The sequence below is a fragment of the Gymnoscopelus braueri genome (assembly GCF_963280865.1).
Source record: "Gymnoscopelus braueri genome assembly, chromosome: 6".
In the NCBI taxonomy this organism is placed as follows: Eukaryota; Metazoa; Chordata; class Actinopteri; order Myctophiformes; family Myctophidae; genus Gymnoscopelus; species Gymnoscopelus braueri.
This window is the reverse complement of record NC_137607.1, coordinates 41,843,126-41,904,073: the sequence shown is the minus strand read 5'-3', so window position 1 is coordinate 41,904,073 and position 60,948 is coordinate 41,843,126. Positions and strand designations below refer to the sequence as shown.

General features: G+C 42.1%; 2 protein-coding genes across 3 annotated transcripts; one reads left to right on the top strand and one right to left on the bottom strand.

Moving 5' to 3' along the window:
• The first annotated feature begins 1,911 nt into the window (after positions 1 to 1,911).
• On the top strand, positions 1,912 to 13,979 carry ddx49 (DEAD (Asp-Glu-Ala-Asp) box polypeptide 49). Its single transcript, XM_080431127.1, has 13 exons — positions 1,912 to 2,168; positions 3,449 to 3,572; positions 4,094 to 4,179; positions 4,670 to 4,791; positions 5,469 to 5,656; positions 6,106 to 6,246; positions 6,739 to 6,814; positions 7,596 to 7,672; positions 8,195 to 8,292; positions 8,472 to 8,546; positions 8,989 to 9,077; positions 9,926 to 9,997; positions 12,269 to 13,979. The coding sequence occupies exons 1-13, from the start codon at positions 2,054 to 2,056 to the stop codon at positions 12,491 to 12,493; spliced, it is 1,488 nt and encodes a 495-aa protein (XP_080287253.1). The 5' UTR covers positions 1,912 to 2,053; the 3' UTR covers positions 12,494 to 13,979.
• A 3,898-nt stretch (positions 13,980 to 17,877) lies between these two features.
• On the bottom strand, positions 17,878 to 39,999 carry LOC308087347 (regulator of nonsense transcripts 1). 2 transcript variants are annotated; one of them, XM_080431125.1, is made up of 24 exons: positions 39,539 to 39,999; positions 37,014 to 37,156; positions 36,437 to 36,526; positions 35,874 to 36,041; positions 35,115 to 35,295; positions 32,764 to 32,925; positions 32,032 to 32,119; positions 31,368 to 31,481; positions 30,915 to 31,023; positions 30,165 to 30,324; positions 29,323 to 29,441; positions 28,308 to 28,472; positions 27,778 to 27,892; positions 27,090 to 27,233; positions 26,434 to 26,647; positions 25,687 to 25,804; positions 25,286 to 25,442; positions 23,867 to 24,009; positions 22,780 to 22,954; positions 22,128 to 22,209; positions 21,489 to 21,647; positions 20,389 to 20,615; positions 19,653 to 19,775; positions 17,878 to 18,622 (listed from the first exon to the last, which is right to left on the bottom strand). In XM_080431125.1, the coding sequence occupies exons 1-23, from the start codon at positions 39,734 to 39,736 to the stop codon at positions 19,656 to 19,658; spliced, it is 3,351 nt and encodes a 1,116-aa protein (XP_080287251.1). In that variant the 5' UTR covers positions 39,737 to 39,999; the 3' UTR covers positions 17,878 to 18,622; positions 19,653 to 19,655. The 2 variants fall into 2 exon arrangements, with proteins under 2 accessions (XP_080287251.1, XP_080287252.1); XM_080431126.1 differs by having other exon boundaries at positions 31,383 to 31,481.
• Between the last annotated feature and the right edge of the window lie 20,949 nt (positions 40,000 to 60,948).

Here is a 60,948-nt window from a genome sequence, read left to right as displayed (position 1 = left end):
ACTCTGCCAACAAGTCCTTGGTGTTGCAGCCTACCAAACCACTCAACCTCAGCTTGGGCTTTCCACTTCTGGCCAGTGATAAAGACTGACAATCTTTAATGACATTACAGAAAAGGACTTCTGGGGTCATGTTCATGTTTGTTTGCACCCCAGGCAGTTTTTAAGTTGCTTGATTCGATATTCAGATATTTGATTTTATCAGACACGCCCCCCTCCTATATAAATCCATTGAACTTCAAATCCATTTAAACCATGTTAGACTAATTGACTGACAACAGAAGGTTCTGGTGACTGATATTGTCCTTCTAATGTGTGAGTAACTTAATGAAAAAAAGAAAAAGAAAAAGAAAAAAAAAAAAAATATATATATATATATATATATATATATATATATATATATGCTTGCTCAGGGGAGAAATAGAATTTTGACCCCAGGTCAAAATACGGGTCAAACCAGAAACAGGATCGTGTCAAAGGTCGTGTCCAACCTAGACACAGGATCTAAATGTCTCAATAGAAGAGCAGGGAGACCAAATGCAACCACCTCAATTGTTTGTATGTTGATTGATTGATTGATCGATTGATTGGTTTTATTTTGGTAAAAGAAATACAAGTTTCAACACAATATAACTTCGGCCCAGGATGAACACATAAAGTGTAACAAAACACTTATTTCCTCTAACTTTGCGCAGTTGATGTTGTTGCTGTTATTATTATTATTATTATTATTATTATTATTACTATTATTATTATTATTATTATTATTATTATTATTATAAATGTCTATGAGGTAAATGTACACTTGATTGCTTTTGCCCCTTGGCAGACATAGCCTACATGTCATGTACATTGTAAAATGAAATGTTTACTAGAGGACATTAAAAAATCACATAAAACTGATTGTTAAACAGTAACCTGAAAGCTGATTGTATGACATTCTGTATAGTAGTGTGTATATCTGCCTGCCTCTTATATTTCATCATGATTTGTGTGCATGGGGTTCTCATCTTAAACAAGCGTAATGCTTAATGAGGGTTTCCAGTTTAGTAGACCTTGTATTGTGAATTTGTACTTCCATGTACTGTTATGTACTGTCATGTACTATTCTCATGTCTTTCTAAATAAACTACATCAATCAATCAATCAATCAATCAATCAATCAAACAAACAACATATTGTATGTTGTAAGTATAAAGTATTAATGGATATCATCCCCATAAAAATATAGTAAAATATCATACTGTTATTGTCGTTTGCAAATATGGTTGGTGGAACTAAGATGGTCAATAATCATTCAACTTTATATTAAAACCTTTATATTAAAACCTTGTATTGTTGATCTACAAGCGAAAAACATTGCAGAAATCCCCCTGACTGGAAAATGGACCAATCACAGACGGTTCAAGCTCGGATACCACCCCCCACCCTGACGTCAGTATTGCCATGTCTGCTTCTTATAAGCTACTCTGGGCTTCTTTTTCTGTAAAGTTGCTTGTAAATATTGGTAGTTGCGGGTTGCGTTTTTTGGGGCTTGTGTAGTGTAGTTGCTTATTTAGGCTTGCTTCCGAATGTTTTAATTATTATTTAAACCAGTGGTTCTCAAATATTTTCATGAAAGCGTTTTGTGCCACAGGGAGCATTTGTGTTATTCCACATTTTATTGCAGGAGTTTTGAAAGTAGCAGATCTACAAGCTCACCAAGCTTGTAGATCGGCTGCGAGCCTGCGATGCAGGTTTAACTTTGAAGTGCTCATGTAGTGGAAAGACTGGTGATGCGAGGTTAGTGCTCATGTGGCCAAGTTGCTTCTTTTGGCAAGTATGGGAGACCTGGTTGCTTATTTATCTCACAAAACCTGGCAACCCTGCCCCCCCCCCCCCCCGCCCTTACGTCATCACACAGCGACGAAGCATTCGCCAATCGCCACGAGGAAAGATGTGTAGTTCTTACAACTGGAGATAGCAGCGTCTTTTCTATGTTTATTTGTTTTCTCTATCACATGAAACAAAACAGAATAAGGTTATTTAATAACTAGTGGATCCAGAAGATACCAGAATGGGTGATTTCTCGTCCCTGGGCCTCTCTGATTGGCTCATTCAACAATGTAAACAACTGGGGATCTCTAAGCCCTCTCCTGTGCAGGAGAACTGTGTGCCTCCCATCCTCCAAGGTAAGCACTTTTATATATTGTAACTGACTGACTGACTACTGACAGTGACTTACTGACTAAATAACTGACGGTGTGCCTCCCCATCCTCCAAGGTAAAGCACTTTTATATGTAACTGACTGACTGACTACTGACAGTGACTTACTGACTAAATAACTGACTGTGTGCCTCCCATCCTCCAAGGTAAAGCACATTCACATACTGACTGACTGACTGACTGACTGACTGACGTTACAGCAATGCAAAAACTAAAAAACTTCAGGTGGCATACAGTATAATGTTGCATTTCTAATGTTGCTTCAGGAAACACTGGAGGCAATGTTTAGATGTTTTTAACTGATCTGGGGCTGGGCTTTATGGAGGGAAATCAGTCTGGTCTCTCAGGCTATCTCTGTGTTATTGTCTGTTTTGTATCTCTGTTTGCATATGGACCTATTGTGTCTGAAATAAAGTTTATCTGACTAATGTAAATGTCTTAAAACATGTGTAGACACCTAGACAGGTAAATGTGTGAAAATGAACACATACAAGTATTTGATGATGGAAAACATTGACCGCACTTAAGTATATTTTAGATAGCATGTTGTTCAGACAGATGTAACATGGTACCCTAGTTTCTTTTGTTATTATTTGTTGACTAGAGTTGATGTTTACTCTGACATGCAAAAGTGTCACTTTTCAGCTACAGTCACCTTTTTGAACCCAAATAGGGCAATTGTGTGACACCTGACCCGAAAGAAAACAACATGTTGTCACCTTTTTCACCTCGGGGCTGTTTGCATGCCTGTTATTCCGATCTGAGAGTGTCTGTTGTGCTAAATGCCTTAACTGTACTTTGTAAAATATTTGGTACTGCAACAATGTGACTTTATTCTGACATACTGCACATATAAACAGAGCTGCTACCGTTAAACACATTTGAAATCTGAGGCTTTTTTGTATACTAAATTGTTTTGGGAAAAATGCTGCCCAAAAGTGACTGCAAAAGATTGCTGCTATTTAAAAAAGCTTTATACCCTGTATATATAACGTGTATATAACGTTGCAATGTGACAGCTATTTTTAACACAATGCCTCCCCCTCTAACTGTACATACTTTACCCATTTTTTTCTTAAATTGTTATTATTATGTTTTGACACTTGCTTTGGCTTGTAATGTAAAACGTATGTTTTCTCTTGCCAATAAAGCTAATATGAATTGAAGTGACATAGTTCTACTAGTGACATACAGTAGTTCATCCTGGTTCTATTTACGTGACATGGTTCTGGTTGTGTTCTCCAGGTCGGGACTGTCTGGGCTGTGCTAAGACAGGCAGTGGTAAGACGGCAGCTTTTGTCCTGCCCGTTCTACAGAAACTGTCTGAAGACCCGTACGGTATCTACTGCCTGGTGCTGACGCCTACCAGGTTGGTGTCTGCTCATCCACAGGGTTATGTACTGTACTCTGGGCATTATTAATAGAGTACAGTACAGTGGTGGTTCTCAAACTGAGGTCCTTGAGGAGGTTCCAGGTCCCCATCTGCTATTTTGGCAATGCAAAAATAGCAGATATGTATATGTAATTATGCTGTATTTGAGACCAAGCCAAGAACATAACAATGGTTCATCGTAAGTGAGACCATGACCAAATAATTATGCTTTTCAAAATAATTTAAGTAAAATACAAATAGATTCCATGCACATTATTACAAACAGAGGTCAATCCTTTGATCAGAAAACATTGCAATTTTCTTTATTTTCTCAGAATTGGGTATAATGAGACAGAATAGTGTCCAACGTCTTACTACTGTTACTTTAACCACTTCAGCCCTATATATATATACACTTTGGCTATTTGAAAATAGCCGATCTACAAGCTCACAAGTAAAAAATGTGAGTACTTCTTCTTCCACCACTGCTTGTAAACATGGTGGTGTTTGTTTGACAGGGAACTGGCGTACCAGATCGCTGAACAGTTCAGAGTCCTGGGGAAACCTCTGGGTCTGAGAGACTGCATCGTGGTCGGTGGAATGGGTAACGTTTCATTCATAATGCACATTCTGGTTGTACTCTGGCACTGGGAGCAGACAAAATGGGAAATTCAAATAAGTAAAATTTTGACCAATTTTCCCATAAAACACAGGCTTGTAGTCACATTGTTAAAAGTTTTAATTTTCTCTTTTTGTGATTAAACACAATGTTTTGACACCGTCTGCCCATTATAGCTATGTACAGTATAACATGAACAAACGCACACACTCAAAACGTGATTGATACTTTTGTGTGACACTGTAGTATGATCAAGCAGGACGTAAATTGTTTAAGAAAAAACACAAAAATTTAGAATATGGAGATAAGAGGTTTCTTTCTGCCCGACAGCAACGATATAGCAGTTGTCATATCTCTCATGTTGGTTTTTGAACTGAGAAGGGGGCTTTGTGTGAGTACTGTATTTTTTTAGTTTTTGTGTATGACAACGTTTGTATTCCATTCTATGGTCTTAAGTCCGCTGTGTCTCCAACAGACATGATCACACAGGCCTTGGAGCTGTCAAAGAAGCCTCATGTTGTGGTGGCGACTCCGGGAAGACTGGCCGATCACATCCGCAGCTCCAACACCTTCAGCATGAGCAGACTGCAGTTCCTGGTCTGTCTACATTTAGAGTTTCTTCTTCTTCTTAATCTGCAACTTGATTTCTTCATTAACCACTTTCAACCGGCTGTCCCTATATTTTGGGCCAGCAGCTTGTAGATCGGCTATATTTCTTTGTACAACAAAGTACATAGGGCTTAACTTCAGAGAGAGAAGGATGAGGCTGGCAGGGCACTGCGTCAGGCACTCATACACGTCTTTAACTAGTGGCAAGCAAACTCACACTATGGGAGCCAACCCAGGGCAAAGCCAGGAAAGGCGCACCACCTACGTAGATGCACTGCGGTACGACAGCTTAGCTAACAACGCTGTAGAGCTCAAGACCATGATGCTAGACAGGAGAGTGTGGAGGGCAGCGATTCAGTCCTGAGTTGGTGTTGGCTAGACCGCACTCTCGCATGGCATGGCATGGCTTAACTGGTTCAAGGAGACCATATATTTAGAGGTTAGTTTTAGGGGTTGGAATTAGAGTGCTGGTGATGCGCACCAAAGATAGTCAATCAATCTACAGAATGGTAGAATGGCTATTTTTTGGCGCACAACCAAGTACAACTCAGGCTTTAGGGTTAGTGTTAAAATGGCCTAAAAAAGGTAAAATGGCATATAAAAAATTAACGTCATAAAATGTTTTATAATAAGTATAGAAATGTGTGTGTGACTGTGTGTGTCAGATCCTGGACGAGGCTGACAGGTTGTTAGAGCAGGGCTGTGAGGACTTCAGTAAAGACCTGGAGACCATCATCAGCTTTGTGCCCAAGAAGCGCCAGACGCTGCTGTTCAGCGCCACTCTCAACGACACGCTGCAGGAGCTGCAGAGCGTCGCCCTCAACCAGCCCTTCTTCTTTGAGGCCAAGTCTGAGTGAGTCTGAACCGGTAGTTCTCTTAACATTTTCGCGCCGAGGACCCCTAAAATGTATTTGACCGCGGACCGCCCATCTGAAAATATTTTGTGCCAGGGACCCCAAAGAGAAGGTTTAAATAAATTCAAAAGTATTAATTTTTTTTCAAACATTTTCAATATTTTTTAAAAAATCTTCAAAAATAGCTGATGTACAAGCTCGCAGCGCGGCACGAAGTGACACGCTGTGAGCTTGTATATCTGCAATTTTTTGATAGCCAACGTTAAATGGATAAAGTGGTTAAAATGATTGTGATGCTACATTAACTACTTTTCACGGGGGGGTACCACTGGGGGTCTCCGGTCCCCACTTTGAGAACCAATGGTCTGAACATCTATGATTCGTCACGTCATCATGCCTCACGACGCTTCACAAAAATAAAGGTATTTCTGTAATGCGTTTCCATCAGGACCCGTACGGTGGAGGAACTGGACCAGCGGTACCTGCTGACCCCAGAGAGAGTGAAGGACGCCTACCTGGTCCACCTCATCCAGAGCTTCACTGACCAGCACTACGACTGGTCCATCCTCATCTTCACCAACACCTGCAAGTAAGACAGCGGTCGCTTCACAGTTCTGTTTGCTATGACAGTGGTTCTCAAACTCCTTCATGTCAAGGACCCCCAAAGTGATCATGTTTTTGGCCGCGGACCCCCACCTGAAAGTGTTTTGTGCCAAGGACCCCCAGAAGAGAAGATTTATGTAAAAAAAAAATCTAAATTATTCAAAGATTTTCAAACACTTTCAAGGTTCTTTAGATAAATGTTCAAAAATAGCAGATCTACAAGCTCGCAGCACTGTGAGCTTGTATATCTGCTATCTTTGAATAGCCAACGTATAAAATGTGGATAAAGGGGTTAAGATGATTGTGATGCTGTGTTAACAAATTTAGCTGGGGACCCCCTGGAATCCCCTCAAGGACCCCCGGGGGTCCCCGGACCCCATTTTAAGAACCAATGTGCTACGATATTTATGCGTGTTTGTTTGCTTCTACTGTCCCGTCAAATGCAAATAAAGAATGTTTTTTTTATTTATTCTTCCAGAAATTGTCAGATCCTCACAATGATGCTGCGTGAATTCAACTTCCCTACCATCTCCTTACACTCCATGATGAAACAGGTGACTGATGTGGGGATGAAACACTTCATCAAACTAATCCATTTGACTGTCTTCCATCCTTTGTTCAAGGGCTTCTTTCTGGAGAAACTAAACGTTTCAGTTAACTCATCACCTCAGCTTTGTGGAAGAGGGCAGTTCATTATTACATTTCTTTTGTGTGTCCAAGATTATTAGTGACTATTTCTAGGCTCGGCTCAAGTACTAGTGAATGTTAATTTGAAAAATCCTATGATGTTTGTACTGTACATGTCTTAATACAGTTGCCTAATTGGACCGTCCAGTCCAATAGAGCTGCAACGGGTTAATCAGACACATTTTTGTGTGTGGATAAAAAAATAACATTTAAAAAAGTCTCCCCAAAACAAAGATACTTCTCGATTATTCGATTAATCAAAAAGGTAATTGATAGTGGCAGTCCTAGATGACAGTAACACCATCCTCAAGCTGTGCTTCATTTATAGAGACATTTATCACTGAAATGTCATTATGAAAGGTCCCCATGTCCTTGAGCGACGCACTGAACCTTGATCCTCCTCCACTCAATCTTTTGAGTGGTTCAGGATAAGAGCAATGGAAATATAATAACCCTCTGATAAGAACTCTCTCTTTCTCTCAGGAATGAAGAAAAAAATAGAAAAATCCCATTTGCTTTCTGAAAAGAGTGTGATTGAAATGTGTGCGGCTTCACAAAGCAATCATCTGCACTAAAGAGGATTAAGTCAGGTGAAGGGGTCTGCACAGTAAATCACAGCTTGCCTCATTCTTTGACTTTTCTTCACAGAAACAACGGTTCGCCAACCTGGCCATGTTCAAGTCCAGCGTCTACAAGATCCTGGTCGCCACGGACGTGGCGTCGAGGTAACCATGGTCTTCTACAAAGAATTACATGCAGGTTTTGCAGACGAGATCTGTTCCTTGTCTGCAAGCTACACTGTCGTGCGACGGAGATGAGATTAACCGTGGCTTTGGTGCTATGTTGCTTACTAGTCTGCTGTAGTTTTTAACCTGAACTGAAAAACAAAGTATAAAATCAGCTCATGGTTTCGTAGCTCTCTACCGCAACGATGTCGGTAAATGTTGGAAAGCGTCTGTTGCCAAAAATCTGCTGTTGAATGGTCTTTCAACCGTCGAATAGCAGCGGGTTTTTTGTTGAAAAAGACATCAAGCTAAAGCCATAGGCTATTTTTAGCACCATAATAGCCGTCTGTCGGTGTCGGCTCTCAGATGCATTCAGCAACTTTTTTCACACCTTCCAACCGACTGATCTCCCGACTTCATTCGACTGCCAGTCTGTAGTAATCTGTAGTAGTCTGTTTGGTGGAGAGCTACCTTTAGTGGTTAAAGGTGGTCTCTGACTGGTTTGTGTGTTCACATCCCCAGGGGTCTGGACATCCCTACCGTCCAGGTGGTCATCAACCACAACACCCCAGGACTGCCCAAGACCTACATCCACAGAGTGGGGCGAACGGCCCGAGCTGGTAACGTCACACACACACACACACACAGTCCTTTGTTTGATCCTAGCAAGAGCCCATTAGAATCCTACTGCTTATAATGGTGCTGGGTGTGATGTTGAGATGTATGATGTACTTTAACACTGCCGTAAAGACTGTAAGGATATCACAAATCTTAGCATCTGCTGTGCTTGTTTGATTAGGAAGGAATGGAGTCTCCATCACCTTGGTGACTCAGTATGACATCCACCTGGTCCAGTCCATCGAGGAGCAGACCCGTAAGTCTAATCTACATCCATATACATAACTTAGATGAAACAATGAATACATGTAGAATGGCCAGTGTTGACAGGGTCTCTTGTGCTCAAGCCATTCCCCAACAGAGGTCGGTGCTCTCAGAAAGGACACACAATATTAAAAACATTTCCATGGGTCACTGATGACTGAGTTTTAGTTAAAGTGCATATAGTCATAAGGCAGGATAAATAATTTCACACCATTTATGTAGGGAAGCAAGTGCACTGTCCAAAAGTGTCTGCCATCAGGTCGAACAGTAAACTTTAATTAACGCCCTACTTGATCATACTACTACAGCGTCACACAAAAGCATTGAAAGTAGCAGATCTGCAGCTTGCTACTTATGAATTTGAATCCTGAAAAGTAACGGTTTTGGACATATGAGGTTTCCACCCGACAGACGATATGCTCTCTTTTGTGCAGAGACCAAGCTGAAGGAGTTTCCTGTGGAAGAGAAGGAAGTACTCAGCATCCTGACCCAGGTCAACGTCACCAGGAGACGCTGTGAGATCGTACGCAAAGCTTCTGTCTTTCTGTCCACACACACCTTTACAGTTCATACTAGGGGTGTCACGATACACTCATTTCATGATACGATATTGGGCTCACGATAGATATAATACGAATTATTATAATTGTTTCATATTTTTCCCCCCCAATTATCAACATTGGCCATCATCCAAAAAGCACATTAAAAAACGAAGTTACAAAGTGCTTTACACACAAAAATAAATAGGAAATTCAAGCTTAACCTTTGCAGTGCTCTAAACTGAAAGTGACTGGAGTCTGTCTCATTTCTCTCCAAAAGCCCTTGAATATGGAAAGCTCACATTGCATATCACAGTAACTTTTACCAGCAAAATCTATTTTTATTAAAAAAAATATGGGGATATAGTATGACGTCACGACGATATACTGTATATCGTTATGTTTTAACATCGCGAGACGATATCATGACACCTCTAGTTCATACGTTATTCTGCCTTTCTGTTCGCACTTTTACAGTTCATACGTATCATAGATTGATAGAAGTTCCAGTCACCACGTAATACTTCATTTATACTGGTGTCGGCCTCACTCACCAAACATAGCAGCTCTACAAGCCATTTGTTATTCAGTGTCAATCAAGACAAATCCCTCATGCGCAAACATACCTGGTTGATACAAGATAGATATGTTATCTAAATGGCTGAGTCATGGTGAAATGTCATTAAGAGCCTGTGTGGATTTGACTGTCAAATCTGCTCTGCATCGCACAAAGCAGCAAAAGTAGTTTGTATTCCTATACCGATAGTTAGGTGTTCATTTATGATCTTATAGTAATGTTTTTCTGTGTTTCACTGTGTGAATTGTTTGACAGAAACTGGAGTCAACAGACTTTGATGAGAAGAAGGAGACTAACAAGAGGAAACAGATGATCATGGAGGGGAAGGTAAAACTGATTATGTAATGAATATCAAAAAAATATTTAATCAAGCAACTTTAAAACTGTCTGGGGTGCACACAAAAGCATGAGTAGGCTTTAAAATGACCCAAACAGTTTTTTAAAGTTAAATACCTCTTCAAAGCAGCACTGTGTAGTTAGGGGGTATCAGTGGCCACAAATAACACGGCAGCCAACGTCTTTGACTTCATTACCCAAGAGTCTCTGCAAGCACGTCCGGCGAGGATGTGCTGTGATTGGCCAGTCTTCGTTTCGACTGGCAGTTCTGCCTTGGTAAATCCCAGGATGAAACTCATTGGCTGCAGTTACATGGACATCATGTATTCATTCAGAATGAACTCATTCCAAATAGAGGAATCTGTTCCACTCACCTGTTTAGATGGGACCTGAATAAAAGTATTCCTCGTTTACATGACCCAAAGCATTCATTCGGAATATAACTTTTGACATGCGCAAAGTGGTGGGCATGGACCAGTCCAGGGGCCACCCAGCTCCACTACCAGGACGGAGCTTCCCCTGGTGGGCATGGGGCAATAGCCCCCTTGTGCCTCCGCGGCAGTCGTAGGCAGGCCGGGAAGCAACGCACCGACTCCTGGCCAGGCAGCGTTGTAATGTGGTGCAAGCCTGCATTCCTTTGTTATCGCCATTTTAATGCGAAAGTAGCAGATCTACAAGTTCAGACCAGTTTCTTTTTTGTATTGGTACCAGACACGGTATGTAGGTACGATGACGTCATCGCGCATTCGCACATGGTCATTATAATAATAAATAATAATACATAAACACCGGACCGCTCATGGTCATTATAATAATACATGTAGAGAGAGCAACACTTACAGTCTATGAAACAAGGCATGCTCATTTATGGCAAAAGTACAAAAGTTTTTGGCATCAAAATATACTTAAAGTAGAAAGTATAGGCTACTCATTATGCCGAATGTCACGTTTTTCTTGTATTATTATGAAAAGGCTTTGAAACATGCTGTAACTCATTCACTGTAACGAAACCCCTCTTTCTGCGCCGAGTAGCGCACACGGGTTGAATGCGGGGTCTGTCGTCCTAAAACACAATCGCCCCGGGTCAAAATCCAGCAACCATGGAGCGGCCGCGTATGGCCCGCTCAAAAGGTGCGTGGGGCGGGTTGTTTTGGGACGACCGTTCCGGCTGCCCATGGAATGAATTGATGAAGTAAAACTCAGCTGTTTGCGTTGTAGCTGCGCCCTAATAATGTTGTTTTCGTTTATTTTTGTTCACGTATGCCATTAAAATAATGCAGCTATATTGCAGTATTGGGCCTTATCATGTGATTAAAAAGGTATATGCTGATGATCAGCTAGCTGCAAGTTTCAATTTTAAATAAGATTTTACATTTATTTTATATATGAGGGGCCAAATACATATACCTTTTTAATCACATGTTAAGGCCCAATACCTTTGTACTTTTGCGATCAGCTGCTGAACCCATTGATCAGCTGCTGATCAATGCGTTTCTGCGTTTGTGTGGACAGGGATTTTTTTTTATCTTTGTCATGTGGCCAGGGAATCAGGGATTCTTTTTAAAAACGGAGGACTAAAATATCCATTTAGAAAAAGATCCATATAAATGTAGCCTAGGCCAGAAATCCTCGGAGCGTCCATTCTCCTGGACAAGTCTGGACTTAACCATTACAGGCTTATTAAATTACGCTAAAGAATAGAATCATTCATTTTATCCCGCAGGAGCGAGCGCTTCTCAGCACCAGCAGTGGCCGAATTAGAGATTGGATAGGTCATTTTTGGATAATTCTGACAGTACTACTAAGCAGGGACATGCGCAAAGGAATGCATGTATTCCAGACAGACAGGAGCGTTCGGAATGAAGTGTTTATATGGTCAATTCCGATTGGTATATACCACCCCTCCTAACCTGAATGAAAATGCATTCGGGTCAGACTGGAATAGAATATTCTATTCCAATTGAGGTGTTTACATGAGCATTTCTATTCTGAATGAATTCATCCATTCATTCATTCCGAATAAAACTGTCCATGTAACTGCAGCCATAGTCTCTGGGACTCCCCTGAGTCTATAAATGTATGGAAGGATGATCGTTATTGCTTAAACATGTAACTTTATAATTTTGTGTGACATGCTATATAGTTGTTAAAAAGTTACATAATGCTGCTTTAAGTGATTAATCTTTGTTCTGCTACGTGTACAGTGCAGGGACAGTGATGTTGAGTTGTAATAATGATCTCTGATATCTGCTCTCCTTCCAGGATCCTGACCTGGAGGCAAAGAGGAAAGCAGAGATGGACAAGATCAAGAGACACAAGAAACGGTTCAAGCAGAAGATCCAGGAGGACATGAAGAGACAACAGCAGCAGCAGCATGGGAAACACTCTGACAAGACCAACAGGGATAAAAAACATGACAAATCCAACAAGAAAAAAACTGCCCCCCCCAAAAAAGTAGAACCAACAACCTCAACAGAAACAGCCTGACAAAACAAACCAGAAACCTCTGCAGAACACATCTAATGGCCCTTTTCCAATACAGGAACTATGCGAGCCGTGTAACATATCGTCTCTCGGGTGGAAACCTCATACGTCCAAAACTGTTACCTTTCAGGATTCAAACTCAAAAGTAGCAGATCCACAAGCTCAAAACGCGTCGCGACCTTGTGGATCTGCTACTTTTGAGTGACACTGTATGATCAAGTTGGGCATTCATTTACAAAAAAACCCCACCAAAGTTAGAATATGGACATAAGAGGTTTCCGCCCGACAGCGACGATATTTCACAGGTTCTGGATCATTCATTTCCATTACGCTACAGCTGGGTTTCAGATAAGGTTCTCAGAACCTCATTTAGGTCCTGGTCATATCAGGAGGTTTTCATATGACTCACCTTTCTGGTTCTAATGGAGAGAAAAAACAATGTCAGCACTCGATAAACTGCCCTCCCGTCTTTTATTTTAGCCAAAAGTTCACTTTTGGTTAAAATAAAAGACGGGAGGGCAGTTTATCGTGTGCGGACATTGCTTTTTTCCTTCACTTGATTATTTTTGGGGATGCTCATGTCCTACCTTTTTCATCTGGTTCTAATGGAAACGTTCAATCACAGAACAGGTTCTGGGTTTTAACCCTTCATAGTGGGAAGAGAGGCATAAATGACACCGGACTGGATTCAACTCTGTATATAATTTGATAGCCTTTATTAATCGTGGAATATTGTAATTTTTGAAATTTGCATTAAAAAAAAAGACAAATGTGTATTGTTTTTCCACCAGAATAATTCGCTCTGTTTGACATAAGCAACCTTTTATTGACACATTTTAACAACGGAACAACAATATTGTGAAAGCTACGATAGATCTTCACTGCAAATAAGACTGAGCATCATTCAAATATGAACTGATATCAAACCATTATGTCTCGTTTGTGGAGTTGTCCGATATAAGTAATTCATCACTGGTTGTCAGTTAACTGCACGTCACGAATGTGATGCCGTTTTTTGTTCAGTGGACGTGACACAAATGTCACATCTATACTTCCCAACAAAGCCACAAGTGCAGCCACTACGTGATTCAAAGGTCAAATCAGCCTTCATGATTTGGGGGATAACAATTGCCTCATGAACATAATCGTTGCTGTTGGTCAGAAACATTTTAACTTGTTTTTTTCCGTAAATTAACGCCCTACTTGATTAATACTACAGATTCACACAAAAGTAGCAGATCCACAAGCTCACAACGCCTTTTGAACTGGTAGATCTGCTACTTTTTTATTTGAATCCTAAAGTTTTGGTCATATGAGGTTTCCACCCGACAGACGATATAATAAGTGCTAATATCACTTGTATATCAATAACCCATTTGGCTGACCAGTTGAAAAGACATTAAGCTAAAGCCTTTTTTCCCCGGTTTGATTCTTTGTGTAGTTACTGCACTTTGGCTTTTAGGGCAGTATACTTACGCCATATTTCAGAAATATCTTTTTTACAAACTCAATGCATCGAGACACGTGAGTGATTTAAAAAAATCAGAAAATGTAAAAGCCGACCGACAAGTTTGAAAGATTTTTTGAAACTTTAAAAATATTACTTTGACAATTTGGGATAATTATTGAAACGGGAACAAACAACTTAGGATAATTGTTTCAAAGATGTCCAAAACAATATGGATGCCAGGTTGAAAGTGAAAGAGTGAAAGAGAATGTGGTGAAAGATGATTGCACAGGTGAAGTAAACAATATAACAAAGAACTCTCAATGATCAAACAGGCTAAATGTTTCTATTTATTAAGCATGTCGATTTCAAAACGTGTCAAGATCTACTGGACAGCGTGATTGTCATCTTGTTCTTTGTGGTAAAAAATATAAAGCAGGAAATGAACTACACAGATGGACAATTCTTTTAAACTAGGAGGAAATGGAAATAAAAACATACATTCTTTTTAGGGGTCGACTTGACCTTTGCGTATGTCACTGGCTCTCACCGTTGGGGTCAGGGAACCCACCGGGGGTCCAAATGGTCTTGAACTCTTCAACTCTTGAGAGTGTGCACAAATGGACCTTTACAGGTCCACTTGTTCACTCTCAGAGTTAAGTGAACACTGAGGATGTTCTTACAGTGTAGAGGATGTTCTTACAGTGTAGATTGGGGTCCCAGAGATACAAACACATGGTATTGAATGGGGGTCTGTGACCTAATGCAGAGGTTCTCAAAGTGGGGTCTGAGGACCCCCAGGGGCCTTTGGGGGGTTCCAGGGGGTCCACAGCAGCAAAATGTGTTAATATATCATCACAATCATTTTAACCAGTTATTCAATTAATACGTTGGCTATTAAAACATAGCAGATATACAAGCTCACAGCTACTAGATGTGAGCTCACTGTGAGCTTGTACATCTGCTATTTTTTTTACATGATCTTTTTTTTCTGGGTGGTCTCTAGCAAAACCTTTTCAAATGCGGGGTCCGCGGCCAAAAACATCAATTTGGAGTCTTAACATGAAAAGGTTTCAGAGGCAGTGACAAACAATACAGGAGCCCGCAATCTACACACTACAATACTTTGCAGTTCCATTTTTACACTCAAGAGTTACAGACCCAAAAGGGTCAATTTTTGGACCACCTGGGGGTCCCTGGACCTGATGTCAAACCAACCGCTACACAAAAGGACTTAAAGTAAAAGTACATCATGTGACTAACCTGAAAACATGGCACACAAAAATAGCAAAGGAAAACCTCGCGCATCAAAGCAAAATTATATATATATAAATGGTGGTAGCAATTCAGGGGTTCGTATAAATAACCTGGGTCACAACAACTTCTGGGATAGGGTTCTACAGAAATCTGAAGGGTGATCAAAAATGAGTCCAAAAAAAGCTTGAATAACAAATAAAAGTCCATACAATAACAAATACATATTTTTCTGCCAGTCTAGCCCAAGAGAAGGAAGGTGGCTCGCCTCGCTTTGATCAGTCCTCACATCTCACAATACATACTGGCTAATTCTGACAACTGTCATATTATACCTATCTTACATTTAAAAAAAAACGTACTAAAATATGACATGATCAATGTTTTGGTAATGATTTGGGAGCCCTGTGATGTGCTGGTACAGTATTATGTTGGGTTCACCTACATTCATGTTTGGTCTGAAGATTGTTTTAGAGGCACTGGTTCACGTAACCTTTTTTTCGCTGTTCCATTTTCAACTGGGATCCCTCACTAAGTTCCGTCTTAAAAACTCTCTGTCGTTGCTGTCGGGCAGAAACCTCTCATCTCCATATTTTAAGTTTGTGTGTTTTATCGTAAATAAATGCCCTACTTAATCATACTACAGCGTAACACATAAGCATCAAAAGCAGCAGATCCACAAGCTTGAAACGCTCAGAACGAAGATGCGTTTTGAGCTTGTGGATCTGCTGCTTTTGAATTTGAATCCTGAAAAGTAACAGTTTTGGACATGAGGTTTCCACCCGACAGAGAGGATATACTTAGTTGAGCGGAGTCCCCCAGGGCTCTATACTAAACCACCTACGTTTTGCCCGAAAATAGCCGATCTACAAGCTTGCAATGCGTTACAAGTTTTCACGTGGCGCGTCGCAAATGTCCCCACCACCCTAGAATAGGGATGCTAGGGGTTAACAGCTAGTGTAGGGTGCAGTAATAAGCATTTGTTAGGAACTATTTTAAAAGTACATGATTTGTCTGTATTAACCACTTAAACCCAATATGTATACTTGACCGGAGTCCCCCAGGGATCTATACTAGGCTCCCTCCCTACACCCCCCCCCCCCCCCTCTCTACACTAAATATGTCAGCCGAATGTTGGCCACCACCCAGACTACAGGACGTTAGCGTTCATGTGGTTAGTAAACAGACTGGAAAATATCCTCTTCATTCAGAGGTTGGTTGCATTTAGGGGCCGGACACACACAACTTTTTCTGGTTAAAAAATGCTTGGGCCTCCCAAAAGCCACCAGAAACGTTAACCTGTCCAAATCCATTAATCCAACTAGATTTTCAACAGGGTGTTGTGTTGAAGGTCCTGGTAGGTAGACCAGTCAACTAGACTCAACCCTATTTACCAGCAAGTAGCTGGGGTGGATCTACTTGTCCTGGAAGCTCTCGTTTTTCCCCCAGGAGGATTTGAGTAAGAGGAGCGCTTGTTTTTTTTTGTCCCATACATCACTTAACAAGGCAGGCACGCCGACAGCACGGCGCCCGAGGCTGGCGAGTGCCCGCAGCGAGCAGCCGATAACCCGCACGCGCCGCCTGAGTTGGCAAGCTGTTGGTGGACAGAATAGTTTATCATGTGAAGCAACACAAGCACTCCCTCGTTTTTTCCCAGCCATCTTCGGAAAAACTAATGTGTCCTGGAACATTTGGGCTATGCTGCGTTCTGAATCTCTCAACCTAAGCCACCTTCCTTTTCCTCTCCTTACTGGTTTAAACACTTAAACCCTATACACTTATTTAACTCCTCAGGGGTCTATACTAATTCCCCTACATTTCCCCCCCTATAGACCAAAGTATCTTTGCAAAAAATAGCCAGTCTACAACCCCACAACGCGTCGCAACGCGTTATGACCTTGCAGGTTGGCTATTTTTGCCGAATGTTCAACCCAAAATAGGGACACTTGTGGATAATCAATGCACCAACATCTCGCTAATGACACCAAGTTTCTATCCCCCTCCCTCCTCCTTGCTTCCAGTCATTTTAAAAACAGGGATTTTGTACGACGTCACGGTTAAAGTTCCCAACATTCACAAGAGAATTCCCCTTTAAGCAAAGCCGTCCTTTTAAAGCCATCGCCAAATCTAAGCATACATAAGAAGCAAAAAATTATAATTCTCATAATCCTCTGCCCAAAAAACACGGGGCCAAAGCATCAGCCCCTTCTAAAATATTAAAAAAGAAAAAGGTTTATTTTGTTTCCTTTTTTGCTGGAACTTCAAAACGACATTGAGTAGAATATTCAATGCTGGTCGCGTTTAATAATTTCTTTTTTTTTGTGCTCTGCGATAAGAAAGGTAATTCCTAAAAAGAATCGTCTCATGGTGGCGGTGTAAGCCGGGGGGGGTCCCGGTTTGTCCGCGAGTCACGCCTCGAGAATCTTTCCGTCTGAGATCCTCGTGCCACTCTGCAAGTGACGTGTCGTCCAAAAACCACCCGTTTGCTGTTTAAAGAGCTGTTGAAAAAGCCAAGTGGCGTTTCAATGCAAAGTTCTTTAACGTCAGACTTTAAGCGCAGAAACCATTTTCAAAAAATCGTTAACGTTTCCCACCAACTCAAGAGTTGAACGACGAGGAGAAAGCGTATCGACTTGCTGCTGCTCCCTCTTGTTTTTCAGGCTCGCTGAGGATGTTTTCTTTTGGGGGGGCGGGGGGGGGGGTCCAGAAGTTCACGGCCGCTACTTTTCCCCTGCCGTCCTAATCTAAATGATCCCAGGGAGGGGGAGGGGGTCTCAAGCGGCTTCAAAAACAATTAGACTTCAGGGGAGGATTGGGGGGGGGGGCATCGCCAGTGTGATGGCGTTCCTTTCTACAAATTCAGCTCGAGCACTTCGACTCCTTTCCCCGCTCTGACGAATGTCAGTTTTTGGCCGACCGTTTCCTCGTTAGCGAACAGGGGGTGGGGGGGGGGGGGGGGGTATTGTGGAGGTGATAGGAGGAGATGTGATGTGGGGAGGGGGTTGGTGAGGTCACAGCCTCGTTTGACATCCCCCCACCCACCCAACAAGAGAAACCGTTTAGAAGTCTCCTGACTTGCGGTTTCCCTCGACGCAGCGCGACCACGCCGTACGCCGTTTTAGTCTTCTTTGCTTCTTTCGTCACTTCGTCCCTCGAGTCCGGGCAGCGCTCCGTCTCTTCCACTCCGTCGCTTTCTCTCGCTCTCTCCCTTTTCTCCATCCCTCTCACTTGCCGCCCGTCGCTTCACTCGTTTTCTCGCCCTCTCTTCATGATTGGTTTTGGTTTCGCTCTCCCGTCGCTTTTCACAGGGTGGTTGCTTCGGTTGTAGCAGAGGAAAACAGATTGTATCCATTTTGTGTTTTTATCATTACCCAGATTAAAATGTGGACGAACTAAGCTCCACACAAGCCTAGCTCCATTCTTCCAGTAACCTGAAGGAACAAACGGAGAGGAACACATTAGACCACCAACTCCACGGTTCCAGTATCATGATCTTTTGACAAAACCTGGCTGACTACTAAAAGGAGGTGCACCATAGAGCTCTTCTAGGTCCAAAATGGACCCGTGAAATCTGTTCCCATAGGTTCAGACATGTTTTGGACCCAATCCCTAATTTGACGGGTGAAATTAATTCTGTGATCCGACATTACAGAATCGACCCTGACTGATGGATATCATATGGACCACTATTAATTTTGTTGACTAAGAGACTAATATTTTGATATTTAGTCGACTAAGACTAAACAATTTCAGATGACTAAAATAGGGCTAAAACTAAATGGTGTGTTATTCAAAAGACTAAATCAGAATTTGCTGTCAAGAAAATTGATAATCAAGTAAATCAAAAGACGCACAAGTACGTAGTATCGATACAATTATTTGCATTACAAAATGATACAATACGATATGATGCCGTTTACATATCGATGCACTGCTGTACCGTTACACCACTATTAAATTGCATGTTGCACATTTGATCCCATGGAGATATTGTTTGATCACTCTACCAACACACTGAACTCAGCTGGCAGCCTGGCACACATGTGCACGCTTAACTTTCCCCCCACCTTATTTTGCGCTGCAGTAATATGATCCCAAGTCAGCCTATCACACAAAACTTGACTTTTCACAAAAATCTCTCCTGATCAGCACTGACTACGGGACTTCTCAGATCCACCATTATGTACACAATGATAAACAGACCCCGGGACCCGAGGTAATAGAATCCAAACCAATCTGGACCCAACTGGCCATAATAAAACAAGGACCCCGGACAGTTCTCGGGTATTGTCAAGCATTTTCAATTTGGGTATACCAGTGAAGACTTCTTAGTGCACCGAATTCAGTCTTCCATGCAAGGTTTCTGTATCAAGGTTAAGGTTTAACCACTTAGAACCTCTATAAAAATTGCTGCCAGCAGCACCTGGTGCCCTCTTAAGCAGTACTGTCTGAGGTACGTACTCTCTAGTACTGTGACAGGCCTGTCACCCCGCCATGCTGGTATGCTCGTTCACCCTGGTACGTGGAATCTTGAGACAGAGCCACGTCCATCTGCGACTTGAACTCATCACCAAGGTAACTGTCCTGTGACACAAGAGGGAAAGAAACAAGTGTTAAAGCCATATTGTGACACTAGAGATGGGACAATACTTAAATGAAAAAATGCCAATATACTGTTATCAGGCCACATTAATCCTATTATGCATTATTCTCCGCAATAATACAAATGTTACGCTCCTCACACATGATGGCTTCACTGTCATAAAACAAAGTACAATAATTACACAGCAATACACAAGACAACATAACAGAGCATTTGATTTCAAATTCCAACTGATACTTCCAAAACAACAGATGGAGAACAGGTAGCCTGCTGCAACCCTCCTGATTTCGTGTATAAAGGGGCGTGTGTATAGAGCCGGCGAGAGACGGCGCCTGATCCCATTGGTTCACCGATCTGTCCGTCAACCCCCGCCCCGTTAACACAACATTACGAGCGACGCCCACTGCACTCTGGTTGGTTGGGAAATGAAACACTTCCTCATACCCAGTACAGGCTATAGTTGGGCCAGGCTTTTATTTTTTAGCAAAACTAAGCAATAAAAGCCTGGAGATCGAGGCTAGAGAACAGGTGGATTCAGTTTTTTACCTGGGACAGTTCAGGCTGGGATAGAATGGATGGATTGAGGCTTCTTACCTGGGACAGTTCAGGCTGGGATAGGCCGGGCTGGCTCATCTGGGAAGGCTGGCTCATGGAGATGTAGCCTTGAGTCAGGGGCCCCTGGGAGAAGGGCTGGGAGGCCCCGTCCTGGCTGGCTTGACTGTTGGGGCCGTTGGGCCCCTGGCCCCCGGCTCCCTGGGTGCCCGCACCGCGGCCCCTCTGCCGGCCTCCGCGGCCCGGCTTCCCCTTCATACCGCCACGACCTGGAGGCACCACCAGCCCTTCAGTTAATCACTGACGTATATATCCACAATGTGCAAAGTAATGCTGTACTACAAAATATACTGATGGCTCATGAATACATTTTACAAACATTAGACAATGTGCCCTACATATACAGACAGAGTGATTAAAGCAACACATTTGTTTTCATTAGGCCAGGTATTATCATTTTAAACCTATGATCCTGTTGTTCTACATACAGCCAAACAGACTGAGCCTTTATATTATATCCTAGGACGAGTGGTACATTAGGAAAATGTCATAACTCCATTATGAGTCCACCACAGCTAAAAACCAGAGCGGGCGGTCCATGTGTTAGATCGCGTATTTTAATTGCTCACATTTTTTATACGACGTTCATAATGGCAGAAACCTTGCCACAGTGTTTTTGTCCCAAATGGGCCGGCGTAGTGTTTACAAGCTGACTTGGATGAAATCACAGGTGAAATCTCGTCTTGCGAGACTTCCGGAGGGGCGCATCTAACACAAACACTGTGGAGAGTTCTGTCAATATGAACGTCAGATATCAACAAAAATACACGATCTAGCGCATGGACCGTCTGCTCGTTTTTAGCTGTGGTGGACTTGGGATGGAGTTATGATTTTTTTCTACTGTACCACTTGTCAGGTAAGAAAAAGAAGTCCGGAATTCTCTTTTAACCTGTGCTTCTAGAAAAAAACTAGACCATTTGGATTTTATGGAAGATGCTTTTGAATGTGTATTCTATTGCTCGTTGGACCAATTCAAACAACTTTAATATCTATTAAAGTCAGTAGATTGCTTGGTCGGAACTACCCGCTCTGCGTTTCCTATTCAGACAGATCAACACCAGTTGATAAGGTGGTAGCTGTACCTGCGATGGGTCCGTTGCTCTGGCCCAGGTACCCCGGCGGGGGCATGGGGGGCATGACCAGGTTGAAGGGGATGGGAATGTTCAAGGCCATGTGACCCGGCCCTGCCCCAATCATACCAATCTGGTCGTGAGTCTGGAAGTACATGTTGGTTGGACGCCCTGCCGAGAGACAGACAGACATGTGATTACACTTTTGGGCTAGAGCTTTGGATAAAGGCGCTTTAGAAATGCAGCGTTTCCAACCATGGAAGCTCTTCATCGATTAGACGCGGGGGGGCCTGATGATTAGCTTAATGTGCAACACTATTTTCTCACTCAACAGTAAACAAACCAACATACAGTATGAGTTTATACAGGGTATCTGCACGTTTCTAAAGATACAATTTAATGACTTTTAAGACAAATTGGCCAAATTGTCAAATATTATTTAAAAAAGAGGCAAACATTGTTAAAATAGAAGATCTACAAGATCGTAGTGAGCTTATAGTTTGGCTATTTTCACAATTTTTATCTGTGGAACCGAGTCAAACTAAATGCAACACCTCAAACTCTTACAAATCCAAGGTGCTTGTCAGGGTGTACTGGGGGTTTTGGGGGGGGGGTGCAGCCTGAAAAGTGTGGGAACCCTTGATTACTCACCTGGGTTGCTACGGTCGTAGGCGGAGCCAGGAATGAGAGCCTCACGGGCGTCGTACATGGCTGTACTCATGAAGCGTCCCCCCTGGCAACATGAACACACGTTAGCTCTTACTGTGCACAGGGTTCATAATACAGAAACCTCTTATCTCCATATTCGACTTATCTGTGTTTTTTTCCGTAAATTAACGCCCTACTTGATCACACTATAGCATCAAAAGTTTAAAAATATCAAAAGTAGCAGATCCGCAAGCTCACGGATCTGCTACTTTTGATATTTTTAAAATTTGAATCCTGAAAAGCAACAGTTTTGGATGAGATTTCCACCCGACAGAGACGATATTATGCTTTTTCCAATAACGATATTCCAAAAGCTTTTTTTTTTTTTTTTTGTCCATGAGTCACACTAATGTCCAGAAATTCACGTGACCAGATGACAGGCTCTACACCACTGGTGCTCAACGTGGGGCCTGGGGACACCCGTGGGGTCCCCCAGCTAAATGATTGACTGTTGGGAACCAAATGGACACAATGTGTCACGATGAGACGTGTTGTGAGTCTGCTGACCAGCTTGCAGATCTAGTATTTTGTGTATACCTCACAGGGTTGATGGTGCTGACCAGCTTGTAGATCTAGTATTTTGTGTATAACTCACAGGGTTGATGGTGTTGACCAGCTTGCGGGGCTTGCTGAACTGCATGAGGCTCTCTCGCAGGTTGTTGAGGGGTCCCTCCACCAGCACCTTCTGCTCCTTGTAGTAGTTCAGCAGGTGGTTCCACAGAGGCTGCTTGGACAGGGCCTTGGGGTTCCCCACGATGATCACCCCATATCTAAACACACACACACCATGAACAAAGAGCGGTGGTCAGATGATCACCCCGTAATCTATACCAGCAACACACGAACACGAGAGAGCGAGGGACCCTCTCCCGGGTCCATTTGTACACTCTCAGAGTTATGGTGGTCCTTGAAATTTAAAAGTTTGAGAGCCACCTGTATTGAAATTGCATAGCTGACGTGAAGTTTGCATTCCAGCTCTGACAGTGTGATTATTGTTATAACCGGTTCCAGAAACGGTTCCAAAAGCGATGGAACTGATTCCGGTTCCACAATGTTGGGGACGTTAGGAACCAATTTGGCTCCATTGGCCCCATTTGTACACTCTGAGAGTTATGGGGTCTGTGGCCTAATCCATACTAAACTGGGGGTCCTAGAAATATTAAGTTAACGTTTTGAGTTTTACAGCATCTGCATGCTCACAATTATGTTTACATTAGATGTTGACAACATGTTAACGTGTTGATAAGATCAAGCACGCACAGAACCTTCAAGCACCGTATTGATAATCTTTGTACTTTGAGGAGATGTGTAGAAAATGTGTAGAAACTGTCTTCTCTCAGTGAGCTAACAGTTTGTCTGGAGTCACACTGCCCTTTACTGGCAACATTGGTGTACTGCTGCTGTTGTATTGCAGATGTTGCTTTTTTATGTTATTATTGTTTGTCTTTCACTAGTATTTCTAATGCTGCTACAGTGTCTGAGGAACCAAACAAAAACTTTTTTTACTCTATGTAGCAGTACACAAGACACCCCTAAGGCCTGATTTATACTATATACTCTGCATCTCATGTAACAAGCTTGTAGATTTTCAATGCACAACATGATGTGCAACCGAGTAGAAATCAGGCATAATAAAGGCTCTACACATCACTAGTGTCAGAGAGTGGGGCGGTCAGACTCACTTAGCTCTGGTGAGCGCTACGTTGAGACGGCGAGGGTCGTTCAAGAAGCCGATGCCCTGGTGCTCGTTGGCACGAACACACGACAGGATGATGAAGTCCTTCTCTCTGCCCTGGAAGGCATCCACACTGGCGATCTCCACCTCCTATGGAGAGAGCGCAGGGACAAAAAACACAGCCCCGGTCACACTTGGCAATGGCATTAAAATAATGCGTCCTGGGTCAGCTGGTCACAAGTTGATGGCCACAAGTATAGGTGTAAATGCTTTCAAACCGCCATAGAGCTGATCGCTCAGGGAGCTTTCGGAGGTGACTTGCTGGGACACATTAGTCCACGTGTAGCTAGGGATGCACCACTTTTTCGGCCATACGTCGGTATTGGCCGATACTCGCCTTGTTGATTGACATCGGTGTAACAGCAATTAGAACAGTGGTTTAGAACAGTGGTTCTCAAAAATAGCAGATATACAGATACAAGCTCACAGCGCATCAGTTAGTGCCACGCTGCGAGCTTGTAAATCTGCTTTTTCATTGAAGTGTTTGAAAAATGCTGATGCGGGGTCCATGGCATGAAAAAGTTTGAGAACTACTGATTTAGTAGAATCGGCCTCAGGACTAAACCCATTAAAGGACGACTTCACCGATTTTCAACCTATCTTCATATAATTGGTCCTCACTAATACTCATGATAAAATAGTTAAAAATAAATCTACTCTGTCTGTGTCTCATAGGAGGGCTGTGGACAGTTCAGAGTCCCGTCTACCAGTGACATCATCAATGGGGAATCCAAGCTAATAGAAACTGCAGGCTTTCTATTCCTGGAAAGTTGCAATGCAATACAAGAAGCCATTGCTCTCGTGTTAATAAAAATCTAAATAAAAAATGTGAAATCTTGTTGGAAAAAAAAAATCATGCCTAACGATGATGTCACTGGTAGACGGTTCCTGGACTGTCCACAGCCCTCCTATGAGACACAGACCAAGTAGAAAAAAATGGTACCATTTTATCATGAGTATTAGTGAGGACCAATTATATGAAGATAGGTTGAAAATCGGTGAAGTCGTCCTTTAAGACCGGGAAAGCATCGGTGTCATTTTAGATTTCTTTGGCTATTCAAAAATAGTAGATATACAAGGTCATAGCGTGCCACCGAGTGCCGAGCTTGTAGCTCTTCTATTTATGAAAATTTGAGCAAATATTTGAATTCATATATTTTTGCAGGGAACATTTGTATCTAAAATCTTTGCTTCTGGGGGTCCCTGAAAAAAATATTTTGAGATATTTTGTATTTAAATCTTTTATTCAAAAAACTGTTACGATTTAGAAAATATTTTTAGAATATTGCCTCATGTCTTAATGTGTTAATGGTTTTTAAAGCATACTGCGATGAAGAGCTAGTAGGTGTGTAGTTGTTCAGTGTACCTGGTAGAGTTTGGTGTGCAGGGAGCCACTGAACTGCATGTACTGGACCAGGTAGGAGCGCTGGCCCTCGTAGGGGGTGATGATGCCGATCTGGTCCGGTTTGGCTCCGGCCTTCAGCAGTCTGGTGGTGATCTTCTCCACGTTGGACGCTTCCGTCCTACAACGCAGCAACACACACACACACAGAAAATCACTTACTGGTCCGCAAATAAGGAACAGAAGACGGGGGGGGGGGGGTAGCTTGGTCAGTAGAGGAGCTGTCTGGTAATCATAAGGTCACCGGTTTGTCTCCCGGTCCACCCATGTCTAACTGTCCCTGAGCAAGTCAGGATATTTGATATACACATACTGTACATACTCCTATGTGGAGTCCTTTGCACAGCAGTTATTTAAGCGTTTACCTGTTGAGGTAGGACGTTCCAGAGCTGGCGATCTCCTCCTGGCCTTGAGTGACGTAGAAGTACATGGGCTTGTCTGGCTGAGGCCACTGGAAGTCAAAGCCTTTCTTGATGCGGTCGCCTGGACGGGACAGAGGGGATCAAACCGTCAACAGAGAGACAGAGGAGATCAAACCGTCAACAGAGAGACAAAGGAGATCAAACCAGAGAGGAGATCAAACCAGAGAGACAGGAGATCATCATTTCTTGTTCTTGATCTCTGAGCACACAAATAAATGACCGGTCAGCTCGGGTCCGTCTATTTCCAGAAAGATATTGCTTAAATTCAGGTCAATTACCTTTGCCGAATCATCTGAGCATATTAAATCAAGTCAACAACAGGCATCGGATAGATGTCAACATTGAAGCAAACCAACGTTGATCGGGAGGATTATCATTTGCTGAAGACATCAAGTGATCATCGCGTCAGCAATCCAAGGTGTGTGGATAGCTTGTAGAAGTGTTTGTTTTGTAAAGAAGCATGGAGTATAAATGAAGCTTAACATTACAAATAATGTCATTGGAATGCACAAGGAAACATCTGTGAAATAACCGGCATTGCCTATACACAGCGTTTTTCCTGGCCACCGTGACAGCCGTCATTCTCAAAGACACCAGACCTCTTATTTTGAGGCCAAAAGAAGATTACGGTGCACGCTGCAGTACAATATAAATGAAAGTCCAACATTTCCAAAGTGGACATGCACTGACCGGCGGTGACTCCGTTCTGCAGGGAGCCCTCGTAGAAGATGTTGGAGGGGAAGGCGCTGAGCGCAGGGTGCATGCGGTACTGGACCTGCAGGCGGATGGGCCGGATCCCCAGGACCACCAGACGCTCAAACAGGGACTGAGACAGGCCCGCCTTGGCTGCCTTCTTACACATGACCACTGGTCCCAGCTGGCAGTGGTCTCCCACCAGGATCAACTGCGGAGGATGAATGGCAGTTTAACTAATGATGCCATCAAGTTGTTTAAAGACGTTTAACACATTTAGATCAGAGGACGATTTTACAAATGCATTCTAAACCATTCAAGATGTGAAGACCAGAAAATGTTCAAAAATAGCAGATGTACAAGCTTGCAGCACGGCACAAAGTGACACGCTGTGAGTTGTGTCTGCTATTTTTGAATATCCTACGTTAAAATCAAAAATGCCCGGTTTATATGGGTTTCACTTGTTTAAACACTTAATTTAGAACAGAAATGAGCACAAATGACATCTTTCAACACTGTATAATGCAACATACAGATGCACACATAGCGTATGTCAAAAGGATAAAACGCAAAGAAGCCCGACGGCTTATTTACATTGTCGTCCTTTGGTGTAAGTGTGTGTGTGTGTGCATGAATGCGTGCATACAGTATACCTGCTTGGCCCCCAGCACCACAGGTACCATACACTCAGGCTCGGTGGCCTGTGTGCTCTCGTCAATGAGGATGGAGCGGAACTGCATCTTGGCCAGACGGGGGTCTCCGGCCCCCACACAGGTGCAGCAGATCACGTCAGCGTTCTGGAACAACACAGAGAGAGGAAGCTCCGGGTCAGAACCGAACACACTTTTGGCCTAGAGAGTCCCACTATAAGAATGGAAATCCACTTCTCCATGTTTAACTGATGTCTCCTCTATGTTATGTGGCCCTTTAACAATATTGTACTGTAGCTTTACTAGCCTTTTAACATATTTACCCATGCACTGCAATGATGTCTGGCTACCTTGTAGGCATACAATTAAATACAAATAATATATATAATTTTTAAGTATATATCAAACTTCAATATTTGAAAAGAACATTTGACTATAATTATACAATGAAAAAGCAAACAAGTAAATATAAAATACACAAACTGAACTAAGTTTTGTTTCACTTAAGCTACAGTTTTGAGCTTGTAGATTGGCTATTTTGGAAACGTGTTGGAAGGTACAAATTGGGACATATCGGCTGCTAAATTTCCCAAACCGATGTCAATAAAGTCAAATAATGGCCGATATATCAGTAAGGCTCTAGAAGTAACCGCCCCGGTCAATGTCCGTTGCCCTTGTGTGTGTTTCTCACCATGAGCAGCTCTCTCTCGGCCGTACGTTTCAGAGCTCGGTAGCGTTTCTCGTCAGCAGACGACAGTTCACCCGTTTCATCCTTCAACTGCTGCAGCTTCTGAAGCTCTGGCATGCTAAGAGAGAGACACACACACACACACACACACACACACACACACACACACACGTGTAATATTGTAACATTAGCATAGCTAACAGGATAGTTAACAGTGTGTTCACACAGGTCAGACTGTCTGGATCAGGTCTTTGAAGATATGCGCTGTACTGTAACACAAGCCTGTATTTAGGGGTGCAACAGTAAATTGAAAAAATCTATTTATTTTATAAAACAATCAATAATGTAATCAAATAATTGATTAGTAATCGATCCCTATTCTGGGCATGTCATTATAAGATGGAGAGTAAAAAAGTAAGTCACAAAATGTCCAAAATAAAGAAAATAGCAGAGCTGCAAGCTCATAACTCGCTGCGAAGCGTTGAACTTCCATTGAACTTGCAGAAACTCAAGTTTCCCAGCATGCCACTGACCTGTCCATGTTGCTGATCTGGTTGTGCAGGGCCAGGAAGGAGACCGGAGAATCGATGGCCTCTCGGCTCTTGGCACAAAGCCGAACCACCTTCAGCCCGGTCTGGTGGATCTTCTCCGTGAGCTGGTCCACAGCGATGTTACTGGGAGCACACACCAGCACTGGCCTGCAGGACGGACACGTGGTGAGGATTGAGAAGTAAATATATTGCCGACAAAATGCCTGACTAAAAGTGTTGTGCAACACTTTCTGTTGAAAATGAGCCAGACTCTACATGGCGTGTTACCCGTTGCCCTGTTGTGTCAGGTGATAGATGGTATAAAACACTGGCTCTCACCCCGTGGGCCTTGAGGATATTGCAAATGGGCCCCCAAATTAGCCTGGCATGGACAGACTTATATCACTGTGTAGATATTAGTCTGGAATCTCTGTGTGGAACCTGCATCTCCAAGTGGCGGATAAAATAAATCATATGAAAACTAATAGAATACGCACATCACTTCATTGAGGATAAAGAAAACGCCTCTGGTGATAAACCCACCCAATATTTGCATACAGGGCCCTGATTGGTGCCCCACAACTTGGGGAAAGCTAAATCCAATCACAACCGAGTGGGGCCAGACTAATTTGCCAAGAGCTCTTTTGTTGCACTGGCAGATTTGTCTAGTTTCCAGGCTACCCCCAAATAATTGCTATAACACTAATGTTTTAATGATAACATGACATTAAAATTGTAAAATTAATTCATGGTATTTTCTCTTTTTGTTTTCATTCTGATACTGAACAATTCATTGATAATTAAAATAAATATGCTCTGAAAATGCATGCAGCCCACCCATCTGATGGGTGGGCCATCTCATCTAAAAATATTTTGAGATGGGGTCCACGGCCAAATACTATAATTTTGGGGGTCCTTGACATGAAAAAGTTGATATGGCAACATAAGTTTTTCAGAAAACTGATTTAGAAGACATTTGTAGAATGGGCCACATGTCTTAATGAGTTGATGGTGTTACCCGTTGCCCTGTCGTGCCAGGTGGTAGACGATGGTTGCTGAGGTGACGGTCTTCCCTGTACCAGGAGGACCCTGGATCAGACTGAGAGGTCTCTGTAGCACCGTCTTCACAGCGTACACCTAGTTCAACATAACAATAACATCGGTTATTGACACACGTCATTAAGAGGATAATGGTCAAACACTATGCAGACCATGCATAGCTTCTAATTTTGTTACATCTAATCTTAGTGTTTAAGGTCTTTTCACACGAGGAGCGATTGACGTGCCTTGTTCAGTCGTTGTCAGCGAGAAGCGAGCAGGCAGGTAGGGAGGCGTGGGCATAGGAAGGTGCTCTTTGGTGATTTATTTTTTAAATTAGCTGAAAACCAAGGCACTCTTCCAAAAAGTTAAAAAGATGTAATCATGGCTAGTTCATCATGGCTTTTTTTTTACCCATCCCAATGAAGAACTAGGCAACTAGCCTTATATTAACACTTTTAACATGTGCCTTGGTTGTACATATTCTATGAATTGAAATGCGTTGACCTTTTTTCTACTCGCCACTTTAAAACGCGTCTATTCCCACGAGGAGCACAGTGTGACCTCGCAGATGCAAGCGAGAACGCAGGCGTCGTGCAGCTCCCCATCTGAAAAGCCCTTTCAGCCAACCAGGTTTTTAGAAGTGATTTTCAAGAGCAGATCTTCAAGTTGCTACTGTAGCTTCAGAGATCAGTTCTCCAATCTCTGTTCTTTTTAGCAGGCGACAGCAGCAATGTTGACACAACACTCAGAAGGTAACAATACTTGTGTGTGTGTGTGTGTGTGTGTGTGTGTGTGTGTGTGTGTGTGTGTGTGTGTTACCTGAGAGTGGTTGAGGTCAGGCAGGCCCTGGGCAGTGAAGCGTTTGGGCAGTTGACATTTAATGATGACATCTTCCACCTCATGGCCCAGCAGCTTGTGGTAGATGTAACCCGACACTGAAGTCTCATCCACCGCGAACGTCTTCAACGCGCTTTGCATCCTGGGACACCAAACAGACACATTATAGGGGGGGGGGGGCAGGAGGGTTGTTCACAAATCTCTATTAGGATCTTATATGGCAGTCCTATCTGGAGGTTGTTTCATGTTTGGGGCTAAATCTGCTCCTGTTCAGTTGTATTCTAGCTCTGCAGGAGTCATCTATACAAGGGTCATTCTGTTGAGTCCGGAGCTAACCTCGCAAACAGCTGGACTGATCAGTCACAATGCGACGCGTTCCTGAGCTTGTAGGTCTGCTATTTCGGCTTAAGAGATTTGGTGTAGTGGGAAAAAAGGAGCGGACCCCTGGGGGACCCCGTTCAACTGAGAATATATGGATTAAGTTGTTAACCACTTGAACCCCAGCACCTCAGGTCCAGTTTACCAAGTGTAGAGGGTTTAAGTGGTTAAAAGTATACATAGCAGGATTCTTCCACTTAAATAAATAAGTGACCTGGATATTGGATTGAGTGAAGTTGCCCAGAAAAAGGAAAGTTCAGATTTTTATAGTAGTGGATGGAAGTAAAGTCTACTCTACACTGTTGAGTACATATTGGTCTTCTATCACTGTGGTGAACCTGCAGTGTACCGTACCTGTCAAAGGAAGTGGATTTCCATACAAAGTCCACCTGGAAGTTGTGGGGGATCTCCACTGGAGCTCCAACGCTGCTCCGCAGCTCAATGGCAATCTCATCACCATAGTCTGAAAACAGACGCTGCTCAGGAAAGCAACCAGCATTATGTACGTTCTAGATATGAATATTTTGAACAGCGTTGCTGTCGGGCAGAAACCTCTCATCGCCATGGTGTAACTTTTTGCGTTTTTCCGTAAATTAATGCCCTACTACTTGATCATACTACAGCGTAACACAAGTATCAAAAGTAGCAGATCTACAAGCTCGAAACGCGTTTTGAGCTTGTCGATCTGCTACTTTTGCTATTTTTTAGTCCTGAAAAGTAACAGTTTGACATGAATGAGGTTTCCACCCGACAGACGATATGATGAATGTTAAAGTGGAGGTGACCATTTGTTGTAGTTTCAGATACAGACAGAAAGGATACTGTCGGGGACTTTGATGACATGACCAATTCCCTTCCACATGGGCGCCAAGTCTCCCTTGTAGCGCAGACAGATCTCATCGCCTTGCATCAGCCGCATATCTGTGAGCCGTACCAAACAAGAAGCCAATTAGAAAGGAACCCATACTCACAGCTGAAATGATTAATTAACCCATTAAGACCGGGAACAGTATATACCCTATACATTGTTATACCTTTAAAACCGGGAAGGCATCCGTGTCATTTTAGATGTGGCTATAGCAACAGGAGTTTTTAATGTATTTTTAAAAAAATAAAAAATAGAAGATTTTCTGAAAACTTCGGTTAGGATTTAGAAGAAGTTTTTTAAATCGACCTCAGGTCTAAATGGGTTAATGATTTATCAATATTGTGTCATTATACAATACCTTGATACACACACACAAAAATCGCACACAAAAACCTCAAAAACAAATTAAAAATTGGGCAAAATAAAATAAGACAAGCACAGCACGCCATGGAGGGATGCAGGTATGGGGTTGAGATGCTGCGTGCAATGCTGCCGAGAGGAATGTGGGTTCTATATACGACACAACATTAACCACTGGAGGAGAGGAGCGGTGGTGGGCAGGGGGGTGCAGTAAGACGAGGATATAAAAGCTGACAGAATTACCACCTGAGTCCGTCTTGGGCAGAGAGAAATAAGCAATCCTCTTTTTATTCAGCCCCAGGTCCCACCTGACCGTTATATTGTCTTGGGTCTGTGGGTAAAGATGGAGAGGAGAGGAAGGGAGAAGAGAAGAGACCTGCTATTTTTGCCATTCAAAAAAAAAGTGTGAAACATTTTTTGAAAGATTTCTTCTGTAACGACGTTCCCAAAATAGGGTCGCCGCCAACTATACCTGCCACATCTAGCTAGGGCTGTCACGATTATGCTTTTCAGTTTTACTTGACGATTAATTGTTACTCAAATAATTGTGATTAACGATTTGATTGTGTTTCTGTCGTTGAGCATTATTGGAACAAATTACATTTCTGTTTGGCTGTTAGGCTTCGTAAACAAAAGTTGCACAGGGCAGATATGAAAATTAACACATTTGATTACTTTATACTTAAAAATAAACATTAATAGTGGAAATAGCCGTTCTACAAGCTCAAAACGTGTCGCATCGCAACACGTTTTGAGCTTGTAGATCTGCTATTTCCATTATTTGATATATTTTTTAAATATATGATTTTTTTTTACATGGAAATGATTATGACGATAATTTCAAATAACTGCAATTATGTAATAATTGTGACAGGCCTACATCTAGCGAGAACACGCACCACGTTTTCATGGCGTTCTAATTCTAACCCAGACAGAATCTACACGAACAACAGGAGTGATGTTTTGATGACGTACCTGGGACTCTTTGAGCTTCTTGTCGTAGTCAGCCTCCAGTTTGACCAGCGGGCCAAAGATGTTCTGGTACTGGTAGGCGTCCTCGTAGCGCAGCAGGACGTGCTGCGGCTCCTCGTCCACGCCGGGCTTCTCCAGGTCTTCCAGGGTGGCCCCGGGGTTGTCCTGGGAAGGGGAGGAGTCAGGGGACACTGCCTTATTAGAAATCCTACCCTTTCAAACGCACGCTGCGGTATACCGGGTGTAGGCAGTAGGGCTGTTGCAGTTAAAGGATGGCATGAAACCCTGGGCTGATTTTGTAGTTCTTTTTCCGTTCTTTTTTTTTCATATGAAAGAAGGTTTCATATGTTGTTTCATGGCCCTTTAAGACATTTTCACTAGCGCTAGCACCACCGCTTGCGGTACAACCACCTGGGTGGGGGTGTGTGTGACTTCCTTTAGAAAAGCATCACTGATGCAACAGTCTCCAGGGTTGCCGCACATTTTTAACAATGAATTTTCATTGATAGCACACAATGCCCCTAGGCCTAGACAGATTCGAGCAAAGGTGTCACGTGACAAAAAGAACAGATCTACAAGCTCACGGTGCAACGTGTTGTTAGCTTATAGATCTATTATTTTTGTCACGTCCTGTAAACATTAAGCCACACATATTTGACGCAATGCTAGACATGTTTTATATGAACAAAATCAATAGCCAAAAACTATTACCGGTATATCCAAACATTTTCCAAAACATTTGATTAATTCCAAACCTTTTCCAGGCCTGGAAAACGTTGAATTTCAAATATATTTCCATTTTCATGACCGTGGGAACGCTGAGTCTCACAACAATCACAACTCATCATGTGATGCGCTCCTCCCGCAGGAAGGCCTTTGATTTGATTCATTTGACAAATGAAAAAGAAAAACATCTATGTATAAATCCCAGGAATCTCTGCACGTTATTCCATCGCATATCTCACGAACCATTCACCCGATCCGACTTCACACTTGGTGGGTTGTAACAGCTAACAGCAAATTATATCCAACTAGACCATACCCGTAGGGGGATATGAGCACCCAAAGTGTGCAGTTTGGCTTATGCGGTGAGAACAGACAGTTTATCAGGGATCGAAAGTGAGTTTGTACTGTGTAGTGCAGTGGTTCTCAAACTTTTTCATGGCAAGGACCCCCAAATTGACACTTGTTAGCCCGCGGACCCCCATTTGAAAAGATATGCGAGGGACCCCCATAAGAGAAGATTTTTTTACGGCTCTAGCAGTGAATGTCAACCATTTTAATTTCAAGGACCCCCAGTTTGACATGCATTAGGGCTACGGACCCCCATTTAATGGCATTTCTATCCCTTGGACCCCAGTTTATATGGTAAAATGTATGTTAATTTAACTGTGAGAGTGTACAAATGGAACCAAATGGACCCGTTAGAGTCCATTTGGTTCCATTTGTACACTGTCAGAGTTACAGACCCATAAGGGTCCATTTGGTGCCTAATCTATCATTTAGCTGGGGACCCCCTGGAACTCCCTCAAGGACCCCTGGGGGTCCCCAGACCCCACTTTGAGAACCAATGGTGTAGTGTGTACACACACACGCACATCCCGTCGTGGAGGAACAGAACACCCACAAACACCCGCCCATATAAAGATCTAACAGGCGGAGCCGTTCCCCGTCGGCCGTCGCCAACACACACACGCGCGTGCGAGCCGTCGCGAGCACTCGCGCAAACACAAATAATGTACATTGTGACACGTGCCTCCCCAACGTGCATGCGCACGTGCGTGTCCACGCATACACGGCCGCGGACCGAAGTTGTGGTGCGATCATCTCCCCCCCACCCACACACACACCACGGAGGCAGCCACGAAATGTGGCTCTCTGGCGAGAGTGGGTGGGGTCTATGGTGTAGAAGCACGGTGTTGCCATGTTGTTCTATTGTAAGCGGTTTAGGGGCCATATTGGTGGTAGTGTGTTTTGGCGTTGGTTGTGAAAGTGCAGGTGGGTGTGGGGACGCGTTGTGAGCTTGTCGATCGGCTGTTTTCCAAGAGGCAAGGTATATGTGTGAAAGCGCTGCGTTTGGCCTTCTTTTCATAGACCTTGTTGCTTGTAGGGTTCGTTTCGTTTGGCCTTGTTTTCATAGACCTTGCTGCTTGTTTCGCGCGCGAAACCTGGCAACGACACATGCGCAGTTTGGGGCACAGACGACCCAAGACACCAAGACAGACCGACAGAGGTTACTCAAATTATATGTAGGATCAGAGAGCTAAGCAGCCATGACGTCACAACCAAGGAAATAAAAAAAAATATTAATTACACCCCGAGAGCGTTTTATTTTGAAGGAAGCTGCTGCCTACCTTCCATAGCTCCTCCAATTTGTTGATCTGCTGGGCGGTGATCTGGCGCGCTCGGAGCTGCTCCTGCTCAGACGGGATCTTGACCAGCCAAGACAGGAAGCAGCGGTCCTGGATGAGAGGCTGCCACTGGGAGCTGTCCCAGTTGATGTCCTTCAGGCTGCTCTGACTGGCACACGGCTGTCTGTGTGTACGCATCACAAACACAGCAGCAACGCATCGCAAGGTTGGATTAGATACAGTGTTTAAATTAAGCAAACGCTGCAATGTTTTGTTTGATGCGTCCCGTCTTAAAAATGTGCGTCAGAGACACAGGACGCAGGGCTATGAGCATCACTGACATGCTTTCATTCACATGTAAATACAGCTGTAGTGAATGATGGAGGACGTCAAACTAAATTTGTCTTTGGTAACTTTTACAGACTATCGAAAACAAGCAATCAACAGTTGAGTCTATAGCATGAAGATGAATAGCCTACGTTGACAGCAATCAATGTAAACTTTAAAGGGAAACTAGGTAACTTTTAGCCTATTTTTTATATATATGTAAATAAATATTTTAGCTCTCATTTTCCTCTATCAGCCACTATATTATTGTGCTGGTGTGTTTCCTTGCGGAAAGACATCCCTATGGCTGTATTTTGGTTTTGTTCCAATGTTTATGTTGACATTCATGAGTAAATTCTTGACCATCGATTAATTGACAGTCAATTCATTGTTAACATCCCTAGTCGTGGCGACAGAGCTTTAATCCATGCATACCTGCAGAGCAGCACCACCACAGAGTCGGCCTTGGCGGGGATGAAGCCCAGCAGAAAGACGTTGCGACAGCCACAGTTGTAACACTCCAGCACCGTCTCGCCCAGAGGACCGTCCTTGTGCAGCGTCACCTCTTTGCATTTGGCCCTCACCAGGTGGTTGACAATATGGCTGTAGGGCAAAAGAAGGACCACCACATCAAACCAAACACCGGAAAGAAACACAGAAAAGAAGAGACGAGCAACAGGACTTCACATACAGTGCATGACATAATATGATCAGTAGATTTTACACACCTCTCTACAATTACAGTCTACATTCTAAACCAAATGCTCATAATTTGATTTTATGCAACCAGTGTCATCAACCATAAAAATTACTAGAATATCCTCGAGGAGGACCCCTGGGGGTCCAAGAAGCCCACTTTGAAAACTACTGCTCTAGGTAGTCATGTCAGGGAAAGTATTACATTTGTGGAATAAAGTTTGGAATCAACAATTCAAGCAAAGAAGTTAGTTTCCTGGCCTGACACAATGCCATATGAACACTATGGCAGGATAACATACCTGCCAGAAGTGTTTCCACGTCCGTTGCAGAACCATTTCTTGCTGGTGTTGCAGTACACCACACATGCCGGATCATGAATACCACAGTAGCTGAAACAGAAAAAACATTAGGTGTATTATACAGAATTCGGTTTGTGGATTTTTCCTTTACGACACTGGTCACAGTCACAGTATGAATGGATGCACATGGTATAAGGACAACACTAGAGGCGGGCTACCCGACCGAAACCCGTCGGGCCAGACGTTATTATCGATAATGGCATATGTGTGTGCGTGTATACTCTGCACCATAGCTTATATAAAACAATGCCTTTTCATGGTGTTTTACAAGCCCACACAAGTGTAATCAGGGTAAACAGCCATGCTGTAACATTGTAACAAGTTAGCGTGTCAGTGTAACAAAATGTCCAAGAGTATAAAATATACTTAATATATACAGTGCTGAGGGACAGTTCAAGAGATAGTGGCTTAAGTGACACCCACTCCTCTGTCTTTAAAATCAGTATCATACTGTGTTAAAGACCATAAAACAGACTGGTCATGGAGTGTTTGTGTGTGGTGTGGCGTGGCGTGGTACCTGCATGCGTGCAGAGGGAGGTCTTTGGTGTAATAGGTGTCTTCTTCATCTTCCTCAAAGTTGAGCTCAGCGAGCAGTTGGCTGGCCTTGGCCATGGAGTCGTCCACACCGCCATTATGGAGGCCTTCATCAGGGCCGTTCACCTGCACAATACAACAAAATGGATCTCTCAGCCAACCATTCCCAAACTACCTTGGTCCTAGGGTTGTTGTCACCATCATGAAACCATCATGAAATATTAGCTTCATTGTCATAATTGTGATAAATGATTTAGTTGTCTATTTGGCAATGACCATCGGAACATATTATGTTCCGATGGTCATTTTTATTTATATTATAAATAAAAATGACAAAGCCGTTTGGCTTTTAGGCTAAACAAAAATTGCACAGAAGAGATGACAAATAACTTAAAATATACAAAGAAAGGACTGACAATGATCGGTACCAATAATCAAAATAAACAATGTACTAGGGCCAAAATAAACCATATTAATTAACTTCAAATAATGGAAATAGTCGATCTACAAGCTTGTCCATTTCCACTATTTTTGAAAATGTATCAACTTTTTTCAACTGATGGAATTTATATAGATGAACGCATGGAGAAATTATTCCGACAATTATGAGATTCGTCTGGTCCCAGGCTACTAGAAGTTCTGGTAGGATATACAATAAGTACTAGAGGTCCTGGTAGGATAGAAACCCAGCAGTACTATAAGTTCTGGTAGGATACGAAACCAGCAGTACTAAGGGATCTGGTAGGAGATTAAAAAAAAACAGTAGTACTAGAGGTCCTGGTAGGAGATAAAAACCAGCAGTACTGAGTACCTTGTGGGATATAAAACCAGCAGTACCAAGGGTCCTGGTAGGATATAAAACCAGCAGTACTAGAGGTCCTGGTAGGATATAAAACCATCAGTACTAGAGGTCCTGGTAGCCGGTAGGATATAAAACCAGCAGTACTAGAGGTCCTGGTAGGATATAAAACCATCAGTACTAGAGGTCCTGGTAGCAGGTAGGATATAAAACCATCAGTACTAGAGGTCCTGGTAGGATATAAAACCATCAGTACTAGAGGTCCTGGTAGGATATAAAACCATCAGTACGAGAGGTCCTGGTAGGATATAAAACCAGCAGTACTAGAGGTCCTGGTAGGATATAAAAATAGCCGTACTAGAAGTCCAGGTAGGAATAGTACAACTAGTCATATTTCAGTACCAGGGTTGGGACTAACTAGTGCACTAAAGTACTAAGTTAGCGGTCCACTGACTATCTAACACACAGGTGGGCGCATTACACTGAAAGTACGAAACATCATCAACAGACTGCTGTCAACTCTCATGTCTCATCACACTCAGTGACTGTTGACTTGTTCATGTGTACAATGTTGTTCATGTGTAGGATAGGGCGCGATAAACAGTCAAAACACACATAAATACGTTTAGACTGCTGGCGTTAGCATGTAGCTAACGAGCTGTGGTTTGCTAATGTTGACTGTTAGCAGCAAGCTGGGAGAATAAAGATACCATGGATGGGGCAGTGACGTCACAAACGATAGGAGGCGTGTAGCTGCCTGAAGTATTTTACTTAAATGTACTTTCATTTGATTTATTATTGAGCTACACAGACACTGCACAACAAAATCACAATACAATATTTTAAAAGTGCAGTCAAGTTCATGTATGCTCCTTTCCTTGAGTCAAAAGCACGTTTAGATCTGTAAGCTCACGACGTGTTGAGCTTTACCGTTTTCCAAACATTTTGACTTATTTATATAAATAAATAAATACAATAAATGATCGCCTATATCAGTGGTTCTCAACCTGTGCACATGATTTTCGGTGGGGGGGGGGTCCCCAGATGACAGTGGAGTGACAATTTAAGTAATTTTAAGACTTTAATACCTCAAAAAGAAAGAAAATAAAAATGACCATTACTGCATCAAAAGTAAACAAAGTATACTATTAAAACTGGTAAAACATTGACCAAATTGTCAAATAATTTAAGAAAGGGGCAAGTTTTTTTGAAAATAGCAGATCTACAAGATTGAACCCTATTTTAAAGATTTATCTGTGGAATCAAATTCTAGAGTGGGGGGTCCCAAGTTCAAATATGATTTTTTTGGGGGGGGTCCACAGTTCAAATCTGATTCATTTAGGGGGTCTCAAGTTCAAATATGATTAATCTGAGGGGTCTCAAGTTCAAATATGATGATTCATTTGGAAGGTCCTTCAAATATGATTATTTTGAGGGGTCGCGGCCTCAAAAAGGTTGAGATCCACTGGCCTATATGACATGCCCAACTTAGCCAGGTCAAAAAAAGTGCTCTAAAATAACTTCCGTAAAGACGTGACGTCAAAGCCACATCCTCGGCGGTTATCTGTCAATTCCTGCGAGGCAGGCAGCCTGGCTAAGCTAGCCAGCTAGGTTAGCTCCGTTAGCCGCTAACGCTAAGCTAGCAGCACCGCGGTTCTTTTTTTTTTTTTCTCAAAACATCCCCCACGTAGCTCCACCGTAACGGTTACCTGTCCGTCCAGCTGGCTGTGGCCCTGGCCCTGGCTCTGGGTCTGGCCCGGCTGGGTCTGGGTCTGGCTCGGCAGGGTGAAGTCGGTGAACTCGTACTCGGAGCCCTGGGTGTGACTGTCCGCCCCGAGCAGCTCCGCTTCCTCCACGTCCAGGAAGGTGAGCGTCTGGGAGCTCGGCCCGTACGCCTCCACACTCATTTCTAAAATACAATAATAATAACGCTAAAAAAAAGAAACACTTTCGTTCTGCCGCAAACAAAACAACGATGTTTTATGTTTCGTTCTTCTCTCTCCTTCTAACACGGTGATCTAATATAAAAACCACCCGAGACTTCTTCGCTGCTGCTATGGACGCGGATCTGACTCCGTTCGTTCGGACTTGGATTTGAACCCAAACAACACGACTTGTTGGAACCGCAGCAGCAGAAACACAATCCAACGTAACGGCGGCGGACGCGCTAGTGACGAACTTCCCTAGCATAGCATAGGGTGCTTTTTGGCCTTGCGTCCGTATTGCCAGCCACCATAGAGATTGCCACGTAGGGTGCTTTTTTGCCTTGAGTTGTGTGTGTGAGAGGCATGATGCACCTGTTTGACCACTTCAACCAGTGTGTTCTAAAAAAAAAAAATTGGTGGTGGTGGTGGATGGGGGGGTCATTTCTGGTGATAAGCTATTTAGCTTAGACTTTTTACAAGGGCCAGTTACGAATTGCAGCCACCTGTAAGTGCTCTTTTAGAGCGGTTTTGAAGGAGAGTTAAAGGAGTCACATTGTTTATGACTGTTGGTAGGGCATTCCACATTTTGGTGGCATAGCAGTAGAACGAACCCCTTGTTTGAGCCGAATCGTGATTTATGGAGCTCCCTCTGGTGTTGTGATTGTGATTGTGAACGTCTTTAACGTATTTGAAGTAGTTCGATTGATTGATTGAATACCTCATTAGCAGTTTGCAGAAAAAAGCACATGAAAGTACAGTTCAATACAAGGTCAGTTAGAGGCTTTTGGTAGGGCATTCCACATTTTTGTGGCATAGCAGGAGAACGAATTCAACCCCTTGTTTGTGCCAAATCTGGGTTGGACACCGACATGATCAGTGGAGCTTCCTCTGGTGTTGTGACTGTGGACTTCATTGACGTTTTTGAAGTACTTTGACAGGTACATGGGTGTCTTTTCGTTGTGGTGTATCTTTATCTTGTAGACCAGGCCCATGGTCAGGTGGTTGACAGGTACATGGGTGTCTTTGTGTTTGAGCTGTAGTGTATCTTGTAGACCAGGCCCATTGCTGTACTCTGTCCTCTACCCTGAGCCATCCCACCCTAGCAAAATGAATAGGGGTTAAATGAGTTGTAGGTGTTAGGCCAAGCAGTAGCCTGACCCATACAAGATCTGTGTTGTTAAAGGAGTTAACACATGTTCACGATGTTTCAATTGAGCTTGTAGATCTGCTATTTTTGAATAGCCAAAGTATGAAATAATGCTTTTCAGCTAAAATCTAAAATGACACAGATGCTTTCCCGGTTTTAACGGGTTAACAAATTCTGTTGCATTCCCAAACCTCTGTAGTTTCAATTAGCTTGAATCCTCATCGATGATGTCATTGGCAGGTTTCTATACTGTGCAGGACCATAATGAAATGGAGCCATCTTATAATAATGCGAATCAATGAGGAGCAATTATACAGAGATATGGTTGAAAATGGGTGACATGCTCCCTTACCAAGAGTATTTCTACATTGTGGTATTGCTACTTTAACTAAAAGAAATCTGAGTACTTCTTCCACCATTGCCTGTAAGTGCACCATGGGGAGGAGTTTATATAAGAGGTGGCTATTCACCTGTTTCCTAGGCTGTGTGTTTTCACTTCCTGTCGGATTTCATTGGATATCATTAGTCATCTGACCAGTTTCATTGGATTTCATTGGATCAAATCGACAGGAAGTGGAAAACACACAGGAAGTGGAAAACACACAGGAAGTGGAAAGCCTAGGAAACAGGTGAATAAGTGCTGGTTGTGGTTGGCATGCTCAGGTGCTTTGTCCTTTGTTTGATAGAATGCTGCTACACCAGTGAGTTTGTTTGTTTGTAATGGTTCAGTCAATGTATTTATTTGACTTATTGTTAAGTTATGCATGTATGTGAATTCCTAACAGATTATGATGCATTGTTTTGTACCTGTTTGATATACAGACCATAGAAATGTTTGGACCAGACACCATGCACTGTGTTGAAGCATACCTACCTGATCCTGAGGTTTGCTGCCTGTGAGGATTCCTTCTTTACCTTAATGGATGCATTAATAATGTAAGTTTAACTTGTGCTCTGTTAATTTGATTATTATTATTATTAACCCATTAAAACCGGGAAAGCATCTGTGTCATTTTAGATTGTGTTGGCTATTCAAAAATGGCAGATATACAAGGCAAGCCCCCGCTAAGCTTGTACATCTGCTGTTTTTGAGAACTTTTGAAAAATCTTGAAAGTGTTTGAAAACGTTTGAATAATATGGAATTAAGAAAAAGTTTGCGAACTATACTGATTTAGAAGGCATATAGAATTGGCCTCAGGTCTTTATTGTAAGCAAACTAAGCAACCTATTAATTTACATGAGTTTATTGTATTGTACAGAAAATCATCCATCCACCCATCCATTCCTAGTCCTTTGGAGTTGGAAAGAACCTCTCTAGACTGGATATGATCCGAGAGCTGAACCCAGAGGGTACAAAGGAGGATGCAAGTGGAGGATGCACCAGATTATCAGTGGTGGAAAAAGTACTACATTTTTTTTACTTAAGTAAAAGTATCAATACTGCAATGTAGAAAATTGCAGGATTCAAAATGTACTTGAGTAAAAGTATTGTACGTGTTGTAAAGTAAATGTACTTAAAGTACCAAAAGTACAAATTACTCATTATGCAGAATGTCCCATTTCACACGTTTACCAATGTATAAAAAAATCTTCTGAAAATAGCAGATCTACAATCTCTCAATGCGTTGCACCGCGACACATTGTGAGCTTGTATATCGTCTATTTTCAAATGGCCAAAATGTATGTATGTAATTGAAGTGGTTAATGTATGTTTTGTGATGATAATCAAAATCTACAAAGTAACTAGTAACTCAAGTTTTCAAATAATTGTAGTGGAGATAAAGTACAACATTTGGCTCTGAGATGTAGTGGAGTAGAAGTAAAAGTATAGAAAATTGGAACTACTCCAGTAAAGTAAAAGTACCTCAAAATTGTACTTGAGTACAGTACTTGAGTACATGTACTTAGTTACTTTACACCACTGACTAAGGCAAGACATAACGCAGTTGATGAGTTTGGTTTATGAACTCAAAGATGTACCGCAGAGCATGGCAGCACCATCATTTCCTAACTTGGTTGGTTCTAGATGCTAGTTTATCCTAGTTTCTTTGAGGCACTACACTGTTCTCTCTGCACTCTATTTCTAGAATATTGACCTAGTTTTAGTGTCTGCTAAATGCCTAAATTGTAACTTTGTACTTGTGGATGCCCATGAGTTTACTGTTAGAAAAGGCCCTCACTAAGCTCTTTACCATCAGAAGAACCTGACATTTACAAATATGGAAAGCATTTGCAAATCCCCCAAAGTCCTGTTTAAATATATTTGCAGTCAGAAGAATCATACTCTTCATAACCTATGCCATCTTAGACCGGTGGTGGTTCTCAAAGTGGGGTCTCGAGTTGGAACCCCCAGGGGTCCTTGAGGGAGTTCCACTGGGTCCCAAGCAAAATTGGTAATGGTTTAACCACTTGAACCCTATTCTGTACTTTGGCTATTTGAAAATGGCAGATATACAGCCTCACTAATATTAAAAATAATGACGACGATAATAATAAATGATGATGAACCTGTTGGTGCAGATGTGCACCTCTAATTAAGTGCTTGGCCAGTCTTCTCAGCTGTGAGTGAGAACTGACTGGGAAGCTACAGTACTTCAGCACTAGAAGATGGATCAGGATCATCGCATGAATTTATTTTTTTTAACTTTTTGTGTGAACATTAGCCAAGTCAGAGAATATAATGATATTTTCAACTGCAGCACATTAAAAAAAAGCATTGTTTATCTGAACTTAATAACACTCTTCAAACCATGTTAACTTTCTCTGAATTGTACTACCATCATTGTCCACTAAGTGGCATACTTGTACAAATTGAACTACTGCCTGGCCAACAGTGGGAAAGTAGCCTACATTTACTTGAGTAGGGCACTTTTACTTTACTTGAGTGTTTCTATTTTTCAATACTTCTCAGAGGAAAGTATTGCACTTTTTTACCCCACAAACATTTGAAAACTTTAGTTACAAGTTACTTGGTAGATTTCAATTCTTATTACAAAACATACATTATTCTATTATCTATTTTATACTTGGTCTATTAAAAAATGGCAGCTCTAAAAGCTCAAAACGCGTCGGTATGCAATCAGTTGTGAGCTTGTCCATCTGCTATTTTCTTTGAAAGATTTTGACAAATTTGAGCATATTTTTGTACCGTTACTTTAAAAAATAATTGAGGCAGCTGTGTTTGTATTGGACACAATAACAGTAGGTGAATGTTGCATGTGAATGACATTTTTATTGTTATTTCTCTCTAGGTGGTCCTGGATCAAGCCTTCTAGCATCTACAGTCATTTCCAAACATCTGGCCAGCTTGCCATTACTTTCCACTGCATCTTTCTTTAGTACGTCCTATGTGGACATACTATTTCTGCATCCTGGTGATTGGAGAGCTCTAGCGACCCAATAAGAAGAGACACATTGGAGATGATCCCTCTCTCAGCCATGGATACGGTAAGACTGGACTATCTCAAAAGTATCGGGATGAATGTAGCATTACACCATAAACGGCTGATTCTCACTAGCGGTGTCAGACTAGACTGGCATGAATTCTATGTGATGGATTGGTTTTATTTTGACATCATTCTACATTTCAGATTTTGTGCAGGTTGAAGATGAGAATATTTTTGTGTGCGTTCGCAAGCGGCCAATCAACAAACTAGGTATGTTGAAAGATGTCAAAACATCAGTTCTGCATGAGTGAGATTTGATGCCTCTTTCATTTTTTCCTTAGTTTCCTTTTTTTTCATTAACTTTTTGTTTTCGATTTTAGTTTGATTTTAATTCGTTTTTAAATACCTCAAGTACTTAAGTACAGTACTTGAGTAAATGTACTTAGTTACTTTACACCACTGGTTCTAGGCAGTGGTGAGTTCTACGTTTTTTTCGGAGGGTATACAATAATTAGTCCCTGCACGAAATGCGCAATATGCTATCGCGTTTTCAATGGATGAAATGGTTATTAGACTATATGCTTTAAAAAAAAGAAAATCTGCACTGTACAGCGTGTACAGTGTAACACGGTAGAACACACCACTGGTTCTAGGTGGTAGGAGTGAGTTAATTTGTGTCTCGTGGTTTCAGGTGTATAACTTGTTGGAACAAAACGTCTTGGCGTTCTGGAGGTTGACCAGCAGCAGCTTCAGGTGGTGTCCTACAGGAAGTCTGCGTTACCACAGAAGAAGACCTCGTTATAGAAGATGGCAGTGCCTCCAGGAAGTCTGCGTTTGCGTTACCACAGAAGACGTCATTATAGGAGAGATCACAGTGCTTGCAGGTACATGGTATCGCTGTCGGTTGAAAACCGAAACGTTCCTTTTTAAATTATTTGATCTTTTTAAAATGAAAATAGACGATCTACTACAAGCTCACAGCACCACGCGCGTCACATTGTGAGCTTGTAGATCTGCTATTTTCACTACTTTTGTGTGACACTCTTGTTTGATGAAGTAGGCCGTTAATTTACGGAAAAACCTAAAGGTTGATATGTGGAGATGCAAGGTTTCTGCCCGACAGTGACAATGTTGCTGTCAGGTAGTCAAACAGATGGCCGGTGCAATATGGATTTTTTTTTATAGCAATAACAGTCCAATGCAAACTCATAGTAGATCAACAAGGTCATTGACATGTGTGTTACCAGGGGTGATCCTAGAGTCTGTGGGAGGCCCTACGGGAAGATTCCCAGGGGGGCCCTCCAAAAACCCTGGTGGCCCTTGAGGCCTTTTTGGGAGGGCCTTTACAGTTACGTACTTCACACCAGAAATATTAGCCTAGCCATACAATGGCTGTGATATTGTATACATATACTGTACACGGCCATAGATCACTCCCAGTCATTGTGGTGGCATTCTACACGTTTCTCAACGGGGGAGTTCAAATAACTTTGGGGGGCACTATTGATATTTTTGAAAGGGGGGCACTAAGGTGCTCTTGGGGGGCGGCGCCAGTTTAATATATTCAAGTGCACATTCTCTTTTAAAACCGGGAAAGCATCTGTGTCATTTATACTTTGGCTATTCAATATATATTCAGATATACAAGCTCTTAGCGTGTCACTTCGTGCCGTGCTATGAGCTTGTAGATCTGCTATTTTGCAAATCTTCGATTTTTTTTAAAGCAAACATATGTAACTCAAATCTTTGCTTCTGTGGGTCTCTGGAATGAAATATTTTGAGATGGCGGTCCACGGCCAAATACATTTTTTTTTTTTAAGATTTATTGTGTAGAAAGATTTCATAAAAGCGACACAAAAACATAAAACTCTCGTCAGCACGGCCAAATACATTTAGATTTAGAAGACATTTGTAGAATCGGCCTCAGGTCTTATTGGGTTAACACTGCAGTCAAATCAGCCACGATTTGTGAATTGCGTGTAGTTGGCACATTTTGTATTGGGATGATGAATAAAAGATCAGGAGAACTTAATAATCCTATTGATGTGCGTTGGCCTGACTGTTTTCACATTGAAATTCTGCGCAAATGTAAGGGAATTTTATCCATGACCGTTTTGATTTATTTCATGTCAGCTCATATACCAAACTACAACTATGGCCCACCCGTACTACCGGCACGGCCGGAGCCAAATATACCACTGGAGGTAAGGGACCTCTCTGAAATGTGGTCAACCTGCTGGCGGAGAACCTCAACTTCCTGCCAGGAGATCAGGATATCAGTTCAGTTAACTAAACATCTCATACAGTTGAGTCGTGGCTGCAAACCATCCTACACCGAGTTCTGGGAAAGTGACTAAGCCCCATTTTCTTTGTCCTCTCGTTTTCCTGCTCCTGCTTCTTCTTGAGCGCTTCCAGTTTGAGACGTTCTTTTGCCACAGTCTTCTTCTGGCTGCTCTCTTCATGTTCTTCTACCAGGGGTTCCAAACGAAAGGCCGATCTCACAGACTGTGGAATTGGTTTATCCGTGTTTGATCTTGAGCTCCCAGCAGCAGAGCGACTACTGGCCCGAGTCACTCCGTTACCACTGGCAGACACCTGTAAAGTCTTCTTCTGGCTGCTCTCTGCATGTTCTTCTAACAGGGGTTCCAAACGAAAGGCCGATCTCAGACTGTAGAATTGGTTTATCAATGCAGGTGGCGGCGTGAGCCCCTGCCCTTACGCAGCCTCCTGGAGGCTCTGCGGACACGACGCTACAAAGTAACTCAAAGTTTTCATGTAATAGTGGAGTAAAAGTATTTGCATAGTTACTTTACACCACTGGAGGTAAGGGACCTAGATATTGGATGGACCAACAAAGATTGTGAACTCTCAAAATAATTATTTGCTGCAAATTGGGATCAGCTCTCGTCATCTAGCATATCCATTTTAAAGTTCTGGTGTAAACTTTAACTTGTCACACCATAGGTTTAGTGGTGTAAAGAAGTGTGTGAACTTTCTTTAATAAAAAATGTGTGTGTGTGTGTGTGTGTGTGTGTGTGTGTTGAATATAACTTGTATACAAGCAGGTCAGATATTCCATATACAGTATGAATAGAGTATTATACATGTATGCATACATACATATAGGGTATGAAGAAATGGCATAGGTGAGGCAGTTTAAATATGTATAAAAACTTTTTTTCCCCCACAATCTCTTTGTTGAAGTTTTCCAGTTTTCAAGAAAGACGAGTGGTGAAAGCGATCAAAACTGTTATAGAGCAGGAAGTATTAAACGACAAGGACAACTTGGCGACAAGGAGATGTAAAACTGGCATGAAGATTTCCTTCAGCTCCTGTTTGCTAAAGTCCTGGAAGATAAATGTATTGATCATCTTCTCTTACTATACAATAGGTATAGATAAAGAGCATGCTGTTACTATTGTCAGGTGAGCTGCAGTCTACTTACAGTACAGCCTGTTGAACTCTTATAACTTCCAGATACACTGCTGTATGTATGATTTTGTTCTGGAGCGGTCAGATGTTAAACTAGAAGTTAAACTCGGGTCTTACCAGCTATGCATGATGTTGAGCCCCCAGCGGCAGAGCATTTAGGTTGGTGTATGTACTGTAGGTTGAGGTTGGTGTAGGTTGTGTTGCTCTGGATTAAGAGCTTCTGCTAAATGCCTAAATTGTAAATTGTCTGCTAAAGGCCTAAATTGTGTTGAGGTTGGTGTAATTAGGTTGTGTTGGTCATCCATAGATATAGAATTATAGATGGATAGAAATATAGTGTATATATTGTATGTATGTGCCTCCATTTCTACAAGGTGAAGAGTCTGTGCTGAAAAGACTGCGAACGCAGAGTATTGTGACGCGCACACCGCCACTTGAATTGCTGCGCTAACAAACGAATGCTTTTGCTTCTCGTCCGTCTTGCCACAATCCCAGGAATTTCACCTTTAGCGGTGCAATACGAATGCCCCCAGCCATCCCTCTTAATCATGAGCAATTATAATCTGAGCAATCTGTTCAGGAATAAACTACCAGGCTGCGAGAACATGAGGTCTTGGTCTGAGATTCCACACATGACGTGTAGGGTTAATGAATAATTTTAATAATGAAGACACTGGGAATGCAAGTTGGTGTAGGTTGTGTGTGTTCAGATTTCTGATTTCGTTTTCTGAGCTTTCTGTCACTAGTAGACACAATTTATGGTCTGAACTACAACGGTATCTCATTTTTCAAGGTTGTGCTGAGGTTGGTGACAGGCAGGCGGCAAGCATCCGTTTTTTAAAATTGAAACCATATAGGAAGTGACAGTTCATATGAATGGCCACTAGTCTAGCTATTTCCCCCACGATTTCCCCCCTGCTGGCTGCAGAAGCAATAACTCTATTCAAGCAAATGGGGTTTTGGCTGGACTTTACACTTGGCTCTAAAGGTTTTGATATTTAGTCGACTAACACTAGACTAAGACTAAACATCAGAAGACTAAAATGGGACTAAAACTAAATGGTGTTCTTCAAAAGACTCAGAATTTGCTGTTAAAATTAACACTGGATGGCACGTAGGTTGGCATCAGCCAACAACCTGACCAAGAAGGCCTCAGTCGCCTCCTGTAGGGCCAGCATAGACCTGCCATCTCAGATCTTGGTGGCTGAAATTCTGGCACACCTCCCTAACCAAGTGCATGAAGGGTGTCTTCCTAATCAGTAGCTCAGTGCTCTTCCGGTACGTTATCTCTTTCAATGCCCTGGTTCCTGGACGGAACCTTCTCCTTCTCGGGCAGCGCCATCCCCTGTAACACCGCTCTGATCGAGCAACCGCCTGGATCCAGATGGTCCCGGTGTTGATGAAGGCTGTCTATCAGACTCTGAAGCTTTGCTTCTTCAGATCTTTAGACATGGCTCAGGTTGGTGTGGCCTTCGCCCTGACACAGGCTATAGTGCAATGTGCTGTGTCAAGACAATATCTTTTTTTATAAAACCGACTACGCCACCTTTTTGTAGATGTACTGTATTGGTCCTCTGGTCTAAAACGTACACAACATAGGCTAAATTACAATACAGGCATACACAGGTTCGTAGGACAATAGAGAGCATTTATTAAATACTGAAGCAATACAAAAGTGGATGCTTAAAAGATAAAGACCAAATAAACGGCCAATAAAATGCAATAGATTATAAAAACACTAAACTAAATCTAAAATATAACCTAACAAACGATTGATTTTGGTGACATAAAAAAAACAGCACAGAGCACTTTCCGACATACAGTCAGTCAATGCATCACAGAGGAAGAACACACAAGAAAGCCAGAGGGCTTATTTCCATTGCGATCCTCAACAAAAAGCACTAAACATGACGAAAGACATCACCATACATAACTATACACAATTGTTATCAATACACTACATAACATCAGAAGCTATTTAAAAAAAAAGTGCAATCAATGCAATTTTCAATTTCTTTACCCTGTAGGTGCAGTATACATACATTTCCAACCATATGTCCCATTTCAAATGTACCTCCACTGCATAATATACAATAAAGTTCACAGTTTATCATATAAAGTGCTATACGAAACATTCTATTAAAGTGCATAATCTGCATACATTAACCATTTGAAACCATTTAGGTGACTAGAAGCAGCAGGGCAAGGGGAATGTAAATAAAGTGACTAAGAGAAAGGTTAAAAATAACAAAGTAAAAAGAAATGGGTTTAAAATAACAAAATCCAAGTATTAAGAGATGTTTTAAAAGTGCTTAGAGAGGCACTTTTTATTTCCTTAGGCAAATCATTCCATTGCACTGCTGTGCTGTACATACATCTATTCTTACCCATGAGGTTAAATAGTTAATTAATGCACCTCTCTGTATGGGTATGGAAATTGATGTGTTCTAGTGTTACATCATAGTTTTAACTTGCTTAGTTTCCCTCTTGTGCTGCAGTGTGATGCAGCTAATTCCATAAGACCAACGGTTCATTGCATATTGTTACAATATATTTTTTCTCATTGTATACAAAATCCATGCCATTTCAAAGTGACTGGATAATGCAGTGTTAATATAAGAACACAGGCGCGCACACTGTAGTTAATAATAGTAGCTATTGCACATACAGGAGTTGAAGCCATATACTCAATGGAAATGTTATAGAGTGATATTGCGATGGGTCTAAAGCGGTTTGGTGTGTTTTACTGCATCTTGACACACAACAGAAACTCCCTGATGTTTGTCCAGTACAAAGGCCTCACACATGTTCTTCAGAACCAGGTTACAGGGTGGATGATCTACTGAGGAGACGTCCTTACAAAGTATACACTGCTTCATTTCCTTCTCTCTTCACCACTTCTGTAGACAGACTTCACAGAAGCTGTGGCGACACGGCAGGAGAACAGGGTCTTAGAAGATGTCACGGTAAACAGGACAAGACAAGACACATGCTCTTCAGAAAGTGATGACTTGGAAGCCATCTTAGCCCGGCTGCAGCCGTGGCGATCTTTTCCGTGGAGTAGATATCTTGTCCTGCAGAGGTCTGGTCTCACTCCAATGAACAGCAGCGACCAATGTAGTATCTATGTCAGTCCAACCTCCTCGGGAGGCCTAAAAAAAAAACAGGCACGCCCCTGACATAATTAATGTCTTATCTGATCATTTTCCAAACCGACTTTTCGTTCTTCATTAATGAAAACATTCTTGGCAGTAAAAAATAATAAAAATAATATAAATAAATACAATTATTAAATAAAAACTATTTTTAAAAGGGAATCAAAAGGGAATCAAGTAACTCAATCCAGCCAAGCTTTCAATTGCAAGATTTTGGGCATTTGAAGCGGATGGTGGTACCTTTAGCAATAGCAACCATGAGTTGTCTTTCCTGGGCGTAGCTTGTACTTCGTCCGGCCCTGCAAGACCACCTCCACCTCAAACCCATCGCCAACCTCCTCCACAGCCAGTTTCTGCCTTTGGGAGAGGTCTGATATCAAGGTTGGTGTAGGCTGTGTTAAGATTGGTGTAGGTTGTGTTTAGTTTTTTTTTTAGTTTTTTTTGTGAATCACTTTTTATTGTACCATCGTTATTAAGCATAAAGCACAAATTTCACCACCTGTGCATGTCTTTTGATGTGGAGATCTCGCAGTGATGGTATGGGTGCTGCGTTTGGTGGGGCGTGTTGGATAACATCAGCATAAGCAGGGTAGGGAAAGAAACGGGTTGGCTTATAACCTTTTTTTGACAGGTAGACTTTGTACTTGCTCCCATTTAATATCCAGAAGTTCACTGCAGCGGCCCAGGTGTTGATGTGAGCCGCTCGAGGTACAGGCCCTAGTCGGGCCCCCTTGTATCTGTCTGCCTTCTCCAATGCTACAGTTATGAATTGGTTGATGTCGAGCGTGTCGATGTCAACGCGGTTGCAACCATTTTCTGGCACTGCCAAGTACGCTAGGTTAGCGTTGGACGTTTCGAACATTATCTTCAGATTTACCCGAGTGGCCATCTTCTGAATCTTGGTTGGTAGCCGTCAGGCAATGCTTGGTTGGTAGCTGACAGGCAATGCTATAGGACGTTAGAGGAAAGAGCGTGTTTAGGTTTTATAATCATGAAAAACAAGATGGGGGGGGGGGGGGGGGGCTCGCAACTCACTTTAAAATGCTCCAATTTTATTCTATAGGGTTCATGACATCTACACTGATCTTACACTTGTAAGTTGCTCTGGGTGAGAGCGTCTGCTAAATGCCTAAATTGGAATCTTACTTTGCAGACGAACACGCCACAGGACGATGTGTCCTGCTGGTGAGGATGCTCTGGTTTGACACACTTCCACCGAGACATGTTAAGGTTTTTCTGCCTCATGAAGGCTCTTAAGCATGAGGATAAATCAAATCATCATTTGTTGATCTACTTTTCACATAGGCCTAGATTTTTTTTGTAATTAAATCCATTCACTGGACAATACCTACATAATGAAACCATTCGTAGCACTTAAAATCATTGCTTTAAATACACATAAGTTTTGGATTTGCTTACCTGGTGGAATCCTGACATTTTTTTTTGTTTTTGTGATGCTCCCAATGGGTCAAAATAAATGACCCTATGGGCCTTTGGATACCTAAGAACAAATATGATTTAAGGTTGTCATGTAGCCTATGAGAAGCTTAAGTGGTGGTAAATATAATGTATTTGGACAAAATACATCCAATTAGTGTCCAGTGACCATTCAAGCCAACAGCTCCGACAATGGTGTCATACTCCGCCACCTCTACCTGCATATAATCATTCCATTTCTTAAGATGGACTAAGCAGTAGTAGTAGCCTATAAGCATTAAGCATAACTATGGTGATCCTTACCTTTTTTCTTTTTTTTTTTGTACTGGTGAAAATGTCGGTCATCGTGAATGACTTTCACATTCAAGACCTGCACATATAAAAATTACTTGGGGCACCTCCAATCATTATACTGTATTTCAATGAGGCAACAGCTGAGGTCCTTTAATGAAAATGAAGGGAGTTATACCTCACACTCCAACCACTGGAGAGGCCTTAGTTTATGTAGGTCCATTGTTTAGAGCTTATATTTTCCAATTTTGGACCAAATAATCTCGCCCCCTTTCCGTGCCCATATGTCATCAATGACTGGAAATACAGAATTTCAGTCATTTGTACTGAGTAGAATCTGACAACAGAATATTTAATATCACATACTGGAAGGTAAATACGGTTTGTCTGGATGGGGTCTATATTATTAGGCATGGCTGTGGTCTCAGAGGGGTGGATGGTCGGACGGACTGGTGAGGGAGCAGGGGAAGGTGAACGGGTAGAAGGGGAACACGAAGTCAGAGGAGAAGGGCAACCAAGCTTCTGCAGCTCTCTGTTGTTGAATGACAACTTCCTGCTTTTAAAAGGCCAACCAGACCATGATTATTGGACAGTAGTCGGATTGGTTCAGCAATCCTGATCCACCTCAGCTCTACACACACACACACACACACACACACACACACCCCATAGGGGGATTAAGACACAACATTAACTCCACCCGGTTACACAAATATGAGTTGACTTTAGTTCCCTACCCATTTAATGTCTGCTTGCATCCCAGGGCAGTAATAGCGAGCGATTATGGCATGGTGTTTTTTTTCCGACACCACAGTGGGCCCCAATAACACTGCTGTGGAATTCCTGTAAGATTCCATCTGCTTCCTTAGAGGTTGTTATAACCTTGGCCCAGTGCTCATCTCCAAGCTCCCTCCTTCTGCACAAATATTGCAGCTCTCCATCTGGTCAGAGGGTAAAGCTCATGAGTTGAAGAGAACACATGGGATAAGGTTACCCGTAACTTTACAGGAGACGGCTCTTCGTTTCAGTGAGGACTGTTTCTTTTTATCAGCACCAAGCGGATACCGATTGTGGACCAGAAGGTCCATCAACTCTTTCACTTTCACAGGATCCATACCAAATCTATCTAAATCTAACTAAACTATCTCTATCTCCAACTATCCCTACTGACTGTATCTAACTATTTCTCTCTTGACTATCTATCCCTAACTCTATCTCTAGCTACCTAGGCTGATACTAAATGATAAGAAACTAAATATTTACTTCCTTACGTAGAATGCATCTCAATCTCTCTTAATCTCAAAGTCAATCTCACTATCTGCACTCTGTCCTCAGTTGACCTCCATTTTATAGACTCACCACTCAATCACAAATTAACATCGGCCAATCATGGCAACACCTGCATTTCGGCTATTATGGTAGGCCTACACATATGGTCAAGTCATTTTCACACACAATGTTGCCATGTTGACTGGTTAGAAGAAAATCGCATTAATGTGCAACTGAAGAGGTGTGGAGTCCAGGTTAATGGACTTGATATTTATTTGATATATGCATAATAATATTAATATTAAGTAAGATATTTGCATAGAGGCTAGGCCACCATTTGAACTGGTGCTGCAGGCTTAACATAGGACCTACAGCAGGTGGTGCTGTTCTACACTCTGCAGTTCTAAACTCTTGAGTGTAGAACCGCACCTTGTCATTGACCTTCATAATAACATTGAGGTGAATGGTTCAGTGTCTCAGAAATGCAGCCGGATCGCCATTCGGTATCGTTTATAGTCAGAACTACGACGGTAAAAGAAAGGAAAAACCTTCTCCAGCTGCTCCTGATGTTCACTCAGCAACCTGTACTTTTGCTCTGTTGAAGCCAGCAGGGCCTTGTCCACATTGTACACCTTCTTTAAATAATAATAATTAGCGGTATTTGTCACTGTGCATTTGCATATACAGTGAATGTGCGCTCTGCAGTTAACCTAACTGCATTTCTAAGTACAGTATCAGGAGCAGTGGTCGCTACGGGGGCAACCCGGCAGACACGTGGGTGTCAAAGGTGTACCAAGTTTATTTTAAACATAAGTTATGCCAAACATATGAAAACTATGAGGTGCGTGGGTGTGAGTGTCAGAATAGTCTCTCCGAAATCCGTACTCGAGGTACCTGGGTTCTTGATGAGATGAGGGCCAGGGCAGGGTTGGCGGGTGCCCGCATGTTGCTGTGTAGAGCTTCCTCAGCCGCTCCTTGGCAGAGATGAGCAGTGAGCTCTTCACTTTCTCCTCCTGGTTCATTGTGGTTCTGGTGAGCAGTGAGCGAACATCTTTCTCAGTTTCTCCAACAGTTCCTCCTGGTTCATTGTGCTTCTGACGACACAAGTCGGCATGATGACATCACATGCACCAACAGTAGTGTGTGTGCACCAACAGTAGTGTAAAGTAACTACTTACTTACTCCTCTTCGTCCCCTATGGGACATAAGGCTTCAATGAGCGCTCTCCATTGCATTCGGTCCCTGGCAGCATGTTGCGCCTCTCCCCATGACAGGATCATCTGTTCCAGCTCTTGTGTCACAGTTCTGCGCCAGGTGGTTTTGGGCCTCCCAGGTTTTCTTTTGCCTGGTGGTGTCCATCTTAACCCATTAAGACCGGGAACGCATATGTGTGTCATTTTTAGATTTCTTTGGGCTATTCAAAAATAGCAGATATACAAGCCGCGCTACGAGCTTGTAGATCTGCTATTTTTGAAAAATTGTGAAAATGTGTGCCCCTTTTTTAATATATATACTTTTAAAGCATCATTTGTAACTCAAATCTTTGCTTCTCGGGATTCTACAAATGTCTTTCAAATCCTGACAGTTTTTTGTAAAAACCTTTTCATGTCAAGGACCCCCACAATTATGTATTTGGCCCAGCCATCTCAGGCGTCTGTGTGTAATATCCTTGGTGATGCTCCTTGTTTGTTTGTACAGTTCATTATTGGAGATTTTATTTTGCAAAAAAAAATTAGGAGCCCAGTCGATACCTGTTATATGTCCACATATAACATTCTGCAAGGTAGAATGTTTGTTTTCTACAAACGACGTGCCTAGTTTGTACAATTTCTCTGACAGCAGCACTACTGCCCATGTGACCAAGCCGCTCAGCGCCATCGTCCATCTGTCTCTGTCCATCCATCCATCCATGATCCATCCAACCAGTCATCCCTCCACCCCTTGCCCTCTTTTCACCATCTCACTCCATCTTCCTCCAGGGTCAGAGTTGGGGGTAGTTGACTCTAACCTTCTCATCTGCCCTGAGTCAGACGATCCTTAAGCCAATGTTGTTGTTTTTTGTAAAGTAACAAAGTACTTTATAACACTCAAAATGTCTCAATGCCGTGTCCTATAGGTCCATCAGGGGTCCAAATGGATGCTTAGGGATCTCTAACTCTGAGAGTGCATGCCAGAAATTGCCGGCCTACAAGCCGCGGCGCGTTGTGAGCTTGAATATCGGCTATTTCTGGCGAAGAGATTTGGTGTAGAGAGAAACGAGTACAGAGCTAACTCGGGTCCGTTTCACAAAGAATAGAGGTTTAACTGCTTGTTTTGCTAATGTTTTGCTAATTTGTCAGTCATTTCCCATATTGCCCATGCGTGCCGGAACCCAGATGAATGTGCTTTACTGCTCTTGAGTGCAGTATTTCCATTATTTAATAGTCTTGCTTGCTCTACCAGGCTTTGCTTTCTCCACCCACTCTTAAGGCCATCTGGATGGCGTACAATTCAAACGGAATACACACTAGGAAGTTTGATGTCCTCTTGCACACTCCAATACTATGGCTAGGGCTGTCACGATCATGACATTTTAGTTGATTAATTGTCATACAATTGGAAGAGTTGAGATTGTGAAGGCGGCGGCGCATCAATTGTGGTTTTTGAATGCCTCGTCGCAATGAGGGCACATTGTGGCTCACAATGATAACAGTGAGTTATCAAGTTCAGCAGTTTGCATGATCTGTTGAAACTAGATTTTATACAATCTGAATATGCAAACAGGTGTAGGGCAGGCTACTGATCCCAAGTAGTATATGGCCACATCATCAACTGAGATTCTAAGGCAGTTCTACTCTGCAACAGTAAAGGGGTTTCAGGGGAAACCAGCAAAATGAGGAATAATATAATAAAAGACTGTCTTGCTAATAAAGCGTCATGTCTCTCATTTTTTACAATGTATTTGATATTACCTTTATATTATTTAATAAATTATGCATTTCATCCTCTATATATTGTCCAGCAACATTTATGATAAAGGAGAAAAAAGATAGAACACCCGTGGGAGCCAGATTGCTCAGATGCCGAAGGTCCTGTGTTTGGATACAATTCCATGATCTTGTGGTCTGAAGTCAAGAGCTCTTCCAACTGAGCTAGAGCAGCCGCCTTACAAGTAGAAGTCACACTTTCAACTCCCAGCCTCGCCAGGGTGAAAAACGTTATATTTGATATCCGAACGTTTATGTAGATGAATGAACGGGTCAAAAATGGAGAAAGTGCAAACAGCAGGTTGAAGTTCATCCATGATGGTCATGACGGTCATGACAGATCCAGACTGCACTAGCGATTTGTTTACATTCGACCGCATGGCTCATTTGCATAAGACGTTACCATATTGATTTTATCCCACTGTTGAGGTTATAGGGTTATATTTGATATATTTTGTTTAAGACTTACAGCTAGGCTGCCTTGCCCCACTGGAATACAGTGACTGATATGAATTAATAATATACTGGACCAAATACATAAAATAAAGAATACCTTGTGATGTCAGTGACATTTTATTACAAATGAAAATAAAAATAAGAAACAGTGCAGTAACAATACGTTTTCGTATAGCAGCAATTTTGCATGTACGATATAAATATAAATATAAATATATTGTCTGTCGGGCGGAAACCTCATTATGGCCAAAGCTGTTACTTAAATTTCAGCATAAACATTCTAAAATAGCAAAAACAGCAGATCGACAAAAAAAAACAAGACTCACGCAACATAATTTGGCAAGACACACCATCTCCGGATTACTTCCCGTATCTGCTCAGCTCTGTGGAGACCCGAGGACACGCCGGAATCATGGGTTGTTTGGAGGGACTGATCGATGCATGGCTAGAATTGGAACGAGGCATATTGTTTTTGTTTGTTATTTTGTTCGTTTTAGTTCATTATAACACGCACACACAGCAACAGTGGTTCTGAACACAATCACACACATGATGTAAAGGTCAAACTGTGGATTGAAAATTGAGTGAAATGAACAATATGGTGATAAGTCTCTTCCGAGATGGGGGATCATTCCCGTCTTGGAAGGGACCGAACATCACCATTTCTCATCTGCAATCCATTGTTCCCTTGGCTAGTAATGGCTGCAGGTAGTGGCACACTGTTGCTTATAATAAGACTATGATGATCCAACAAGGAGCTTTTTAACTGCAGCAACTTTAAGATTCGCTGTTGGAGGAGTGCCGCAGTTGCTGGCACCACCAGACAGGAAATGGAATACTATTGTGGTTTATTATAGTATTTCCTAGACTTATGGTTGGTATTGTTGCCTGGTTATAGGTGTCTAGGTTGGCTGGTTATAGGTGTCTAGGTTGGCTGGTTATAGGTGTCTAGGTTATCTATTGTTATGGAGCTTGAAGTGGTTAATTAGACCACTATGGAAGTTCCACAAATGGAACACTGCGGGTAACTTATTTGTGAGTTGAGTTTGATTTAATATTTTATTGACACATTTTACAGCAGTACGAGTTAAAAAAGACACCAAATGGGTGATGCACAAGAAAAAGCTTGGTAGTATTGGACAGTAAGCCAGGGGAGAGGTACTCCAGAGGATTAAATGAAACGACTGGCCACCAGGTTCAAATGTTATCTTAGTTTTGTTTATAGTAAGCCTTGCTGAGCCATGAGCCTATCTCCTGGTTCTGTAGTGTGAGGCAGCTTGATGTACAAGATAATCCCCCTGAACATGATGACACGGGGGGCGCGTTAAATGAAACTACTGGACAAATCAGCTGCAATCTTTTCCTGCCAGTAGGCCAAGAAAAAAAATCTCATGAACATAATTGTACGTATTTGTCCAAAGGATACAGCAGTGTAAATGCATACTAGAGGACTTTTAGCATACTTGGTAACCCCTCTACTTTGGATGTTGGCATCTCAAAGGTTGGGTAAACAAATTCAAACATTTTGAGGAACTGGTTGGGGGAGAAACTGGTTGTTCTCAAGCTTTGCCATCTGAGCATATTCCCTCCTCTGTTGAGAACTATATATATACTTAAAAAGTAATAAAGCTATATTCCTGTATATAATACACCTATCATATATATATATATTTATATATATAGTGCTCACTATTATACATATATACTCGTAATATAATTTGCACACAATCCCTGCTTCCCAGGGATGCAGCCTTTTAATGTATGACTTTGAGTAAAACTCTTCCCACACAATGTACAGTACGGCTTTCTCTCCAGTGTGTGTTCATTGGTGTGTTTTTAGGTTTTAACGATAAGATAAAACTTGGTCATTGTAGAGATGTCTTGCCTTCACTGGGGACAGTCAGGACAGAATACGTATTGAGGTCAGATTGATGTTCATGTTCCTCAACCCTGGTGCAGTCTGGAGATGTCACTTTCTCCTGCGGTTTGGACTCCAAAGAATGGTCTGAGGTCTCCACTTGGCCCTTCTAGCTATCTATCTAGCTGCTTGTTTGGAGTGTGATCCCATGCAATGTCATCATCGATCCTTTAGGTTGTGTTGTACTGTGTGAGGATGATGAGTGAGATCAACTCCGTCTCCTCTTCTCTCTGAAGTTGTAAATACTGTTGGTTATAGACTTTAAATTAATAAAGCTATATAATGCACTTATCATAGATATATTATGTACTCACTATTATATTATATTATGAGTTTTACATTATTATATTAAGAGTATAAATGTATAATGCATATTTATATTCATAAACAATCCTATACCTTTTGTTGTTGTACTGCGTGAGGATGATGAGTGCGATCAACTCCTTGGTGCAGGCTTCTCTGAAGCTCTGCTCCCAGACGTTTTGTTATAATATAATATATAAAATATATATATATATATAAAAATATAATAGTGGTGGAAAAAGTACTCAAAATTTTCACTGAAGTGAAAGTACCAATACTGCAATGTAGAAACACTTTGTTACAAGTAGAAGTCGGTATACAAAGTTTACTTGAGTATCAAAATATACTTGTTTTGTATGTTTAGTTACTTTACACCACTTATTATTATTATTATTTTTGGGAAACAACTTTATTCTGAAAAACAACATTCCTCTTAAACATTAATAACATCTTCAATATTTGTCAAATAAAAAAAAATGCCTCTGGTGATAAACCCGCCCCATTTTTGCATACTGGGCCCTGATTGGTCCCTCACAACTTCGGAGGGAGAGAAATCAAATCTCTATTGAGAGGGGCCAGACCTAATCTGCTGAGGGCATTATTTTTTGCAATGGCAGATTCGTCTGGAACCAGGCTTTGACCAAAATGGGTCAATCATTTTATATACAATTTTGTCTGGAACTTGCAGAAAGGATGCTATTTTTGGCAAGTTCCAGACAGTGTGCGGGACCTTTTAGATCCCTTTCTGAACATTTGGACCTTCCTGGTTGTCCTACAGTGCGTAGGAAGGTATGTCACTAACCTTTGAGGTGTGCATTGGCCTTCTTAAAAAAGACATATAATTTTGAAAAAGTATGAACATGAATGAAAACAACTTATGCAACATAATTGCGCTTATCTCAAATGATTGCAATCAGGTGATTATGTAATAATTGTGACAGGCCTACACGCATCATGGCGCTGGATTCGAGGTCTGGTACCCTGGCCACATCGTCAACAAGGTCTGATAATTAATTAATCATTGCAACTGTCAATGGCCTTCTTCACCTGTATGGTATGATTCGGCCGGCGTTAATCCAGAGTTCCCAAACGTAACAGGATTTCTTTAACTAGATTTTCAGGCTGCTATGTGGCCTTCAAATCCAGTCCTACATTGCGCCGATCAGGGCAATGGTCATCAAGTTATGGCCATTTGAGGTGTTAAACACTGTAGCCCCCCATATGTGTGTAATTTTATTTAATTTTTTTGTAGTAACTACTCTCATGGCAGACCCCTAAACAGTGTTTCTTCAAGTTTGGTGCTGATTGGAGCAACAGTGCGCCTGTGGCCCCCGGGCTTCCCTGATGTGGCCCCGGAGGGCCATACATGGCCCCTGCCCCCTGGCGTGACTACCCCATGTACTACCACTGTTCAGAGGTGTGACATACCCCTG

What these genes read in the sequence shown, in the direction of transcription:
- ddx49 (XM_080431127.1), top strand. Translation starts at nt 2,054, where the DNA reads ATGGGTGATTTCTCGTCCCTGGGCCTCTCTGATTGGCTCATTCAACAA. An exon ending in GCCACGGACGTGGCGTCGAG is followed by an intron (nt 7,673 to 8,194) that starts GTAACCATGGTC and finishes TCACATCCCCAG; the next exon opens with GGGTCTGGACATCCCTACCG. An exon ending in AGATGATCATGGAGGGGAAG is followed by an intron (nt 9,998 to 12,268) that starts GTAAAACTGATT and finishes CTCTCCTTCCAG; the next exon opens with GATCCTGACCTGGAGGCAAA.
- LOC308087347 (XM_080431125.1), bottom strand. Translation starts at nt 39,736, where the DNA reads ATGAGTGTGGAGGCGTACGGGCCGAGCTCCCAGACGCTCACCTTCCTG. An exon ending in AGAAGCTCAAAGAGTCCCAG is followed by an intron (nt 32,120 to 32,763) that starts GTACGTCATCAA and finishes CTTTACCCACAG; the next exon opens with ACCCAAGACAATATAACGGT. An exon ending in GCAGAACGGAGTCACCGCCG is followed by an intron (nt 25,805 to 26,433) that starts GTCAGTGCATGT and finishes TGTCCCGTCCAG; the next exon opens with GCGACCGCATCAAGAAAGGC.